The sequence below is a fragment of the Muscardinus avellanarius genome (assembly GCF_963383645.1).
Source record: "Muscardinus avellanarius genome assembly, chromosome: 16".
Classification (NCBI taxonomy): domain Eukaryota; kingdom Metazoa; phylum Chordata; class Mammalia; order Rodentia; family Gliridae; genus Muscardinus; species Muscardinus avellanarius.
This window is the reverse complement of record NC_137802.1, coordinates 15,187,503-15,257,808: the sequence shown is the minus strand read 5'-3', so window position 1 is coordinate 15,257,808 and position 70,306 is coordinate 15,187,503. Positions and strand designations below refer to the sequence as shown.

The 70,306-nt window shown below is 50.9% G+C and overlaps 3 protein-coding genes across 6 annotated transcripts; all 3 read right to left on the bottom strand.

Annotated features, from left to right (window-relative positions):
* Window positions 1–22,310: 22,310 nt before the first annotated feature.
* TMEM107 (transmembrane protein 107) lies at window positions 22,311–24,767 on the bottom strand (the record flags this gene model as incomplete). 3 transcript variants are annotated; one of them, XM_080712794.1, is made up of 5 exons in its annotated part: window positions 22,311–22,380; window positions 23,233–23,329; window positions 24,012–24,112; window positions 24,197–24,264; window positions 24,681–24,767. In XM_080712794.1, 5 exons carry the CDS (start codon window positions 24,765–24,767, stop codon window positions 22,311–22,313), a joined length of 423 nt encoding a protein of 140 aa, XP_080568920.1. The 3 variants fall into 3 exon arrangements, with proteins under 3 accessions (XP_080568920.1, XP_080568921.1, XP_080568922.1); XM_080712795.1 differs by having other exon boundaries at window positions 23,254–23,329; XM_080712796.1 differs by lacking the exons at window positions 23,233–23,329; window positions 24,012–24,112.
* A 6,163-nt stretch (window positions 24,768–30,930) lies between these two features.
* BORCS6 (BLOC-1 related complex subunit 6) lies at window positions 30,931–31,890 on the bottom strand (the record flags this gene model as incomplete). Its single annotated transcript, XM_080712976.1, has 1 exon — window positions 30,931–31,890. The coding sequence occupies one exon, from the start codon at window positions 31,888–31,890 to the stop codon at window positions 30,931–30,933; it is 960 nt and encodes a 319-aa protein (XP_080569102.1).
* Window positions 31,891–38,446: 6,556 nt separating this feature from the next.
* Window positions 38,447–48,495, bottom strand: AURKB (aurora kinase B; the record flags this gene model as incomplete). Of its 2 annotated transcripts, XM_080714208.1 has the most annotated exons (8): window positions 38,447–38,620; window positions 38,747–38,921; window positions 41,976–42,124; window positions 42,230–42,368; window positions 42,555–42,746; window positions 43,549–43,600; window positions 43,707–43,809; window positions 48,448–48,495. In XM_080714208.1, the coding sequence occupies 8 exons, from the start codon at window positions 48,493–48,495 to the stop codon at window positions 38,447–38,449; spliced, it is 1,032 nt and encodes a 343-aa protein (XP_080570334.1). The 2 variants fall into 2 exon arrangements, with proteins under 2 accessions (XP_080570334.1, XP_080570333.1); XM_080714207.1 differs by lacking the exon at window positions 43,549–43,600 and having other exon boundaries at window positions 42,555–42,804.
* Between the last annotated feature and the right edge of the window lie 21,811 nt (window positions 48,496–70,306).

The following is a 70,306-nucleotide window of genomic DNA, read 5'->3' as shown; positions in this document are numbered from 1 at the left end:
GCCATACCACCCTGAATCATGCTGGATCTCCGAACGTACTCCTGAAGGTGCATTGGCTAGCTCAGCAGAACATGAGACCTTTTTTCATGTGTAGTGCTGGGGATTGAAACCAGGGCATTCTACTGTCAAGCTTCATCCGGGCCCTATTTTTTTTTTTTTTTTTTTGAAACGGGGTCTTGTTAGGTTGATAAGAATCTCACTGTTTTCTGAGGCTGACCTCCAACCTGCAATCTTCCTGTCTCAGCTTCCCAAGTACTGGGATTAAAGGTGTGCACCACATCTGACTAGAGATGTACACCCGTGTGTTACTGGGGTCTGAACCTGGATGCATTTTACCTCTGAACTACACCCCCAGCCCCATTTTATTTTATATTTTGAAATAGGCTCTCACAAAGTTGTCGAGGCTGACCATGAACCTGCTCTCCTTCTGTCTCACCCTCCCAAACTCTGGGATTACAAGCATGCTCCACCACACCCAGCTGAACACAAGACTCTTACAAGCATCCCTTTGTAGCTCTTAGAAACTGACAGGTTTGGGAAACACTAGGTTTCCTATACTGCTGGATTTTCGTGATGCCACTTAAGAGGCCCATCCTCTAGACCCACTTAGCAAGCTCCACTCATTGCTGAAGTGGGGACAGAGATGCTGGGTGCCACATCAGGAATTCCAAAGACCTGAAGAATTTGGGATTTCAAAATAAGGTCTGCCAGGCATCCTGGTGCACACTTGTAATCCCAGCATTTTGGAGGCTGAGACAGGAGAATTGCACAGGTTCTAAGCCAGCTCTCAGCAACTTAGTAAGACCCTGTTTCCAAATAAAGTAAAAAATAGGTCTGGGAGTAATATAGCCTGGAGGTAGAAAAACCCCTGGGTTCCACCTCCAGTACCACTAAAAAAAAAAAAAAAAAAAAAAAAAATCTAAGCCAGGGGATCACAGTTTGAGGACACCCTCAGCTACTACTTAGGCCCTCTGCAACTCAATGAGACCCTGTTTCAAAATAAAGAATAAAAAGTAGTGCTGGGGGTGTAGCTCTGAGGTAGAATGCCCCTGGGTTCCATCCCTAGCACTGCAAAAAATAAAAATTAAATAAAAAGATAAAGTCTAGAATCATATTCTCAAATTTATTGGCCTGTCACCCCTTCTCAGAAATATAAAAATTCAAGCCAGGAGTGGTGGCACACGCTGGTAATCCCAGTACTTGGAAGGCTGAGACAGGAGGATCTGGGTTTGTGGCTAGCCTCAGCTACTTACTGAGGCCCTCTGCAACTTAGTGAGACCCTGTTTCAAATTAAAGAATAAAAAATAGGGCTGGGAGAGCCGGGCGTGGTGGCGCACGCTTGTAATCCCAGCATTCGGGAGACTGAGACCGGAGGATCGTGGTTCGCAGACAGCCTCAGCTACGTAGTGAGGCCCTCTGCAACTCAGTGAGACCCGGTTTCAAAATAAAAAATAAAAAATAGGGCAGGGGGTGTAGCTGGGAGGTAGAATGCCCCTGAGTTCCATCCCCAGATCCACAAAAAAAAAAAAAAAAAAAAAAAATAGGACTGGGATGTAGCTTGGAGGTCGAATGCCCCTGGGTTCCATTCTCAATACCCCCCCCCAAAAAAAAAATTCAGTGACACTCCCTCTCCACACTTCTCCCACACCTTTATTTTTTAGTCAACAACCCCAATTACACCCAAGACAACTACCACCCCCTGGATCATTCTAGTGCTCACCCCTTCCCGGGAGGTGTTGTTTATCCTTCCTTGGGAATCTCGAATAAAAAATCATGTAACATGTAACAGAGCCGGGCATGGTGGCACATGCTTGTAATCCCAGTATTTGGGAGGCTGAGACAGGAGGATAGCAGCTTGAGGACAGCCTCAGCTACCTAGTGAGGCCCTTTGCAACTCAGTGAGACTGTTTCAAAATAAAGAATAAAAGCTGGATGAGGGGCGTGGTGGCACACCCTTGTAATCCCCCAGGAGGCAGAGACAGGAGGAATGCACAGGTTTGAAGCCAGGTGCGCTGGCTTAAGAGACCCTGTTTCCAAATAAAAATATAGAAAAATAGGTCTGGGAGTGTAGCCCAGAGGCAGAAGGGTTTCCAGGAACCCCAGTACTGCCACCCCCCCAAAAAAGAATAAAAGCCAGACATGGTGGTGCAGGTTTGTAATCTCAGTACTTGGGAGGCTGAGACAGGAGGATCGCAGGTTCAAAGCCGCCTCAGCAGCTTAGTGAGGCTCTCAGCAACTTAGTGAGACCCTGTTTCCAAATAAAATATAAAAATAGGTCTGGGAGTATAGCCTGGAGGTAGAATGCCCCTGGGTTCCACCCCCAGTACAAAAAAAAAAAAAAAAAAAAGAATAAAAAATAGGGCTGGAGGTATAGCTTGGAGGCAGAATGTCCCTGGGTTCCATCTCCATTACCCCCCCCCAAAATCATGGAACACAGAGCTAGGGTAGAATGTTATACAGTCAGCTCTACTCTCAGATAGGCCTCCCTGAGCACTTTTTCCTCCAGCCCTGTTTTTTTATTCTTTATTTTGAAGCAGGGTCTCACTGGGTTGCAAAGGGCCTCACTTAGTAGCTGAGGCTGTCCGCGAATCACCATCCTCCTGTCTCAGCCTCCCGAGTGCTGGGATTACAAGCCTGTGCTACCATGCACAGCTCTGAGCATATCCTTTCAACAAGTATTTAGATGTTATCAGCACTGTGCTGGGCACAATGGGGATTGAGAAGTGGCCATGTATTTCAAGCCCAGGAATAACCACAGAAACTACTGCAGAGCATCTAGGAGCTAAATCTAGGAGGGCACACAGGATTCCACCATCAGGAGCATGGCCCAGACAAGGGAGGGGGAGAAGCAGGGAACCCCAGACTGCAGGGTGTATCAGGTTTAGACACAGAAGTGGTAATGACATCCCATCAGCGCATCCTGGTGCCCCCTGTGGCCACATTGGGAATCACAAGTTGCACTAACCAAGGTCAGGGCCTCCTGCAAACCCTTACCATGGATATTTTCAGCCTTCCCATTAGATCTAACACCTTTTTATCTTTTTTCTTTTTTTTGGTACCAAGGGACTCTACCTCCAAGCTATATATGCCCAGCCCTATTTTTCCGCAGAACTGGGGATTGAACCCACCTGCATTCTACAACTATCTGCACTCCCAGTCCAATTTTTTTTTCTTTTTTTTTGGTGGTATGGGGGTGGAACCCAGAGGCTTTCTACCTCCGGGCTGTACTCCCAGACCCATTTTTTAATATTTTATTTGGAAACAGGGTCTCACTAAGTTGCTGAGAGCCTAAGTAGCTGAGGCTGGCTTCCAACCTGTGCGATCCTCCTGTCTCAGCCTCCCAAGCACGGGGATTATAAACGTGCGCCACCACGCCTGGTTTAATTTTTTCTTTTTTTTGGCAGTACTGGGGATAGAACCCAGAGGCATTCTACCTCCAGTCTACTCTCAGCCCTACTTTTTCTTTTTCTTTTTTGTGTGTGTGGGTCTGGGGATGGTACACCCCCTAGGGTGTAGGAGGGCTACACCCACCTCCAGAATGCTGGGATTACAAGCGTCCACCCCCCCCCATTTTTTTTATTTTGAAACCGGGTCTCCCTGAGTTGCAGAGGGTCTAAGTAGCTGAGGCTGTCCGTGAACCACGATCCTCTGGTCTCAGCCTCTCAAATGCTGGGATTACAAGGGTGCACCACAACTCCTGGGCATTTTTATTTACTTTGTGGGTCTGGGGATGGAACCCAGGAGCATTCAACCTCTGAGCTATACCCCCTCCCTATTTTTTATTCTTTACTTTGAAACAGGGTCTCACTAAATTGCAGAGCTAAGTAGCTGAGGCTATCCATGACTGCAATTCCTGGGTCTCAGCCTCTCAAGTACTGGGATTACAAGCATGGGTCCCCATGCCTGGCTTTATTCTTTAATAGGGTCTCACTAAATCACAGAGAGCCTCCCTAAGCAGTTGAGGCTGGCCGTGAACCTGTGAGCCTCCTATTTCAGCCTCCCAAATCCTGTGATAACAAGCATGAGACACAAAGCCCAGCTCTTTTTATTTTTTATTTTTGCAGTACCAGGGATGGAACCCAGGGGCATTCTACCTCTGAGCTACACCCATGGCCCTATTTTTTAGTCTTTTATTTTTGAAACAGGGTCTCACTGAGTTGCAAGAGCCTCACTAAATAGCTGAGGCTGTTTGTGAACTGCGATCCCCTGGTCTCCGCCTCCAGAATGCTGGGATTACAAGCGTGCTTTTTTTTTTTTTTTTTGGTACCACGCCTGGCCTAATTTTTTATTTTGAAACAAGGTCTCCCAAAGTTACTGAGGACCTCACTAAATTGCGAGGCTGGCCTAAAGTCCTCAGCTTCCCAAGTATTAGAGTAACAGGTATGTGACACCACACTCGGCTTTCCAATATCTTGATACTGGTTAAGAAAATATTTTACACCAACTCATGGTGGCACATACCTGTGATCCCAGTACTTGGGAGGCTGAGACAGGAGGAATGCAGGTTTGAGGCCAGCCTCAACAACTTGGCAAAACCCTCTGCAATTTAGTGAGATCCTTTTCCAAAATAAAAAAGGCTGGGATTATAGCTCAAAAGGTGGAATGCCCCTGGTTCAATACTCAGTACAAAAAGAAAAAAAAGAGAGATCCATGCCTATCATCTCAGCTACCTTGAGGCTGAAGCAGGAGGGTCTCAAGTTCAAGACCAACCTGGCCAACTTAGCCAGACCCTGTCTCAAAATACAGGAGGTTGAGGATGTAGTTTAGTAATACAAAAAAATGCCACACATGGTTACTCGTTACACATTTATTGTACATTTTCACAATCTGGATGCGCCACAGAATTGGGGGCATGGGGTGGGGAAGAGGGAAGGCAGGGGACACTGGGATAATATGGGGGGTCTAGAACACAGCACCCCCACCCCCAGCATCTCTCCTACCCTTTCAATACCACAATTTAGATCTCCCTGCTACCCCTCCACACAAAAAACCTGGAGTGTGGGGGGAAGAAAGAGTTTTGGGGCCCTCTCCAGTGGTAGGCTAAGGGACTGAACCCCAGACCCCATAAATTGTGCCATTTAAGAAGACATTAGACCCTTCCTCTATCATTTTACCCAATGAGGGGACAGCTCTCTCTGGGCTCAACAGCCCTGGAGAGGGGTGAGGACCCCCATCAGCCAGCAAGTCCCATACACACACTGGCAGTGACTAATACCCCCACCCTGAATACAGGGGGGCAGTCAGAGGTGCTGGGCAGTGAGGGGGGCAACACCCCCCAAGTTGGGGAGGCAGGTTTTCAGTCCAACCTCCAGCAGGGGTGAGGCCAGAGATTCTAGGCAGGAATTGGGGGGAGATTCTCTGCCCTGCCCCACTCCTCCCAAGGCAGTGATGACCCCCACACTGGTAGCCACCCCTCCCAAAAGAGATCAGATGTGGCCAACCCCCAACTCTCCTGGTGGGAGGAGGAGGCGGATCAGGCAGATGGGAGGGAGGGAGACCCCATGGGAATGTCAGTTTAGTGCCCCACATGAAAACTGGGGAGCAGGAATGTAGGGAGACCCCGAGTGGCAGAATTATTGGTCCATCATAACACACTGAACTCCAAGACACTTACACACCAGCTGGGGGGAGGGAGAGGAAGGTACAAGAGGTTTGGAAAATGAGGGCAGGAGGGGCAAACTGGACTAGAGGGGCCGGGAGGGGGCAATTCTGGGGGCCAGTGTAGCCTGGCTCCCCAAAAGCCCAGGCTCCCCACCACCTGCAAGTAATGTCGTGCAAAACAAAGTGTGATACGAGGACCAATGGGGACTTAACTCCTCAGTAAGAAAGAAACACAGGTTGAGAGAAGAGTGATGGAACCGAAAAGGAAACCAAAGGGATGGTGATATGCAAATGATAGGCTAATTAACATGCTGAAAGCTCCCAGAAGACCTTGGGATGCTTAGGACCAAGTGGGGCCAGTCTCAGAGCCTCCCGAAGGATGCAAAGGTGCACTTGGGGAGGCCTGGACAGCTGCTTTTTGTTGGGGGAGATCACGTGGCTGGGGCGAGAGGGTGAGTTAAATCTGAGGGAAGGGAAAGGAGAGGCAGGGACTATTGCATAGCAGATGCAAATGAAGGGACTTGGGCTGGTCAGGAAGAGAAGGGAAAGGGAAGGAGGGAGAGAGGAGGTGATGGGAACCTCAGGAAGGGGTGTTAAGGACAACCGGAAAAATCTTCTAGTAATAAAACTACAAACAGACCAAATATATATAATATTATATATGTATAAATAACAGCTGGCTATTTACAGGGGGGCACACACACGGACACACACACACGGATCCAGGGGAGGGGGCTGAAAGATATGGCTGAGAGGTGAAGGAACGGCTGGGGGTGGGGGAGAGGCCCTTCTCTAGGCAGGGCAGACTCCTCAGGGATTTAAGTGCTGAAGTAAACTGTGGAGAGAGGGTCCGACAAGGAGGAAGGAGAGGGGGGAGAGAGAGAGAGAGAGAGAAAGCAGTGTGTCAGGCCTGGCCCTGTTCCAGTCCTCCCCGCTCCACTCCCAGCTGGCTGAGATCCCTCCCTAGCATGGCCTCAGTTTCTCCATATGTAGAGCAAAGGCGCTGGACAGGTGGGTTCTGAGGGCCCTTCAGCCCCATAGCATGGCCTTGGGGCCACAGACCTCTAAGCCCGTGGGCTTCTGAGATCAAAAGCTCTTAAGCAGTGGGGTAGTTAGCTTCCTGGTCATGTCTTAAGCCCCTGGGCCTCTACCTCCTTCTCCCCAGTTATAGGGTTCCCAGACTTAGCCCCAAAGGGTCCACAACAGAGCAATGGGACCCACCAGCTTTTGTTTCCAAAATCATTAACAGAAATTTTCCAGAACCAGGCAAAATGAAAAATAAGCCACATGAAGGTGTTTGGTTCTAGATGAATCAAAACTGCCATCAGCAGCTGTATGTGTCTTGTGTTGAAACATAAAAACTAGGCCAATGACCTTCAAACCCCAGAATCCACAGGGGAAGCCTCTCCAGAGGAAGGGCCCTGGCCATTCCCGCCCCACTCACCGATGATGATGATAAGGATGATGGCGCAGATCACTCCCAAGATTATCATCATCTGGGGGCGAGAGGGAGGGTCAGCAAGACAAACCACTACACGCCCCAGCACCCACCAGTTGTCCTACCCGCCCCCCACCTACCTTGAGGTTTTTCCACCAGTATTTGCGCTTAAGCTTAGCTGCACTTGTTTCAAACTGGGAGGCCCCCGCCTGGAGCGCATCTGCGCGGTCATCCAGCTCCGAAAGCTTCTGGTCCCGCTCCAGGACCTTGTCCACGTTCACCCTCATGATGTCCACCACCTGGGGGAGGGGCCCACAGGGCAAGGGGTGCGCCAAGGCCCGTCTGAACGAGGGCATCCCTTGAGAAGGCACCCCGATGCTGCCATGCTAACATGCCAAGGACACACACAACATGCCTAGCACACCTGGGGACACGCAAGGGGCACCTATCGGGGGCCTGCTGGTAGCTAGACACCTCGGATGTCATAGCAACAGCCTCTATCTATGGAGCCTGGGGCGGACTATCCATCGTGAAGAGCACCTGCTGGCTGGCACACCCCAGGCTGGCACAGCTGGTTAACACCCCAGCGCCCTTCCTTCTGAGCGCTGCTGGCAGGGAGACATGGGCAGGCAGGGCAGTGCAGGGGAGGCCAGGGCACGTCTTGGACGCAAAACCCTCAGCCCGGGGACCCGTCTCTGACCCCCCACCACACCACACACACTCACCTCGTCCACCTGGGCCTGGGTCTGCTGCAGCCTCCGGTTACTGGTGAGGTTGGGCGGGGGCGCCGGGGGGCCGCCCTCCCCCGCGGGGGCGGCCGGGGGGGCGGTGGCGGCGGTGGCGGACCTGAGGAGCGGGGCAGGGGTTAGCCCCCCGCCCCGCGGCCGGGGCTCCGCCCATCCACCTGGCCGGCGGCCGGCCCTCCGGCCCTCGGCTTCGGGGGAAGGCCCCCCGAGGGGTCCCCGGGAGCCCCCCGCCCGGCCCGGGCGAGCGCGTGACCTTGAGCGGGCTCCCCTCCCCCCGGGCCTCAGTTTCCCCGCCTGTCCAGCGAGGGCGGGCCCGCGGCAGGCAGGGGTCGGCCCATGGGCCGGCGGCCGCGGGGCCGGGCGGGCCGGGTGCCCTCCCCCGGCGCCCGCCCCGGCCCCCCGCGCGGTCGCGGCGCCGGCCTGGCCCCGGGCGGGGGCGCGGGCGGGACCCCGGCGCTCCGGGCGGCCGGGCCATGGCGGCGGCGGCGGGCGCGGGCAGCGCGGCGGGCGGCCGAGGCCGACTCACATGGCGGGGGCAGCGGGCGGAGGACTTGGCAGCGGCAGTGATGGCGGCGGCGGCGGCGGCGGCGGCGGCGGCTCGCGCTGGCTCCGACTGGCGCTGGCTGCCCGGAATGGGAAGATGGCGGCCGCACGTCACCCACATCCGGGCACTCGGCGGGGGCGGGGCCTCGGGCGGGGCGGGGCCTCGGGGGCGGGGCTCCCGGGGCTGCGCACCTGCGGGACCCCAGGCGGACCCACCGCCGCCCCGCCGGCCACGGCGCCTCCCCCAGCCCAGAGCCCACCTCCATCCCCTCCCCCGTGAAGCCGAGAAGCCTGTCTGCACCCCTGTGCCCGGGTCCCAACACCTGGGGACCCGCCTTCGGCACGTGGAGGGGGCTGAGGGGGTAGGGACGAGAAGGGCCCCGTGCAGGTGCCCAGGCAGTCTGCAGACCCCGCTGCCGGGGTGGGGTGGAGTGGTGGCAGTGGGTTTCACCCATCTCCTGGCAGGCAAGTGAATGTCTCAGGGGAGGTCTGGGACGCGGGGGCCCCTGAGTAGGAGGGTATGACTAAAGGAGGCCGATTTGCCCCACGCCTCCCGCCTGAGTCAAGTCCCAGGCGCGGCTACAGGCTGTGAACGCTGTGGGCCCGCAAGGTTCACACCAGAAGCACTTGGCAGGCAAAGCTGGGGCAGGCCCTACCGAGGTCCAGGGAGCTAGAGACCCCAGGGAGGAGGGCAGAGGCTGCCCCTTGGAGCTGCTGCACCCGGTGGCTGCAGACAGGCCAGAACCTAGCTCCTTCCCAGAGCGAGGTCAGCTGTGGCCACAGGAAAGGACTCAGCCTTGGATCCCAGGCACACCACCTGGGTCTAAAGAGGACAGCGGGCAAAGGCTTCAGCTGCGGTACTCGGGTGATGGGTACCACTCTACCTATGGGTTAGCCTCACGGGTGTGGACTTGGACAGTTTCTATTCTCTCAAATACATTACGTGTGTGGGCACCAAATACATCCTTGTTAAACAACTTGATCTGAATAACAGGCCTGGTCCATCCCTGAGTGGTTTCCATTTAGGTCCTCTGAACTAACCCAGCAGCTGGACACGCTCCCACCCAGCTTCTCAAAGAAGAGGGGACCAGCCAGAGCCATGGTGGATGCTCCTAATCCCAGTGTTTGGGAGGCGGAGGCAGGGGGATTGCAGCCAGCCTCATCCATTTAGGGAGACCTTCAGCCACCTAGCAAGACCTGGTTTAAAAAATAAAGCTAGGGTGTAGCTGGGGGGTAGAACGCCCCTGGATTCAATCCCCAATACTTGACCCTCCACACACACATACAAAAAAAGAAAAAGAAAAAGATGGGGCTATAAACTGTCTGGTGGGGGTTGGATCAAAGCGAACCTTTGGGGTAAAGAAGGCACTTCAGTGAAGGCTAGTGGCCGGGGTGGGGATGCTCATTACATCCCTAAAAGCGGGAAGAGAGGCTGGTGGCCTTGCTCTCTGAGCCAAACCGGAACTGGCTTCCACACCCCCACCCCCAATCAGGCTTCCCAGGGCCTCTGGGTGCAAGATCCTCCTCCACTGCGGGGCCCCACCCCCTCCCAGCAGAAGCCCGGGCTGGCTCTGTCTCCAGAGGTGTTATTTCCCAGCTGTCTGGGGGAGGTGAATGAGCGGGGAGTGTTTGAGCTGGGTGCAGGGACTCAGCCCGATCTAAGATAAGATGCTGCCGGCCCCTCCCCCTCCCGGGAGCAGCCACGTCCCGGTCCTTGTGCGCCGACACAGACCATCTGGGCTGGCTCAGCCTCTGTGAAAAAGAAGGTACTAGCAGCTTCGATGGGCTCTTGTATCATACTGCGGGGACCTGGCTCTTGCTTTTTGGTCCCTGAGACCACTTTACTTTCTAGTCAGAGAAAAGAAAGATGCCAAATTTCAGACTTTGAAGTTCAAAAGCCTCCCTGTCTGGCTGTAGAAGACAGGGAGAGTCGGAAGGAGTTAGGCGCTGACAGATAAAGCCCCCACCCAGACACACACAGGCTGGGGGAACCTGGTGCAGGACCAGTGCGATGTTAGCTGGCGTGATCTCCATCCTCCCTGGCCCAGTCCTAGGGGAAGTGGGAGGACCTGAGATAAATTTGAGGAGCAAAGGGCCATGGGGTGTGGCCTGGGAAGCTAGCACATGGCTTCAGACAGTGGACCCTGGGCACAGCAGCAGAGCAGAGCAGAAAGGAGGGCACACCCAAGCCGAGGCGGTGGGGAACCCAGGAGGTGGCAGCTCAGGGAGGCCTCGCGGCTCGGCCCCTCCCCAGCCCACCACGTCTCCCCTGGTGCTAAGAATCTCCGAATTTAGCTCAGTGGTGGAGGCGGGTTGAGTGGGGTGGGATGACCGGGTTCACCTGGAAATGAGTAAGAGAATGTTTTCTCCCAGCAGGTAGAAATGGAGGGAGTCAGACTCTAGATAGGTGATATATTAGCATAACTGCCAGGTTTCCAGCTTCAGGGCTCGGTGGCTGGATTTCTAAGCTCCGCCCCTGAGGCTCATTCACACGGGAGAGGCCCATTTCCAAAAACACCTCGGGAGTTCTGCGGTGGCCACACTTTGGTAAAGGCTTTGTTCCATTGCTTTTCCCTCTTCAAACAGCTGCTCCTTTAGACACTGTTTCAAAACAAAAAATTAACTAGGGGCTGAACGTGATGGTACCTGAAGGTAATCCCAATACTTGGGAGGCTGACACAGAAGACCACAGGTTTGGAGCCAGCTTCAGCAATTTAGGCCGTTTCAAAATGCAAATAAGCCTGGAGGTAGATAGAATGCCCCTCCCCAATCCCAAATACCCCCTAAAAATATAAACAAATATGGCTGGCCAGACATGGTGGCCCATGTTTATAATCCTAGCATTTGGGAGGCTGAGACAGGAGGATCATGGTTGGAGGACAGCCTCAGCTGCTTAGTGAAGCCCTTTGCAACTCAGTGAGACCCTGTTTCAAAATAAAGAATAAAAAATAAGGCTGGAGCCTTGCGTGGTGGCACACACTTGTAATCCCCACGCTTTGGAGTCTGAGACAGGAGGATTGCATGGGTTCGAAGCCAGCCTCAGCTCCATGCAGGAGGATTGCATGGATTCGAAGCCAGCCTCAGCTACTTAGTGAGGCTCTCAGCAACTTAGTGAGACCCTGTTTCCAAATAAAATATAAAAAAGGACTGGGAGTATAGCCCGGAGGTAGAAAACCTCTGGGTTCCACCCCCAGTACCACAAAATAAATAAATAAATAAATAAATAAATAAATAAATAAATAAATAAGGCTGGGGGTATAGCTCAGAGGTAGAATGTCCCTAGGTTCCATCCCCAGTACCACAATAAATAAATAAATAAATAAATAAATAAATAAATAGGTAGGGGTGGGGATGTAGGTCAGAGGTAGAATCTTTGGGTTTAACCTCCAAGACCAAAACAAACAAACAAACAAAAAACAACAACTAACGCAGCTCCATTTAGAAGTTGGAATGGAAGGGGGGCTGGTTCATCTCACACTGATGCAGAAATCTGCTCCAGCCTCATGAGTCAAGCCTGCCTGCACTGGTAATTAATTTCAGGGACCTTGTGTGTCCCTTTGAAAGGGGGGTTTCTTGAGAGAGTTCTTGTCTATGGAGAGCGAAGAATGATACCCGCAGACCTCAGGAAGGGGAGTAAAAGGTTTATTGGAAGCAGCAGCGAATGGGGCAAGGGTGGCTGAACACCCCCAAAGGGGCTGGAACTCTGGGTCCAGCAGCTGCCTTCAGGACAATACTTGAGAGTAGCCCAAGCCTGAATTGCCTTCAGGTGCAGGCTGCTTTCTTCAGGGTCACTACCCGGAGCCAAGTGCCCATCAGTTGCAAACTACTTTCTCCCAGAGTCCGCGCGATCTGCCAGAAAAGAGGTACAGGTCACCCATAGGGGCCTGGTCAGCCATGATGTCCAGCAGAGGCCTTCAGGTCACTACTCGAGAGTCGCTCTGCCTTCTCTCAGGGCCAACATGACCTGTCCTGCGAGAGAGAGAGAGAGAACAGCTCCCCAAAAGGGAAGGGGGTCCTGAGCGGGAAGTCCCCCCCTTTTGCCATCTGACTGGCCGATGCCTGACCGCTTGCAAGTCCGTTTGTGGTTGTGGTGACTCCAAGGAGAATTTGCATAGGACATTTGTAAGTCCTTTGAAGGGTCTCCTTTCAGGAATGCCAGACTTGCTCGGTGGGTTTGTTGATTAGGAAACTCAGGATGGCTTTGTGAAGCTCTGACCTTATCTCTGAGCCTTTGGAGTTTCAGGCATTTGTTGCCCCTCAGGGAACTCAGGAAATTAACTTTTTTCTACCAAGGCCTTTTCCCTAACTGCCTATTTCCTTTCTATCTCCTCACCTTCGCGCAGCTTGTAAAGAAAAGTCCTTCTAATTAGGAGCAGATGAATCATGCCTGAGACCCAAACTGGGAGGTGGGCCCCTGAAGCCAGCTGTTCTGGTCCAGTGACTTCTGAGGAGCCCTCGGGTCCAGAAGGCTCAAGCTGCCCAGCTGGGCTCGCCGCAGAGGGGGGGCAGTGCGCCGAGGCCCTCTGCTCAGATGCTGTATGTAAATTGCCACCTGCATGTTCCAGTTCCATTCAGGCTGGGGTTAGGCCCCAAGGTGAGGGCGGTATTGAGGATTGACCCAGGGGCAAACCTATGTCCAAGCTAAGACTATACCCCCAGACAGTGTATTTATATATAATTCAGCGAGACCCTGTTTAAAATAAAGAATAAAAAATAGTGCTGGGAGGTATAGCCCGGAGATAGAAGGCCCCTGGATTCCATCCCCAGTATCTTATTTATTTATTTATTTTTTATTTTTTATGTGTGTGTGGGGGGTACTGGGGGTAGAATCCAGGGGCTTTACTACTTCTGGGCTATATTCCCAGACCTATTTTATACTTTATTTGGAAAAAGGGTCTCACTAAATTGCTGAGAGCCTTACTAAGTAGCTGAGGCTGGCTTCATACCTGTGTGATCCTCCTGTCTCAGCCTCCCAAGCGTTGGGATTACAAGCCTGCACTGCCAAACCAGACTCCATCCCCAGTATTAAAAAAAAAAAAAAAAAAAAAAAAAAAAAAAAAAAAAAAAAAAAAAAAAAAAAAAAAAGCTGGGCGTGGTGGCGCACACTTGTAATCCCAGCATTCAGGAGGCTGAGACTGGAGGATTGTGGTTCACGGACAGCTCAGCTACTTAGTGAGGCCCTCTGCAACTCAGTGATTCAAAATAAAGAATAAGGCCGGGCGTGGTGGCACATGCTTGTAATCCCCGCGCTTGGGAGGCAGAGACAGGAGAATCACACAGGTTCGAAGCCAACCGCGGCTGGTTTAGGAGACCCTGTTTCCAAAATAAAAAATGTAAAAATAGGTCTGGGAGTGTAGCCCGGAGGTAGAAGGACTTCCAGGAACCCCAGTACCACCAAAAAAAAAAATAGTCCTAAGGACTGCAAAAAAAAAAAAAAAAAAAGAAAAAGAAGAAGAAGAAGGAAGGATGGGTGGATGGCTACTAAACAGGCAAATAACAACAGCTGTCTACCATGATGGGAGAAGTTTCAGGGTGCAGGATCCTGGTCAACTCAGGAAAAAAGCACCAAGCAGTTTTCACAGGCCTGCTCTGCTTCCCCTCCCACCTCGCTCTCCCTATCACAAGTAATCCTCTCCACAATCTCAGTAGATATTGCTGTGAACTGACCGGAGCCTTATGGGCCCTTTGGTAGGTGTCGATAGCACACCTCACCCCCTTGCTCTGGTGAGTAACTACAGGCTGGAGAATGCTGCTTTTGTGTTGGTAATTATCACGGAAAGTTAGGAAGCAAGGCCGGGGCGTGGTGGCGCGTGCTTGTAATCCCCGGGCTTGGGAGGCTGAGACAGGAGGATCGCACGGGTTCGAAGCCAGCCTCAGCAACTTAGTGAAGCTCTCAGCAGCTTGGTGAGACCCTGTTTCCAAATAAAGTATAAAAATGAGCCGGGCGTGGTGGCGCACCCTTGTAACAAGCATTTGGGAGGCTGAGACCGGAGGATCACAGTTCACGGACAGCCTCAGCTACTTAGTGAGGCCCTCTGCAACTAAGGAGGCCCAGGGGGTATAACTTAGAGGTAGAATGCCCCTGGATTGCATTTCCCAGACTTGCAAAAAATAAAATAAAATATAAAAATAGGTCTGGGAGTATAGCGTGGAGGTAGAAAAGCCCCTGGGTTCCACCCCCAGTACCACCAAAAAAAAAAAAAAAAGGTAGCAGTCAGGTATGGTGGCACATGCTTGTAATCCTAGTATTTGGGAGGCTGAGGCAGGAGGATGGCAAATTTGAGGCCAGCCTGGGCAACTAATGAGACTCTGTCTTAAAATAAAAAATAAACAGCCAGCATTCAGGAGGCTGAGACCAGAGGATCATGGTTCATGGACAGCCTCAGCTATTTAGTGAGGTCATTTGCAAGACCCTGTTTCAAAATTAAAGAATAACAAAATAAAAGAATAAAGAATAAAAAAATAGGGCTGGGGTGCAGCTCGGAGGTAGAATGCCCCTGATTTCCATCCCCAGTACTGAAATAAATAAATGAATGAATGAATGAATAAATAAATAAATAATAAATGAGCCAGACATGGTGGCGCACCCTTGTAATCCCAGCATTTGGGAGGCTGAGACTGGAGGATCGTAGTTCGCAGACAGCCTCAGCTACTTAGTGAGGCGCTCAGCAACTTAGCACACCCTGTTTTTGTTTTTGTTTTTTTTGTGGGTCTGGGAATGGAACCCAGAGGCATTTGACCTCTGAGCTCCACCCCCTGCCCTATTTTTTATTCTTTATTTTGATACCAGGTCTCACTAAGTAGTTGAGGCTGTTCACAAACCACAACCCTCTGGTCTCAGCTTCCTGAATGCTGGGATTACAAGCGTGCGCCACCATGCCCGGCTCTTTTTTTTTTTTTATTTTGAAACAGGGTCTCACTAGGTTGATGAGAGTCTCCCTATTTGCTGAGGCTGTCCACTGGCTGAGCAACACCCTGTTTAAAAAAAAAAAAAAATAGGCAGGGGATGTAACTCAGGTGCAGAACACACCTGGATTTTAAAAAAAAAGGAGCTGGTAGCCGGGCGTGGTGGCGCACGCTTGTAATCCCCGCACTTGGGAGGCGGAGACAGGAGGATCGCACAGGTTCGAAGCCAGCCACGCTGGTGTAAGAGACCCTGTTTCAAAAATATAAAATAGGTCTGGGAGCGTAGCCCGGAGGTAGAAGGGCTTCCAGGAACCCCAGTACCACCAAAAAAAAATAAATAAATAAATAAAAAAAATAAATAAAAAAAAAGGAGCTGGGTGCGATGGTGCATGTTTGTAATCACAGTACTTGGGAGCTTGAGAGGCTGAGACAGGAGGATTCAGGGGGTTGGGAGTTCTGCACAGAGTTTTGAGAGTGGGAAACCAGCAGCATCTAGTTGTTTTTGTGGTACTGGGGATTGAACTCACAGGTATTCTACCTCCAAACTACACCCCCAGGCTTGTTTTATTCTTTTATTTTGAAACAGGGTCTCACTAAATTGCAGAGGCCAGCCACAAACCTGAGATCCTCCTGTCTCAGCCTCCCAAGTACTGGGATTGCAAGCGTTGACACCATGGCCTGGCTTTAAATAAACTTTTTTTTTTTTTTTTGAGGGTCTGGGGATGAAACCCAGGGACATTTAACCTCTGAGCTACACCCCCTGTCCTATTTTTTATTCTTTATTTTTGAAACAGGGTCTTACTAAGTTGCGGAGGACCTCACTAAGTAGCTGAGGCTGTCCACGAACCGCGATCCTCCCTTCTCAGCCTCCGGAATGCTGGGATTACAAGCGTGCGCCACCACGCCCGGCTTAAATAAACATTTATTGAACAAATTTGAGACACAGCCAAAACACTGGGCACAGACCCAGGGAACCAGTATTCCCAAGCCAGGGAAGAAAAAAGTTCCAATGAGAGGCACAGAACTGGCACAGGGGTGGAGGCCTGTAATCCCAGTATTAGGAGGCTGAGATAAGAAGATCAGAGGTTCAAGACCAGCCTCAGCATAGCAACACCCTGTTTCAAAACAAAAAATAAGGGCTGGGATGTAGCTCAGGGGAAAGCGCTCGTCTGGCAGGTGCATTGCTCTGGGTTTGATCCCCAGTCCAAAAAAATAAATAGATAAAAGGGAAAGGGCTGTGTGACTCAGAGGTAGATGTCCTGGGTTCAACCCTTGGTAGCACAGGAGCGGGGAGGAAAAAACAGCAGGGCATCATGGCTCACGCTTGTAATCCCAGCATTCCGGAGGCTGAGACCAGAAGACCACGGTTCGCGGACAGCCTCAGCTACTTAGCGAGGCCCTCCGCAACTCAGTGAGACCCGGTTTCGGAATAAAGAATAAAAACTAGGGCAGGGGGTGCAGCTCAGAGGTCAAATGCCCCTGGGTTTCATCCCCAGACCCGCAAAAAAAAAAAAAAAAAAAGGGCAGGGGGTGTAGCCTGGAGGTCAAATGCCCCTGGGTTCCATCCCCCGACCCGCAAAAAAAAAAAAAAAAATTAAAAACAAAAACCTGAGAATTGAACCTGCAGCTGGGGACAAGGAGGCCACTGGTAATGAAGAACGTCTTGGGACGGCTGGACAGGCATCTGCTGCTGAATGTTTACCAACCAGTCCTCCCCAAGCAGAGCAGGCATTTATGTATATGTTTATTATCAACTTTATTGATATAAAGCAATGTAGCAAATCGTTTATAAATAATAACAAAATATACAACATTCTTTATTATAAATTCCACACTTCCTGTGCTACTTCACAAATGGAACTGTAGCCTAACAGAAAGTAAAGGCACAACATGAATAGTGGCTGACATTTTTATTTATGTGTATTTTATCTACATGTATTTTATTTACATGTTCTTACCAAAGGGAAACAATAAAGACATCTTCTAAAACCTCACTAGTTCCTCAATGACTTGAGGAGCTTCTTGGTTGAATCTGAAAAGTTTGCATATCCTGAGATTTATTTATTTATTTTTAATTAATTAATGTATTTATTTTTGTGGCACTAGGGATGGAACCCAGGGGCATTCTTTCTTTTTTTCTTTTTTCTTTTTGCGGGTCTGGGGATGGAACCCAGGGGCATTTGACCTCCGAGCTATACCCCCTGGCCTATTTTTTATTCTTTCTTTCTTTCTTTCTTTCTTTATTTTGCGGGTCTGGGGATGGAACCCAGGGGCATTTGACCTCCAGGCTACACCCCCTGCCCTTTTTTTTTTTTTTTTTTTTTTTTTTGCGGGTCTGGGGATGAAACCCAGGGGCATTTGACCTCTGAGCTGCACCCCCTGCCCCCTGGCCTATTTTTTATTCTTTCTTTCTTTCTTTATTTATTTTGCGGGTCTGGGGATGGAACCCAGGGGCATTCGACCTCCGAGCTATACCCCCTGCCCAATTTTTTATTCTTTATTTTTGAAACAGGGTCTCACTGAGTTGCAAAGGGCCTCACTAAGTAGCTGAGGCTGTCGGCGAACCGCGATCCTCTGGTCTCAGCCTCCCAAATGCTGGGATTACAAGCGTGCGCCACCACGCCCGGCTCTTATTCTTTATTTTGAAACCGGGTCTCACTGAGTTGCAGAGGGCCTCACTAAGTAGCTGAGGCTGTCCGTGAACCACGATCCTCCTGTCCCAGCCTCCTGAATGCTGGGGTTACAAGTGTGCGCCACCACACCCGGCCCCATTGGCATTCTAATGCAGATGATTATTTTTTCTTTTTGTAGTACTGAGGATTGAGCCCAGAGGCATTCTACCTCCAAGCTATACCCCCAGCCCTATTTTCTATTTTTTATTCTTTTTTTTTTTTTTTGCAGGTCTGGGGATGGAACCCAGGGGCATTTGACCTCTGAGCTGCACCCCCTGCCCTATTTCTTATTCTTTATTTTATTTATTTATTTTATTTATTTATTTATTTTGTGGTACTGGGGTTCCTGGAAACCCTTCTACCCCCGGGCTACACTCCCAGACCCATTTTTTTTTTTTTTTTTTTTGGTGGTACTGGGGTTCCTGGAAGCCCTTCTACCTCCGGGATACACTCCCACGGGCTACACTCCCAGACCTATTTTTTAACATTCTTATGTGGAAACAGTCTCTTAAACCAGCAAGGCTGGCTTCGAACCAGCGCGATCCTCCTGTCTCCGCCTCCCAAGCCCGGGGATTACAAGCGTGTGCCACCACGCCCGGCTCCCAGACCCATTTTTATATTTTTATTTGGAAACAGGGTCTCTTAAGCCAGCGCGGCTGACTTCAAACCTGCGTGATCCTCCTGTCTCCACCTCCCAAGCGTGGGGATTACACGCGTGCGCCACCACGCCCGGCTTATTCTTTATTTTGAAACAGGGTCTCACTAAATTGTAAATTGCGGAGGGCCTCACTAAGTAGCCGAGGCTGTCCGTGAACCGCGATCCTCTGGTCTCAGCCTCCCTAGTGCTGGGATTACAAGTGTGCACCACCACGCCAGGTTGAGGTTTGCCAATTTTGATAGTGTAAATATTCCCACCACTATTTCTTTCTCTTTGTTTTTTTGAGGTACCAGGGATGTAATCCAGGGGCATTCTACCTCCGAACTATACCTCCCCTATTTTTTATTCTTTATTTTGAAACAGGGTCTGACTGATTTGCAAAGGGCCTCACTAAGTAGCTGAGGCTGTCTTTGAACTGTCTCCGCCTCCCAAAGTGCGGGGATTACAAGCGTGCGCCACCACGCCTGGCTTCCCAGCCCTTTTTTTGTTTGTTTTGAAACAGGGTCTCACTAAGGTGCTGAGATGTCCTCAAAACTGTGACCCTCAAAACTCTCAGCCTCCCAAGTGCCAGGTGGGGTTACAGGCCTGTGCCACCACGCCTGGCTGCCTTTGTCTTAAATATTATTTATTTATTTATTTTGTTTTTCGCTGCTGGGAATTGAACTCTGCCTCAGGCATGTTAAGTATGCACTCTACCACTGAGTTACACCCCCAGACTAAATATAACTTATTTTAATTGTAAGTTTACATTGTTTAATTTTTAATAATAGCCACACTTAACGACAGGTCCATCAAGTTCCTTTCCCGAGTCTGTAGGACACTCTACTGTAGAGAACTGGGGAAGGGAGACCGCAAGCGGATGGGCATGAACCATGTTGTGGGTGTAGCTCAGTGGTAGAACTGGTAAAGTGCTTGCCTGGCATGTGTGTGTGTTGGGGGGGGGGGCTGGCTGCATCCTCAGTACAAGAAAAAAGAAAGTATTCGTTCAAGGCATCAGCCACGCAGGTGAGCGCCGCCCTCCTGCCTCCAGATACTCTGCTCTGGTAGAAGCCACGCTCTTTCACCACCCTGGGCAATTTAGTCCCTACTTCATAGCACATTTGAATCTCTTTTTTAGCACTCACCACAATTTGCACAATTGCCTTGCTCTGGGAGTAACTTAACAGTGCCTGGCAATTGCTTTTCTCTAGCAGCCATAAGATCTGTGACGGCCGAGGCTGAGTTTGGCTCAGATTCACATCTGTGCCCACACTGTTTTGCATATGGTAAGGGCACAGTAAGTATGCGCTGGATGGAGGCTAAGGATGAAGGGCTACGATGCAAAGGACGGGCAGAAACGTCTCCTTGGGTGCCTTTTGCTTCTCTGGAATGGGATGGTATCCACCACTCAGGGCTACAAAGTGTACAGAGATCCTTCCCAGCATACACGGGACCTGAGCGTTCGTCCTCTGACCTGACAGAACGTTAGAGTGTTTGTATAATGCCATGTAATCGTTGCTATGTTTTTGTTTTTTGGTGGAACCAGAATTTAAACTTAGGGGCATTGTAACTCTGAACTACACCCCAACTCATATATATATATATATATATATATATATATATATATATAATTTTTTTAATATTTAATTTTTTTTTTTTTTGCGGTACTGGGGTTCGAACCCAGGGGCAGGCATTCTACCTCCAAGCTACATCCCAAGCCCTGTTTTTTATTCTTTATTTTGAAACAGGGTCTCACTGAGTTGCAAAGGGCCTCACTAAGTAGCAGAGGTTGTCTGCAAACTGTGATCCTCTGGTCTCAGCCTCCCAAATGCTGGGATTACAAGTGTGCGCCACCACGTCTTGCTAATTAATTAATAGTGGTATTAGAGATTGAACCTAGGGGCATTCTACCTTCAAGGTATACTCTTGGGATTTGCTAAATTGCTGAGGCTGGTCTTGAACCTGTGATCTTCCGAGTATTGAGATTACAGGTGTGTGCCACAACCGCCTCCTCGTCGTTTTTTTTTTTTTTTTTAAATCTTATTTCACTTTTTTTGAGCATTGTAATCATACATCATGACGAAGGTCAGAGTTGTTGCTATGTTTTATATTCGGAAACAGGGTCTCTTAAACCAGCTGAGGCTGGCTTCGAACCTGCGTGATCTTCCTGGCTCAGTGCGCCACCAGCCGGCTGCTATGTTTTAATAACTCTTTTCTTAACACGTTCTTTCCAGTACAGGCAGGCTGGCGTGGAACCTTCTCAAACTACTGACTGCACTACAGGGTGCTCGGCTCGGTTTCTGGATGTGAACTCCAACCAGCAGAGGGCCTCGCCTGAGCAAAGGGCCCTTCCCGACACCAAAACTTGAAACGCTTGGCAGCGTAGAGTCTGCAGCACCAAATATGAGGGACGCAACTACTTTTAGTACACAGAGATACCTGGTCACCTAATCTCCCATAATTAGGCCAATATTATGAAACAAACGGAATTTAACCAAAAGTATGTCTTCATACAAAACAAGAACAAATGCAAGGAAACCACTACCTTACCTCAACAAGTACAGAAAAACAGACAAAGATGTAACCAGGTTCTCAACTCAACACAAGTAATAGTAAAAAAGATGCTTAAGATCGCCAGGGAGAATCAGATAGGAGCAATCAGGGTGTTGCAAGTCCTGATTACGCAGAGACGTTAATCACGTATCATGCTAACTCCAATCATCATGTTCAATCTGCCCTCCCGAAGGAGGAACAGGTAAGGATTATCCCACCTGACGATAAGACTCTACCGATGGCCATTCAATACTCAGAGGATACGATCCCACTTACAGCTAGGGTGAGTACATAAATATTAACCCAAGCGACTCACTCGCTTAAGGTTCTAACAATTCTAGCGCTACATTTATTCTCAAATCTTTCCAAATAATGTATTTTCCATTAAGCTGCCCAAAAATGTATAAACTAATCCTTCCCAGAATTCTCCGCTTCAGAAACGGTAGAACTATGGGCATCATATTTACATATCCCCGCCCACTCCTTCCCCTGAATTTCTACCGTAAAGATCAAAATAGAAGTGCAACTCTTCGTCTTAAAGTCTGTAAACCTGAAAAACAGCCTTTTCTCCAGCAGTTTGGCGACCCAATTATCTCCTAAAAATGTAAGTCTTGCTCTTACCACAAAATATATTTTATTATAAACTGGGCGTGGTAGCGCATGCCTGTAATCTTAGTACTTGGGAGGCTGAGACAGGAGAATCCCAGGGTCAAGAACCGCCTCAGCAAGTAGTGAGACTCTCATTAGACTAGCGAGACTGTTTCAAAATAAAAATAAATTAGGGGTGAGGTTGTAGTTCAGAGGTAGAATGCCCCTGGATTCAATCCCAGTGCCACTAAAAATAAAAATAAAAAATAAAATAGGGCTGGGGTGTAGCTCTGGGCAGAATGCCCTGGGACTCAATCACCAATTCCACATACAGTGTGTGTGTGTGTGTGTGTGTGTGTGTGTGTGTGACCATATATATATCATACTATATACATACTATATATATATTTATTTATTTATATATATATTTATTTATTACAAATCACTAAATACAATACTAATTCCCACATTTGGGAGATAGTTATCCCAACACTGCTGTCGCCCACCAGAAGCAGTGTGCAGGGAGCAGGGGACTGAAGATCGATCGTGCTTTCCTTCTTCCAGAACCTGTTTAGTGGCCCCTTGCTCCTCCAGCCTTGGTCCCTACTTTCTGGTCATGAAGATTATCAGAAAGGTTTCTTTTTCAGCACAAAGACAGCGATGAATAATGTCACTTCAGTGATGGCTGGCAGGACGCTGTGGAGGGTTAAGTAGTGGATTCAGGGCCCCTTCCAATATAAATGGCCAACTCTCCAAACCAGAGATCCCATCCCCAAAGTCTAGGGGTGTGGGGTGAGGGTGGGGATGCAACTTCAAAGGACTACAGGAAGCCAGGAATGGTGGTGTACCCCTGTGATCCCAGTACTTGGGAGCCTGAGACAGGAGCATCCCAGGTCCCAGGACAGCCTCAGCAAGCAGTGAGACTACCTAGCGAGACCCTGTTTCAAAATAAAAATAAGGAGCCGGGTGTGGTGGTGCACGCTTGTAATCCCAGCATTTGGGAGGCTGAGATGGGAGGATCATCGTTCATGGACAGCCTCAGCTACTTAGTGAGGTCCTTTGCAACTCAGTGGGACCCTGTTTCAAAATAAAGAATAAAAAAAATAGGGCTAGGGGGGTGTAGCTCGGAGGTAGAATGCTTCTGGGTCCCATCCCCAGTACCACAAAATAACAATAATTAATGACAATAATAATAATAATAATAATAATAATAATAATCAAGCTGAGTGTGGTGGCACATGCTTATAATCCTAGTACTTGGGAAGCTGAGACAGAAGGATCACCAGTTTTCCATCAGCCCCAACAACTTAATGAGACCCTCTGTGACCTAGTAAGACCATACTCCAAAATTAAGAAAGAAAAAAGGGTCTGGGAGTGTAGGCCCTGGGTTCAATCCCCAGTACCTCCCAGTACCCCCCACCCCCACCCAAGACTACAGGATGCTGAGTGGATTTGGTATCTCACGCAAAAAGAAGGGCTGGGAGGGGGAAACCTCCAGATTTGGGAGAAACCTTCCTCCCCCGCTCCCAATATTGAGTGGTACCGCACCTGCAGAAGACAAAAATGTACCAGTACGTGGTACACTCCCAACGCTCGAAAATGAAGAAAGACAGGGCCACAGATGCGCTACAGTGAGCCCCAATAGCTTGGAAATGGCATAGTCAAGGAGCGTCTTTGGATCCGCCGGCAGTGATGGGCCCCCGCAGAGGCCTGTGGTGGGGCTGGCATCTAAACCCAATTCATCTCATGCTTCCTTCACCCCATAGCAAGGGCCCGAGTCAGCAGCCGGCCTTCTGAGTCCTAGAACAGTCCAGCGGTTAGAGCCCAGAGCTGAGCTTGCCCAGATGGAACCCCTGCTGCGGCCCCAGGGGCATCCTAGACCCTTCAATGCTCCCCACTCATCCCAGGCCAGAAGGAAAGCCACGGGCTTGATGTCCTCTGCTGGAAATCACCCTCCAGAGTTCAGGTCCTCCTCGGTCCACAATTCAAGAGTGAAAAGCCTTCCCTGATCCAAGGACCTCACTTTGGTCTCTTATGAGTCCTCACAGTGCTTTATATGGCGCAAAGTCCTATGGCATAAGGTTATCACACTGACTCACAGATGCGTGTCTGTTGTCTACCTCCTCCTCGAGGAACAAAACTGTTTTATCTGGGGATCTTCAGTACCCAGTGCATCGCGGGGCTTAAAAAAATGTTTCACGATCATATTAAGCCCCCTACCCCGCCCCTCAACCTGCTCCTGTTTGCCGGTTAGAGCAGAAAGGTCTAATTAGGTGGCTGAAGGGAGGCGCGATGGAAATGGGTCGGTGGCCAGGCTTAAAGGATACAGATGAGGCTCTGTGTGCTGTTGAACATGGAAACTCCTGAGAGGAAACCGGCCAGCTCCACCGCAAAGAGGCCCAGGGTGACCGAGAGCGCCGTCACCAGCCTGCAGGAAGGCGTGGGCACTGGTCAGGCCTCCTGGACCCCCGCGAAGACCCCTCCACGCCCGCCCCCCGCCCCCAGAGCTCACTGAATGTCCTGCTTCTCGTACTCCTCGGGAGTGAAGCTGAGGGGCAGGCAAGCCTGGATGTTGGTGTCCTGGGAAGAGACACCATCAAAGAGCGGTGGGCTGCGGCGCAAGCCAGGGCGGGTGGTGGGAGGACCCCCAGGACGGGCTGCTGGGCAAACCAGGGCGGGTGGTGGGAGGACCCCCAGGGCAGGTGGTGGGAGGACCCCCAGGACGGGCTGCTGGGCAAACCAGCGCGGGTGGTGGGAGGACCCCCAGGGCAGGTGGTGGGAGGACCCCCAGGGCAGGTGGTGGGAGGACCCCCAGGGCGGGCTGCGGGGCAAGCCAGGGCGGGTGGTGGGAGGCCCCCTAGGGTGGGTGGTGGGAGGCCCCCCAGGGCAGGTGGTGGGAGGACCCAAAGGGGAAAGACCCCGGGAGAGAGGCGGGGCGGGGCGGGCAGGACCGCGACACGCAAAAGGGCCGGGGCCAGAGCAGCGGTGCATCCTACCCGGCACCAAAATAAGGTGATGACGACCACCAGATGGGCCAGGAGCGTGAGGAAGCGCGAGGGCACGAGCCCCGAGACCCGGGCCATGGCCTTCGGGGCCTCGGGCTGGGAGCGCCCGGGGACCCCTCGCGAACTCAACTCCGCAGGCGCAGAGCCTCCACTCGCGCCTCCTTCCCGCGCGCGGCGGCGCCGCCCCGTTGTCTTGGAAACGACGGCGCGCACGCCGGGCCCGGGTCTCTGAAAATCTCGCGAGAGTTGCGAATTCTGCCGCCGCCTGGACCGCTCTCCATCCTGGTGACCTCGCCTCCTCCGTCCCGGCCCCGGGAGGCCTGGAAGCCCCGCGAGGAGACGCTGGGCTCCCCGGTCGTGTGGCAGCCACATGTGTCACGAGGCCCTTGGTTGTCAGAGGACCCCAGACCTTCCCCTTCCCGGAGGGAGGCTCTGAAAAATCGACCCACAACTTGGTTGGGTGTGCCGAGCGATTTGCACGGAGCCGAGCAGGCCTGCACCCTGGAGCTAGGTTGCTCATGAGATACGTGCGAGTTTCGGCAGTGGGTTCTAGCTTTGCATAAGAGAATGCCTTTCTTTGATAGAAAATACCCCCTGGCAGCGTGGGGCGTGACCTATGCCTGTAATCCCAGATTCCCAGGAGGCCAAGGCAGGAGGATTGCCAATTCGGGGTCAATCTTGACCACTTAGTAAGACCCTGTCTCAAATTTAAAAAGTACTGAGAGGCCGGGCGTGGTGGCGCACGCTTGTAATCCCAGTACTTGGGAGGTTGAGATGGGAGGATTGCAGGTTCGCGGCCAGCCTCAGTTACTTGGTGAGGCCCTCTGCAATTTAGACCTTGTTTCAAAATAAATAATAAAATATAGGGCTGGGATGTAGCTCGGAGGTAGAATGCCCCTGGGTTCAATCCCCAGTTCCACGATAAGATGATAAAGTTAAAAAAATAAAAATAGAAATAAATAATAAAATATAGGGCTGGGATGTAGCTCAGTGGTATCAGTGATATGGTGCCCCTGGGTTCAGTCCCCAGTACTGCAAATAAATAAAACCAAACACACACACACACACACACACATACACACAACACACACACAGAGAGAGAGAGAGAGCGACTGAATTACTTAGAAGCAAAGAGGGTATTACCTTTGCAAATTACTCTCAAGTGGCTCAGAGGAAAAAAAAAAATATGTGCTTATATATAGAAAGATTAACCAGAGGCCGGGCGTGGTGGCGCACACTTGTAATTCCCGCGCTTGGGAGGCTGAGACAGGAGGATTACACAGGTTCGAAGCCAACCTCAGTTACTTAGTGAGGCTCTCAGCAACTTAGTGAGACCCTGTTTCCAAATAATATAAAAAATAGGTCTGGGAGTAGAGCCCGGAGATAGAAAGCCTCTGGGTTCCACCCCCAGTACCACAAAAAAAAAAAAAAAAAAAAAAAAGACTAACCAGAGGGGGCAGTGGTGGTGCACCCCTATAATCCCAGTACTTGGGAGGCTGAGACAGGAAGATTGGAGGTTGGAGGAGGTTGGAGGCCAGGCTAAGCAACTCCAGGCTCAGCAATATATAGAGACTTTGCTTCAAAATATTTCAAAATGAAATAATCAGATAGGGCTGGGGTGGTCTGGCACATGCTGTAATCCCAGTACTAGAGAAGTTGGAAGATTACCAGTCTCAGCAACTTGTGAGGCCCTCTAAAACTCGGTAAGACTCTGTTTCAAAATAAAGAATAAAACAGGGCTGGGGGTATAGCTCAGTGGTAGAATGGCCCTGGGTTTGATCCCCTGTACAACATAAAAAAAGAGGGGCTGGGTGTAGCTTAGAAGTAGAATGCCCCTGGGTTCCATCCATAGTTACCCCCCACACACACAATTTAGATGAAACTGGAAGCCAGATGTGGTGGCGCACTCTTGTAATCCCAGTACTTGGGAGGCTGAGACAGGAGGATCTCAGGTTCATGGCCAGCCTCAGCTACTTAGCGAGGTTCTCCCAGATTAGTGAGACCCCGTTTCAAAATAAAGAAAAGCCAGCCAGGTGGAACACACTTGTAATCCCAGCATTCGGGAGACTGAGACCGGAGGATCGCGGTTGGCGGGCAGCCTCAGCTACTTAGTGAGGCCCTCTGCAACTCAGTGAGACCCTGTTTCAAAATAAAGAATAAAGAATAGGGCTGGGGGTGTCGCTCGGAGGTAGAATGCCCTCTGGGTTCCATCCCCAGACCCTCAAAAATAAAAAATAAAAAAATAAAGAAAAGCCAGGCGCACATGCTTGTAATCCCAGCATTTGGGAGGCTGAAACATGAGTATTGCGGCTCGCAGCCAACCTCAGCTACTTAGTGAGGTACTTTGCAACTCAGGGAGACCCTGCTTCAAAAGAAAGAATGAAAAATAGGGCTGGGAGCCGGGCGTGGTGGCTCACGCTTGTAATCCCCGCGCTTGGGAGGCGGAGACAGGAGGATCGTGCAGGTTCGAAGCCAGCCTCAGCTACTTAGTGAGACCCTGTTTCCAAATAAAATATAAAAACGGTCCGGAGGTAGAAACCCTCTGGGTTCCACCCAGTACTTGGGAGGTTGAGACAGGAAGATCACAATTTCAAGGCCAGCCTCAAATTTAGCGAGATTCTGTTTTAAAATAAAATAGGACGGGGGAGGAGTAGCTCAGAGGTAGACTGTCCTGGGTTCAACCCTTCGCACCCCCCCCACACACACACAGCCTTGCATGATCACACACACATATTCAAGATCTATTTCAGCTGGGTGTGGTGGCCCACGCCTGTAATCCTAATATTTGGGAGGCTGAGTCAGAGGATCTCAGGTTGGAGGCCAGCTTCAGTAATTTAGCGAAACTCCCAACAACCTGGCGAGACCCTGCTTCAAAACAAAAAATAAAAAGGGCTGGGGGGTGTAGCTCGGAGGTTATAATAACCCTGGGTTCAATCCTCAGCACCTCCAACAACAATAATAAAAAAGAAAAAAATATATATCTATATCTCAGCTTTTCATTCTCTGTAAATTATATCCTGACATTTTTGAGTATTATTTTTTATTTTTAAAATATACTTTTATTTATTTTCATATCGGGGATTGAACTCCGAGGCATTCTATCTTTGAGCTACACACCCCCTGCCCTGTTTTATTTCTTATTTGGAAACAGGGTCTCACTAAATTGCTTAGAACTTGCAAAATTTGCCGAGGCTAGTTTTGAATCTGCAATCCTCCGGTCTCAGTCTCCCAAGTACTGGGATTACAGGCGTGAGCCACCACGTCCGGCTTCTATGTCTTGATTTTTTTTTTTTTTAAGTTTTAAATATTGATGCTGGGGCTCTTTCCTGGAGCTATTAAATTAGAATCTCCAGACCCCGGGATTGGGCTGGGTGCTTTGCAAGGTTCCGGAGGCAACTGTGGGTGGAGCGGGGAAGCCTTGGCCTGTGTGGGCTTTCGGAAGCTCAGGGGGGCGCTCGGCAGCCGTGTCCCCACCTCGGCCCTCCGGCCGCCCAGGGGCCCAGTGGCCAGGGACAGATCTGCACAGGGGAAGGGCCGGCCGGCCTCGTGGCGCAACGGTAGCGCGTCTGACTCCAGATCAGAAGGTTGCGTGTTCAAATCACGTCGGGGTCATCTTTTTTTAATTATTAAAATCAAACCAAAGATTCCTATTTATTATTATTATTATTATTATTATTATTATTAATAGTAATTATTATTATTAATAGTAATTATTATTATTATTATTTTCTGGTTCGCCACAGTCCTTAGGAAAGAAACAGCTCCTCAGGGTGTGGGGAGGGGAGGGCTCCTGGAGCGCAGGCCCGAGGCCTCCCTGTCGGGGGAGCTGGGCGATATGGCGGGGGTGTGTGCATCGGATCCAGGTAGTTCTGAGCGGACAGCTGGCTCCGGAGGACCGGGCAGCTCCTGATTCTGAGCCTAGCGGGAGGAAGAAGAGCGCTCCCGGCGTCTTCTTTTTCTCTACACGGTGAATTTTCTCCGCGCGGCTGAGAGATCAGGCCCCAGAGAAGAGAATCTAGGAGGCCCTTCCGTGGACGAGGTGGCCGAGTGGTTAAGGCGATGGACTGCTAATCCATTGTGCTCTGCACGCGTGGGTTCGAATCCCATCCTCGTCGGCGTGTTATGTTGGACTCTGCGTTTTGCGTATATCTTGTCAGCCTCTGTCCGCTTAGAGCTGACCATTCAGAGTCGCTCCACAGGCTTGTCTTCCATCTCTTCTGTATTTTTCCAGCACTTTCGAGAATCCAAATTTTATTAGGCGCGTACCTACAATAGAATTGACCTGGCCAATAGCACAAGGCAGAACTTCAGTTTCCTGGGCGCCGTGGCTTAGTTGGTTAAAGCGCCTGTCTAGTAAACAGGAGATCCTGGGTTCGAATCCCAGCGGTGCCTTGGCCGTTCCTTCTGCTTTTATAAAGACCAGAATCTCCGATTGTCACAGCATTTCCCAGGGCCTAACTTTGTGCCTACAACTCCTCCACATAAGTGTTACTTCCACCCGTTCATCTAAATTCTCTTTCCCCTAATCTGTCGTGCTGTGCTAGTCGTCTTTTGCTTTTGCCCACGGCCAAGCTCTGGAGCTACATCCTTGGTGTTTGTCAGTGTTTTAGCTTGGCTGTAAACTTGCATTGGTGCTCTTTAGTGACACAGTTTTATTTCTTTAAAATAAATCTCTGAAGTTTTTCTAGAGGAAGTTTAAACCATAAAATGTTTATGTAGCTTTGTGTAAGACTACAGACATCAACTGGCCGGTTAGCTCAGTTGGTTAGAGCGTGGTGCTAATAACGCCAAGGTCGCGGGTTCGATCCCCGTACGGGCCAGCAAGATTCTTTTTCATTGAACTCAATGAATTTCTAATTTTGAGAGAGAAAACACACAAAATTTATCTGGGGAAAGATCCTGGCGGCCGAGCGAGCGACATATCCAATTCTGGAACCTTTTACTTTACAAAAAGAATCATTCCACGGTTCAATCCAAAGTGGGTGTGTCTTGGGAGCTTATGGAGAAAGTACAGCCCTGTGATCTCTACTTCTAAAGTTCATGACCATAACATGTGACCTTACTACATGAATTGTAATTTACTATGGGAACTGTAAGCAAAAGACTGCCAGGAAGTGGGTCAAAACTGTCTCAAATCAGTGTGTGTGGTGTTAGGAATGACTAGAATAAAGCCTTAAGTGTTCCCATTTCCTCCCACAGCCAGTCTAACTGCCCAGCCCTTGCCTGTCCATGAGGACCCAAGAAGATAGCACTGTCCCCTCTCCTCCTTTCCTAGAGAACCTTGTTTGCATTTCTGCTTTTACTGGCTCTCTGTCCCCTGGTATGATTATCTCTGCCTCACATTTCCCCTCAGGTCCAATGCCTAACAGCAAGGAACCGCATCCTTCGCTATCTAATTTGAAACTCCACCCCACTCCCAGCACCAGTCCGGAGGAAGCTCCATGAACAAGCCTGGCCCTCCTTCCCATTTCTTTGACTGGTCAACCCCTGCCACCCACAGAGATGCAGCCTCAGCCTTAGCAGCAGCAGCAGTTTAATTCCACAAAAACTCAGAAAGCCAAAACGGATCAGAGTACTCCAAAACAGGTGGGCTTCAGAACCAGCAAGATTCGACCTGAACGCTGAGAGCCGTGAGACACCTCCCTCCTCACCGCCTCCACCTGCCGCGCAATCCGCTTAGCGTCTTCCCACTTCTGGCTGGGGAAGTGGCTGTAAGGGGACCAGAGCGCAGAAGCAGCAGGTGAGCCATCTGCATCTTTGCCTGCAGGGTACGTGGCCGGGGACCACTGGTGCTCCCCAAGCCCCTGACACCTGAGACAAGGCCACCGGAGTCGGGATGGCCACAGTAGGGCTGGGGTCTCCTCTGTTCCCTTCTCTCCATCACGTATGGGAATCATGTCCCCACTCCCCAAAACTGAGACGCAAGATCCTGGGTTCCCAGGCTCGGCGCTCTAGCTAGGGAGGAGAGTTGGGAAGAACAGTGTAGCTACAGACGGCTAACAGAAAAGAAGCCGGGGCAACATCCCCTTCCAACCAGGAGAACGGTTGGAACTTCCTCCACACACACCTCCCGAAGGCCAGCGAGTGGGCACGGGCCAGCCACACGCATCTGCCAAGAAGCTCCAACACAGAGGCCTCGCCATAGCCGGCGGCGGGCAGTTCCCACTCGGGCTCCCTGAAGGGTCCGCAGGGTCCCGCTGGGGCCGGTCCTGGGTAGGCCCGGACTCTCGGGATCTCGCGGTCACTTGCAGAGGGCCTCCAGCACCTCCAGCGTGCGTCGGATGTCTCGGATTTGGCGCGCCAGCCCCTGGACCGGCTGCAGGGCCCGCTCCAGCTCCTCGCAGCGCGCGAGCAGCGTGTACATGCCCTTGATGCTCATGTCCACGGCCTCGCCCAGGGAGTCCACGGCGTCGCGGTAGGTCTGGATGCAGCCCACGCTCAGCGCCGTCAGCTCCTGCACCGCGCCGCCCAGCCCGCGGAGCAGCCGGTCCACTCTGCCGCCCAGCTCGCGGCTCAGCCGCTCCAGGTCCCGCAGCACGTCGGGGTCGATGGGCGGGATGCTGGGGGTGGGCGCCGGGCCGGGCCGCGCCGGGGCGGGGGGCAGGGCCGGGGGCGCGGCGCTCAGACGGATCTTGAGCTGCAGGTTGTTGGCGACGAAGTGGGTGAGGTCGCCGTGGCGGCTCACCGTGCCCTCGAGCTCCAGGGGGCTGGCGATGGTGGCGCGGCGCCCCCCGCCCGCGCCGCCCTCGGGGCCCGCGCACGCCCCGCTCAGCCCGTCCAGGCTGCGGCTGTCCTGCAGGCGGCCGGGGAAGGCGCGGCCGGCCCTGCCCGGCTCGTCCTCGCGGCGGGCCCGCTCCTCCGGCCGCGGCGGCTCGCCGTCCACGCCCGCGCCCCCTCCACGGCGGGCGCCCCCGGGCGCGGGGTCCGGGCGCCGGGCGGGCGGGCTGGCGTCGTGCCCGGCGGCGGCCGGCGGCGCGCGGGGCCCGGGCGGGTCCGGCGCGCTCGGAGCCTTCGCGGACGGCCCGGCCCGGCGGCCCGCGCCCCCAACGCCCGCGGCCTCTTCCTCGGCGGGCGCCCGCAGGCCTGAGGGCGGCTGGGAGGGCGTCCGGCCCGGCCCGCCGCGGGAAAGCGCCGCGGCCGGCGGCTCCGCTAGAGACGGACGGCCCGCCTCCGGCCCGGGCCGCCCCCGAGACGACGCCATGCCGCGGTGGGGGCTAGACCGGAGGGAGCGGTCCGCCCCGTGCGCGGAAGGCGGCGGCGGCGCCTTTAAGGGGCGTTGGTAGAGGCGCGCCGATTGGCTCGTGGCTGACAAAGGTAAGGACAGGAAGAGCGCTTTGATTGGTTGCGGCCGTCAGGAAGTCCCGGAAGAAGAGCAGTTATGGAGCCGCGGAACGCCCCGAGAGCCAGGCGGGCGGGGGGAGGCGGTGACAGCTGCGCTCGCCGCCCCGCCCCGCCAGAAAGTTGAAGGGGCGAATCTTAAAGGGCCAGGTTCTGAAAAAAAATCAGTGTTCAGTGGAGGCGGAGCTCAGGCTCTTTCTGTCCAAAATTGTCGCGACCACAGTTTTTCGTCTCTTTCTCCCTTTTCTTTATTTATTGGGGATAGAACCAAGTTGCACTTTATCATCCCCCTTTTTAATTTTTTTTTTTTTTTGGTGTTTTTGAAACAAGGTCTAAGTTGTTGAGCCTCGCCAAATTGCTGAGGCTGGTTTTGAACCTGCGACCCTCCTGTTTCAGCCTCCCAAGCACAGGCGTGTGTCACCACGCTCAGCGTCCCCCACAATTTTTTTTTTTTTTTTTTTTTTTTGGTGGTACTGGGGTTCCTGGAAGCCCTTCTACCTCCGGGCTACACTCCCAGACCTATTTTATATTTTTATTTGGAAACAGGGTGTCTTAAGCCAGAGAGGCTGGCTTCGAACCTGCGCGATCCTCCTGTCTCTGCCTCCCATGTGCGGGGATTACAAGCGTGCGCCACCACGCCCGGCCCCCACAATTCCTGCTTTGTAAACACACCAAGTGGGGACCGGACTTGGGGTTTCTAGAGATTCTTGAGATGGAAATAGTAGTATATTCTGCTTGGACCCTAAGAGTTGAACCTCATCTAGTTGTCCAAGAAGGATAAAGCCAGAATTCTCAGCAGAGAATGAATAGTTGGTGCCATGTTTAGGGTTGACAGTCCTAGCCATTGAACTGCCCCCAGCAACCGTAGTGGACGGCGCGGGGGTGTGTGTCCACGGGCTTTCTTGTACTTTTGCCTCATACGTTTTCTGTCACGCGTGTCCCCTCCACATCAGAAGTATCTCCCATTGGAGGATGGCGTGTGACTTCACCACAGGGTAAAATATTCAACTACGAAAAGAGCACCAACTTTGATAAGCAGTTGTTTTGCTGGTGCCGGGAATTAAATCCAGGGCCTCCGTGCACAATCAGCATGCCCTGCCACCGAGATAGGCCCCATCCCCTTGATAAGTAGTGTTGCAACTGAGTATAACTAGTCAGCTTATAGGAAGACATTGACTCTAAAGAATGAGAAAGAGCCAGCCACCTTCCAGGCAGAAGGGAGAATAACTTGTGCTAAATCTCAGAGACAAAAAAAAGAGTTTATATATTGAAGAAATTGAGGTGGTAGGAGAGAAGACGTTGGGGCTAAAATGACATGAGCAGGCCAGGCTTGGCGGCACACACCCGGATCCCAGCACTCGGGAGGCTGAGACAGGAGGATGCGGTGGCCACAGCATTCAGGACCTTAGATCTCTTGTTGGGAACAGAGATTTTTTTTCCTTTTTTCTTTTCTTTCTTTCTTTTTTTTTTTTTTTTTTCGGGTCTGGGAGTCAAATGCCAGGGGCATTTGACCTTCGAGCTACACCCCCTGCCCTATTTTTTATTCTTTATTTTGAAACAGGGTCTCACTGAGTTGCGGAGGGCCTCACTAAGTAGCTGAGGCTGTCCGCGAACCGCGATCCTCCGGTGTCAGCCTCCCGAATGCTGGGATTACAAGCTACAAGCGTGCGCCACCACGCCCGGCTTCAGAGATTTCTTTAAAGTGCAGTGTTACTGCAGACACTGGAAAGCTTAGCCTCCATATATAGCCAAAACCCTGAGACATTTGTATTTAATAAATAGAATTCACTCACACTCTTTAGGTGATAATGACTGTGTTTGTTCCTTTTTTGTCTTGGTCCTGGGGTTCGAACCTCTGAGTTATGCCTCCAGCTCTTTTAATTTTTTTATCTATTTATTTTTGTGGTACTGGGGATTGAACCCAGGGGCATTCTACCGCCGAGCTACACCCCCAGCCATCCTCCTGAGGCTGTCCTCAAAAGAATGTCAACTAGGAAGGTTTTCTCCCCACTCCCGAGGGAACGAGGCTCTGAATTCTCTGTAGGGTTTGTTGAGTGGCCTATGGGGTAGAATGCAAGGGAGCGCGTGGGTGTCGAATTGTCATGTTTCATTACACTAAGGGGTGGCTCCTGGTCTAGATACTTAGCATTTCCCTGGGTGAGGGTGCGGCCTCATGGGAAACTCCCAGGGCTAAGGACCTGGCACAGATCATCGGTTCTTCTCATTATTCAGAACAGGAAGACAGCTGCATTCAAGACAGAGGGAAGGGAAGGACCCTTCAAGGTGGAAGCCGGGCTCAGTGGTACACATGCCTCTAATCCCAGTACTTGGGAAGCTGAGACAGGAGGATCACAGATTTGAGGACAGCCTTAGCAAGACCCTGTTTCAAAACAAAAAGGGCTGAGGTTGTAGCTCAGAACAAAATAAAACAAAAGGTCCTGAGTGGGAGTGGATTGGGCATACTCAAGGTCCAGGAAGGAAGCTGGGTCTGGTGGCACACACTTGGAATCAAGTACTTGGGAGTACCTGGGAGTACGTGGTAATTGGGAGGACAAGACAGGAGGATCGTGGGTCTGAGGCCAGCCTCAGCAATTTAGTGAGACCCTGTTTAAAAACAAAAAAATAAAATAGGGCTAGAGTGTTGGTCCAGATGTAGGATGCCCCTGAGTGAATCCCTAGTACAAAAAAAAAAAAAAAAAAAAAAGAAAAGCCAGGCGTGGTGGCGCATGCTTGTAATCCCCGCACTTGAGAGGCGGAGACAGGAGGATCGCGCGGGTTCGAAGCCAGCCTTGCTGGCTCAAGAGACCCTGTTTCCAAATAAAAAATTAAAAAAAAAAATAGGTCTGGGAGTGTAGCCCAGAGGTAGAAGGGTTCCATCCCCAGTAACACACACACACACACACACACACACACACACACACACACAGTGGGGCGGAAGAGCAGTTTAAGGTAAGCTTGGAGTGGTAGGGAAGGGCCAGGCTCTTTGGCAGAGCTCAGTGCTTGGTTCTTAGTGGTACTGGGGACTGAACACCAGGGAAATTCTACCTAAGTTGCTATGGGCTCTCTCACTTGCTGAGGTTGTCCTTGAATCTGCAATTCTCCTGTCTCAGCCCCCAAAGTATTGGGATTACAGGCATGCACTACCACACAGGGCCCGATGTGCTACTGGCCAGAATGGAGAGGATATGATATTTTTGGGGCAGGGGGCAATGTATCAAGTCGATCATTTTATTTATTTTTCTGCAGTACCGGGGATGGGACCTAGGGGGCATTGTACCTCCAAGCTACACCCCCAGTCGTATTTTTTTTCTTTTGCGGTACTGGGGATGGAACCCAGAAACATTTTACTTCCGAGCTTCACCCTAGCCCTATTTTTTAGTCTTAATTTTTAAACATGGTCTCATTGAGTTGCAAAGGGCCTCACTAAGTAGTAGCTGAGGCTGTCTGCAAACCCAGATCCTCTGGTCTCTGCCTCCCGAATGCTGGGCTTACAAGCGTGCGCCACCAAATTGGGCCAAGACCATTTTAGACTTCTTGTGTGTGTGTATATGTGTGGTACTGGGGATTGAACTCAGAGGTATTCTACCTTTGAGCTACATCTCCAGGCTTATTTCTTTTTTGGAAAGAGGATCTCACTAGATGGATGAATCTCACTACTTGCTGAGGCTGTCTTCCAACCTGTGATCCTGTCTCAGCCTCCCAAGTACTGGCATTACAGACATGTGCCAACACGCCCAGTTTAACTTGTTACATTTGAACCTACTAGTAAAAATGCTAAAAATATGTCAGTGTCTAGCTTGGTAGGGAAGCTGAGTCAAGGGATTAGAAATGTGGGAGCTGGAGCCAGGCGTGGTGATGCACGCTTGTAATCCTAGCCTTAAGAAGGCTGAGACAGGAAGATTGTGGTTTGAGGCCAGCCTCAGCTACTTAGGCCCTTTGCAACTCAGTGAGACCCTGTTTCAAAATAAAGAATAAAAAATAGGGAGCCGGGCATGGTGGTGCACGCTTGTAATCCCAGCATTCGGGAGGCTGGGACAGGAGGATTGCAGTTCGCGGATAGCTCAGCTACTTAGTGAGGTCCTCTGCAACTTAGTGAGACCCTGTTCCTAAAAAATAGGGTGGAGGGTGTGGCTTGGAGGTTGAATGCCCCTGAGTTCCATCCCCAGACCTGAAAAAAAAAAAAAAAGGGCTGGGGATGTAGCTCGGAGATAGAATGCCCCTGGGTTTCATCCCCAGGACTGAAGGGGTGGGGGGGAGTGGGCTTTGTAATGAAACCCAGGGCCTGAGACCAATGAGTTTAGCTGGAAAAGAAAGCCCAGCGTGGAACCCTGGAGTGTATACTATCAAGGCCAAGAAAAGGACCCTAGTGGGGACTGGACCCAGAGGCATTCTACCTCTGAGCTACACCCCTTATTTATTTACTTATTTTTTTGTGTGTGGGGTACTGGGGAATGAAACCAGGAGCACTGTGTTTCTGAACTACACCTCCAATCATCCTGTCTTAGGCTCCTGAGTACTGGGATTATAAGCGTGCTCTACCAGACCCGACCTTATTTCATTTTTAAGCAAGGTCTCATTAAGTTGCAGGGGTCTCCCTAAATTGCTGAGACTGGCCTTGAGCCTATAATCCTCCTATCTCAGCCTACCAAGTACTGGGATTAGAGGCATACACTGTTTTTCTTTTCTTTTCTTTTTCTTTTTTGGTACTGGGGATTGAACCCAGGGGCATTCTACCTCTGAGCTATATTCACCAGCCCTATTTCATCTTTTGTGTGTGTGTGTGTGTGTGTGTGTGTGTGTGTGTGTGTGTGTGTGTGGTACTGGGGGGGTGGAACCCAGGGGCTTTTCTACCTCTGAGCTATACTCCTAGACATATTTTATGTTTTATTTGGAAACAGGGTCTCACTAAGTTGCTGAGAGCCTCACTAAGTAGCTGAGGCTGGCTTCGAACCTGTGCAATCCTCCTGCCTCAGACTCCTAAGCGCGGGGATTACAAGCTTTATTTTTAATTATCTTCATGATCCTGGGATCCTCCTGTCTCAGCTCTCAAATTCTAGGGTTACAAGTGTGTACCACCACAGCTGGCTAGGAGACCTCATTTTAAAATAAAAACTAAGCCAGGCATGGCTTGTAATCTCAATACTTGGGAGGCTGAGACAGGAGGATCACAAGTTCACGTCCAGCCACAACAACTTAGTGAGGCCCTCTTTCTTTCTTTCTTTCCTTTTTTTTTTTTTTTTTTTTTGCGGTACTGGTGATGCTGCCTTAGAGCTACATGCCCAGCTCTTTTTTTTTTTTTTTTTTTTGGTTGTACTGAGGTTCCTGGAAACCCTTTTACCTCCGGGCTACACTTGCAGACCTATTTTATATTTTTATTTGGAAACAGGGTCTCTTAAACCAGTGAGGCTGGCTTCGAACCCATGAGATCCTCCTGTCTCTGCCTGCCAAGCGTAGGGATTTACAAGTGTGCGCCACCACACCTGGTTCTATTTTTTATTCTTTGTTTTGAAACAGGATCTAACTGAGTTGCACAGGGCCGCGCTAAGTGGCTGAGGCTGTCCACGAACCGTGATCCGCGATCCTCCTGTCTCAGCTTCCCAAATGCTGGAATTAAAAGCGTGCGCCGCCACGCTCGGCGAGACCCCATTTCAAAATAAAAAACAGGGCTGGGGGTGTAGCTTGGAGGTAGAATGATCCTGGGTCATTTAAACCCCAGCACCACGAAAAAAAAAATAATAAATATAAATAAATAAATAAATAAAATCTAAAAGAGACTGGGAGTGTATTCGAGGTAGAATGCCCCTGGGTTTGATACCCAGGGGGCAAAAAAGGTGAAAACCTGATGTTATATGTATTTGCTAACCAGATGCTAACCAGACAATAACACAACTTGTAAGCCAGGTGTGGTGGCGCATACTTGTAATCCCAGCATTTGGGAGGCTGGGATGGGAGGATAGCGGTTTGAGGACAGCCTCAGCTACTTAGTGAGGCCCTTTGCAACGTAATGAGACCCTGTTTCAAAATAAAGAATAAAAAATAGGGCTGGGGGTGTAGCTCGGAGGTAGAATGCCCCTGGGTTCCATCCCCAGTACGCAAAATAAATAAATAACTAAATAAATAACTAAATAAATAACTAAATAAATATTAAACAACTTGTAGCGACCAGAGCTGCTGGTAGGTAGTATGCAATGTCCATCCCCATGCCCCAGGTTAAACATCCCTTCCTTCCCCCAGGAGACAGCTTCTCCACAGCAACCTCTTCCTAGAAACCTCTATCTATCCATCAGTACAAAAAGCTACAGCCTTTATTAAATAAAAAGGAGGTGGAAGACAGAAGAGGAAACAGACCAGGACCCCTTCTTCCCCCTACACATACACAGACAGACAGACAGACCCAGCCGAGCAAATGACAGGGACACTCAGGGGACAGACTGCAGGGCAGAGGGAGGCAGCACCCTCCGGGAGTGGGCCCGGACCCAAGGGTGAGCTGAGACCTGGGCCAGAGGCATCCGTTCCGAGGGGTTGTGTCTCAGCAGCTTGGCGATGAGGTCCTGGGCTCCCGAGGGCACCGAGGCGGGGAACTTCAGGTCCACCTGCGGGCAGTTGTGCAAGAGAAGGCCGGGCTGAGTGTAGGTCCCTCTGGCTTTCCCGCTTCAGACTCGCACAGCCCTGCTCGGCCCCAAACCCGGCCACCTCCCTGCCGCAGGCAACACACCCACCTTGACAATTCGCCTATACGTCTCGTTGTGCGAGGCGCTCTCGAAGGGCGGGTTCCCCACCAGCAGCTCGTAGCAGAGGACCCCGATGCACCACAGATCCACCTTCTCGTTGTGCGTGCGCCCCTCGATCATCTCTGGGGGCAGGTAGTCCAGCGTGCCGCACATGGTCTTCCTCCTGGGGAGGGGGTGGAAGTGCGCAGGGCTTGCAGGGCCAGAGAGCCTCTCCCTTCCAGAGAACCACGAGGCCCCAGGATGCCCCAGCGGTGCTCCAGCCAAACCAGACAGCACCACTGGGTGGTGGGGAGGCAAGGGGAGAACCCAAAGCGCCCGAGGTGGGCCTCGCCTGTCCTCCATGGCTACAGAGAGAGGGATGTCTCTTTTTTTTTTTTTTGGTACTGGGGATGATGGAACCCAGGGGCATTCTACCACCACGCTACACTCCCAGTACTATTTTTTATTCTTTGAAACAGTGTCTCGCTAAGTAGCTGAGGCTGGCTGTGAACCTAAAATCCTCCTGTCTTAGCCTCCTAAATACTGGGATTACAAATCTACATCACCAACGCCCGGCTTATTATTTATTTATTTATTTATTTATTTACTTACTTACTTATTTTTTGCTGTACTGGGGATGAAATAAAGAGGCATTCTACCTCCAAGTTACATCCCCAGCCCTATTTTTTATTTTTATTTATTTATATTTTTTTGCCGGTCTGGGGATGGAACCCAGGGGCATACGACCTCCGAGCTACACCCGCTGCCCTATTTTTTATTCTTTATTTTGAAACCGGGTCTCACTGAGTTGCAGAGGGCCTCACTAAGTAGCTGAAGCTGTCCATGAACCACGATCCTCCAGTCTCAGCCTCCCGAATGCTGGGATTAAAAGCGTGCGCCACCATGCCCAGCCTCTATTTTTTTTTAAACAGGATGTTGCTAAATTGCTGAGGCTGGCCTTGAAACTGTGATCCTCCTGTTTCAGCCTCCCAAGTAAAATAATTAAATATAAGGTAATTATAGGAATACATCTTGGAATTAAAGGAAAATTTGGGAATATCTCTAATGTCCACTAAGAGTGTTCTGCTTAGATAAGTGGGGTTATATCTCTACTATGCAATACCATGAAAAGTTATGTGTGGCCGGATATGGTGGCACATGCCTGTAATCCGGGTACTTGGGAGGCTGAGACAGGAGGATCACAGGTTTGGGTCCTACCTTGCCAACTTAAAGAGGCCCTCAGTAACTTAGCAAGACCCTGTTTCAAAATAAAAATAAATAAGCCGGGTGTGGTGGTACACGCTTGTAATCCCAGCATTTGGGAGGCAGAGACAGGAGGATCATGGTCGCAGACAGCCTTCGCTACTTAGTGAGGCCTTCTGCAATTCAGTGAGACCCTGTTTCCAAATAAAGAATAAAAAATAGGGCAGAGGGTGTAGCTAGGAGGTAGAATGCCCCTGGGTTCCACCCCAAGTACTGAAAAAAAAATATATATCTATATCTATATATCTATATATATATATACACACACATGTAAATAAAATAGGGCTGGGGATGTAGCTAAGTAGTAGAATCCCTCTGGGTTCAGATCTCAGGATGAAAAAAAAAAAAAAAAAGCCGGATGTGGTGGCGCACGCTTGTAATCCCCTCGCTTGGGAGGCGGAGACAGGAAGATCGCGCAGGTTCGAAGCCAGCCTCAGCTGGCTTAAGAGACCCTGTTTCCAAATAAAATATAAAATAGGTCTGGGAGTGTAGCCCGGAGGTAGAAAGCCCCTGGGTTCCATCCCCAGTATCACCAAAAAAAAAAAAAAAAAAAAAGATGTGGGTAGCTGCCAGGCATGGTAGAAGTACGTGTACTTGCGTGGCTGAGAGAAGATGATCTCTTTCTCTTTCTTTGTAGTACAGGGGCATTCTATGTACGAGCCACACCCCAACCCTTTCTCGCTTTATTTTTTGCTTTAAAACAGGGTCTTGGGGGGGCACCAAGCACTGTGGATATGTATGTCATTGTCAACATGATTTACATTATGGTGTGAGACTATAATGCACTAATAAAAGCACATAAAACATAAAAAAACCCCACAGGGTCTTGCTGGACATGGTGGTGCACACCTGTGACCCCAGTACTTAGGAGGCTGAGACAGGATGGTCACAGGTTTAAGACCAGCCTCAATAATTTAGCAAAATGCTCAGCAACATAGCAAGATCCTGTATTTTTGTGTACGATGCTGGGGATGGAACCCAAGGGAATTCTACCTCTGAGCTATACCCCCAGCTCTATTTTTTATTATTTATTTATTTATTTTTGCAGTACTGGGCATGGAACCCAGGGGGATTCTATCCCCAAGCTATACCCCCAGCCCCATTTTTTTAGTCTTTATTTTGAAACAGGATTTTGGCACTTGCTTGGGCAACAGTGAGAAAGGAGGATAGAGCCCAATATGGTGTCATACGCCTCTAATTCCAGCTACTTGAGAGGCTAGGGCAAGAGGATCCCCAAGTTCGAGGTCAGCCTAGACAATTTAGTGAGACCCTGCTTCAAAAAGAAATAAAAAGCCGGGCGTGGTGGCGCATACTTGTAATCCCAGCATTTGGGAGGTTGAGACAGGAGGATTGTGGTTTGAGGACAGCCTCAGCTGCTACTTAGTGAGGCCCTTTGCAACTCAGTGAGACCCGGTTTCAAAATGAAGAATAAAAACAGGGCTGGGGGTGTAGCTCGGAGGTAGAATGCCCCTGGGTTCCATCCCCATTACCACAAAATGAATGAATGAATGAATGAATAAATAAATAAATAAATAAATAAATAAATAAGAAAGAAAGATGGGTGTGGTGGCACACATTTGTAATCCCAGTATATGAGGCCAAGACAAGAGAATTGAACGTTCAAGCCCAGCCTCAGCAATTTAGTGAGCCCCTCAGCCACAAAGCGAGGCTGTTTCAAAGTAAAAGTAAAATCGGGTTGGGGCTGTAGCTCAGAGGTTCAATCACCAGTACCACCAAAGAAAATAAAAGGGTTGAGGATATAACTCCGTGGGTAGAGAATTTGCCTAGTACGTATTTTCTCAACGATACAAGGGTCCCAAAGTACTGAATCTGGGCAGGGCGACCAAACTGTTAAACGTCCTGTTTTTGTAACGATTATCACTGTGTGTGGGTTTGATTGACGACAAACCCCACTGCCCCTGGGGATGGAGGTTCCCAGGGTTTCCACGCTGAATGTTGTTGGCTTCACACCTACCTCAGGGAAGGGGCGTGCACAGACCAGCCAAAGTCAGCAATCTTCAGCTCTCCTTGGAGCCCTAGAAGCAGATTCTCAGGCTTTATATCTCGGTGAATGACCTTTTTGGCATGGCAGTACATCAGCGCATCTGCTAACTCCTCCATGATCTGGGAGGGCCAAGAACGGGGCAGTCAGGCCTCCGGCTACACGCAGCCCATCCGCAGCCCCGAGCCCCCAGCCGGCCGGTGCCCCGGGTGCCCACCCGCCCCGACCGTGGCTGTCCGCTGCTCGTCAAAAGTGCGGCTCTTCTGCAGCTCCTTGTAGAGCTCCCCCCGGGGGGCGTACTCCAGGATCAAGTAGATTCTCCTCCGGTCATAGAAATAGTTGTAGAGGCGCAGAATGTTGGGATGACTGGGGGGAAGGGACAGAGGAGGCATCAGGGAGCCAGGAAAGACTTAACAGGCCCAAGGGGATGCTCGGCCCTGGGTAAGAGGCGGCAGCTGGCCAGGACTGAGAGCTACGGGGCTCACGGTCACAGCGGCAGGCAGCTGTCTGGGTGTGGCGGGGGCTGGGGGTGAGGGCATGGAGTGTACTTACTGCAGGTGGGCCTGGATCTCTATCTCTCTGCGCAGCTGGTGTTCCACGCCTTCCTTCTCGATCTGCGACTTGAAGAGGACCTTGAGTGCCACAATGAAATGGGTTTTCTTCTCCCGGGCCAAGTACACGTTTCCAAATTTGCCTTTGCCCAGAGGACGCCCGATCTCAAAGTCTTCAATTGTGAGGGGCCGCCTGATGAGAAACCAAGGTAGGGGGGAGAAGGCAGCGCTAAATGTTTGCATCCCCTCCCCTCATCCCCGCCTCTCCCCCTCTCCTTTGCCATTCCCTGCCTTTTTTTATTTTTTATTTTATTATTTTTTATTTTTTGGTGGTACTGGAGGTGGAGCCCAGGGGCTTTCTACCTCTGGGCTATACTCCCAGACCCATTTTATATTTTATTTGGAAACAGGGTCTCACTTAAGTTGCTGAGAGCCTCACTAAGTAGCTGAGGCTGGCTTCGAACCTGCGTGATCCTCCTGTATCAGCCTCCCAAAGTGCCGGGATTACAAGCGTGCGCCACCACGCCCAGCTATTTTTTATTTTTGGTAGTACTAGGGATTGAACTCAGGAGCATTCTACCTCTGAGCTACACCCCCAGCCTTATTTTTAAAATTTTTTATTGTACTGGGGACGAAACCCAGGGGCATTGTATCTTTGAGCGACACCCCCAGTCCTTTTTTTAATTATTATTTATTTTGAAACAGAGTCTCACTGAGTTGCGAAGGGCCTCACTAATTAGCTGAGGCTGGCCACGAACTGCGATCCTCCTGTCTCAGCCTCCCAAATGCTGAGATTACCCGATTTTATTCTTTATTTTGAAACAGGGTCTCACTAAGTTGCAGAGGGCCTCACAAGTTGCTGAGGCTGGCCCCGAACCTAGATCCTCCTGTCTCAGCCTCTCAAGTACTGGGATTACACAAGGATGCACAAGCCCGGCCATTTCCTGCCTCTTTGCCATCCACCCCACGCTCCACTCCTGGGCTGGATAACTTACGTGAAGTTGGGCACCCCGTTGCTCTTCTTGACTGCCTTCTGGCCAGGGGCAGCTGCGGAGAGAACAGATAAGTGGAGGCCCTCCTTCGATATTCTCATCCCTACCCCCCCCCCAGACAAGTCCCCTTGGGTCAACGCTCTCTCCCAGGTCCCAGTTACCTGTGGGCTGGCCATTGGAGCGACTCATGAGGACGAGTGCTGAAGGGGTGGTAGCCTCTTTCCGGAGGACCCTCTGGGGCAGGGTGTTCAGGCCCGATTGAGACTGAGAAGGAGCAGGGGTAGCTCTGAGGGGGCCTTTGTCCCAGAGACCAGGCTGGAATGTGCTGCGAGCAGCATTTCAGCCACTTGCTTAAGAGCCACCCACCCTTCCATCCCCCGGTTCAAAGAAAAACACTGACACCACAATGGGGCTCCCAAGCCTCAAGATTCTGCTCACAGCCCCGTGTTAAAACAAGCTATTAGCCGGGCGTGGTGGCGCACACTTGTAATCCCAGCATTCGGGAGGCTGAGACCCAAGGATCGCGGTTCGCGGACAGCCTCAGCTACCTAGTGAGGCCCTCCACAACTCAGTGAGACCTGGTTTCAAAATAAAGAATTAAAAAAAAAAAAAATAGGGCAGGGGTATATCTCAGAGGTCAAATGCCCCTGGGTTCCATCCCCAAACCTGCAAAACAATAAAAAAGTAAAAATAAAACAAGTTATTAGCCAGGTGTGGTAGCGCACGCTTGTAATCCCAGCATGCCGGAGGCTGGAACAGGAGGATCACAGTTCCCTGACAGTCTCATCTACTTAGTGAGGCCCTTTGCAAGTCAGTGAGACCCTGTTTCAAAATAAAGAATAAAAAAATAGGGATTGGGGTATAGCTCAGAGGTAGAATGCCCCCAGGTTCAACCCCGAGTACCAAAAAAAAAAAAAAAAAAAAAAAAAAGCCAGGCATGGTGGCCCATTGCTTGTACTCCCAGCATTTGGGGAGCTTGCAGTTCATGGGCAGTCTCAGCTACTTAGACCCTTTGCAACTCAGTGAGACCCTGTTTCAAAATAAAAGAATAAAAAACGCCAGGCGTGGTGGCGCACACTTGTAATCCCAGCATTCGGGAGGCTGAGACAGGAGGATCGCGGTTTGCGGACAGCCTCAGCTACTTTAGTGAGGCCCTCTGCAACTCAGTGAGACCCTGTTTCCAAATAACATAAAATAGGTCTGGGAGAGCCGGGCATGGTGGCACACGCTCGTAATCCTAGCATTCGGGAGGCTGAGATCTGGAGGATCGCGGTTGGCGGACAGCCTCAGCTACTTAGTGAGGCCCTCTGCAACTCAGTGAGACCCAGTTTCAAAATAAATAATAAAAAATAGGGCAGGGGGTGTAGCTCAGAGGTCAAATGCCCCTGGGTTCCAGCCCCAGACCCGCAAAAAAAAAAAAAAAAAAAAAAAAAAGGTCTGGGAGTGTAGCCTAGAGGTAGAAGTCCCCTGGATCCCATCCCCAGTACCATAATATATATATATGGCTCGAGTGTAGCTCAGAGAGAGAATGCTCCTGGGTTCAATACCACACCTCTTTGGTTTTAGCCCATATTACCTTCTTAGGCAGGAAGCTGTCTAACTTGTAGTCCTGTCTCTATCACTATTTTTTTTTTTTTTTTTTTTTTTGCGGGTCTGGGGATGAAACCCAGAGGCATTTGACTTCCGAGCTACACCCCTGCCCAATTTTTTATTCTTTATTTTGTAACAGGGTCTCACTGAGTTGTGGAGGGCCTCACTAGGTAGCTGAGGCTGTCCGCGAACCGCGATCCTCCTCTCGGCCTCCCGAATGCTGCACGCCACCATGCCCGGCTTTCTTTCACAATACCTCACCCAGTCCCCTTCCCAGAGGGCAGCAGAGGATTGGGCCAATGAACACATTCGCCAAAGAGGCGTCCTAAAGTCCCCTCAAAAGCTCAGATCATCAAGTCTTGGCTAAGGTCCTTGAAGCCCTGAATATTGCAGGAAACACCAGTGTGTGCCCTTTGTAACAAAAGGCCTTAAAGACACAAAATTCTGGTGGCTTGGGCACTTACTTCTTTATTTCCAACTTACTGGGGATGGAACCCAGGGACATTCTACCTCTGAGCTACACCCCAGCCCTATTTTATTCTTTATTTTGAAACAGGGTCTCGCTAAGTTGCCGAGGCTGGCTTGGAACCTGAGATCCTCCGTCTCAGCCTCCCAAGTACTGGGACTATTAAGTATGCGGCACCATGCCTGGCATCACTTCCAACTTCTTGGGCTTGTGTGCTACTTCTTCTTTTTTTTGGTATTGAGGATTGAACCCAGGATCATTCTACCTCTGAACTACAACCCCAGCACTATTTTATTTTATTTTTTTAACTTTGAAACAGGGTCTCACTAAGTTGATGAGAGCCTCACTACTTTTTGACGCTGAAGGGTCTAGGGGTCTTCGGGACCAATGAAGGGGGGTCGGCGCAGGAAAGACCCAAGGCCAGCCGTCGGAGATAAGCAAGCAAGCAAGCAAAAGCTTTATTAAGACAGCCCAGCTCCTTTTATATCAGGCAGCTGGGAGGAGGGGCTTCCGATCACAGAGGAAGATCGCACAAAGTACAGGACGTTTACTGATTGGGTGGCTCATACCCCAGTGGGTGTGTTATCAGGGGACTGGTTGTTGGGCATCCCGTGGCCCCTTTGGCTGGCTATGAGGTAGCCAGCACAATCCGGAAGAGAAGCCGGAGAGGTGCCATCTTTGGCATGACTGGGCTGCTTATCCTAACAGACGCTGTCTTCCAACCTGCAACCCTCCTGTCTCAGCCTCCGACTGGGATTACAGGCCACGTGCCACCATGCTTACCTTATTGCCAACTTCTAAGGGCAGGAGACAAACTTCCCTTTAGGGAATGGCCCAGGTGAAAGACACATGGCTTCTCATTCAGACTCCACTCTTTTTTTTTTTTGGTGGTACTGGGGGTGGAATCCAGGGGCTTTCTACCTCCGGGCTATACTCCCAGACCTATTTTATATTTTATTTGGAAACAGGGTCTCACTAAGTTGCTGAGAGCCTCACTAAGTAGCTGAGGCTGGCTTCGAACCTGCGCGATCCTCCTGTCTCAGCCTCCCAAGCGCGGAGAATACAAGCGTGCGCCACCACGCCCGGCGTTCATGGTGGCATCTTAAATCAGAAGGTAAGACTCTTCAGTGAAAGGTGTTTGGATAACTGAAACATCTACTTGGGTCCTTACTTCACAATAGTCATTAAACCAGATTCAAGGAGCTAGATGTATGCCTGTAATCCCAGTAGTTGGGAGACTGAGACAGAAGGATCACAGGTTCAAGACTAACCTCAGTAATTTAGTGAGACTTTCAGCAATTTGGAGAGACCCTGTTTCAAAACAAAAATTTTAAAAAGTAATTTTAAAAAGGCTGGGAGTGAGCCTGCCTTGGTGGCGCATGTGTGTAATCTCAGGACTTGGGAGGTTGAACAGCAGGATACCAGGTTCAAAGCTAGCCTTGGCAATTTAGTAAGGCTCTCCGCAACCTGGTGATACCCTGTTTCCAAATAAGAAATAAAATCAGGCTGGGAGCTGGGCGTGGTGATGCGCACTTGTAATCCCAGCATTTGGGAGGCTGAGACCGGAGGATCGCGGTTCGCAGACATCCTCAGCTACTTAGTGAGACCCTCTGCAACTTAGTGAAACCCTGTCTTAAAATAAGAATAAAAAATAGGGCAGGGGGTGTAGCTCAGAGGTCGAATACCCCTGGGTTCCATCCCCAGACCCTCAAAAAAAAAAAAAAAATCAGGCTGGGGGTGTAGCTTGGAGATAGAATGCCTCTGGGTTCAATCCCCAGTATGTCTGTCTGTCTGTCTCTCTCTCTCTCTCACACACACACACACACAGAGTGGGGGTATAGCTCTGAGGTAGAATGCTCTCTGGGTTTAATCTCCAGTACCTAAATAAATAAATAAATAAAAATAAATGCAAGGGCTATGGGTGTAGGAGCCTAGCATGTATGAGTCCCTAGGTTCAATCCCCAGCACTGAAAATAAATAAATTCCAAATGATTTAGACTTGTCCCGAAAATTTAAAACAGTAACTTGTCAGCCGGAGGTGGTGGTGCACACTTGTCATCCCCGTGCTTGGGAGGCGGAGACAGGAGGATCGTGCAGGTTAGAAGCCAGCACTGCTGGCTTAAGAGACCCTGTTTCCAAATAAAAAGTATAAAAATAGGTCTGGGAGTGTAGCCCGGAGGTAGAAAGGTTTCCAGGAACCCCAGTACCACTAAAATAAATAAATAAACAAACAAAACAGTAACTTGTCTATATTCCTCCAGACTCTATTACCTGCGTAGTTTATTTACTTATTTGCTTTCTTATTTATTTATTTATTTATTTATTTATTTATTTATTTGTTGCAATACCAGGGATTGAACCCAGGGGTATTCTACCTCCGAGCTATACTCCAGTACTATTTTTTCATTCTTATTTTGAAACAGGGTCTCACTAAGTTGTAGAGGGCCTCATAAACTGCTGAGAGGAGCTGGGAACCTGCGGTCCTCCTGCCTCAGCCTCCCAAGTACTAGGATTACAGGCGTGCACCACCACACCCGCCTCTAGTTTATTATATCTCGGGGCAAGACCTGAGAATCCTGTCTGAAGACCAGAACCTGCATGTTCGGTCCAAGATATCGTTTACCTGTAACAAGAAGGCTCAGACCTTACAGAGGGCTTGGGGGCTGGGAGTTACTGAAGAAATGACAGCAATCGACAGGGTATGCCTGCAAAGGACGAGACCCAGTTCTGCAGCGAACTCTTGGGGCCCGTAAATAATAGCAAAATGGGTAGACCAGATCCTTGAATCTCCGCGGAGGGAGCCTCCTGGCGGGGAGGGGAAGCGGGGAAAGTGGCAAGGGCCTTACCGTCTGCCGGCCGTAGGGCCAGGGGTAGGCGTTCTCCTTCTGGGCCATCCTTAGAAAGGGAGGCGAGCTGGGAGGAGAAAGGAAGCAGAGCCATGAAATGCAGGGGAAGAAGAGAGGGAGAGGGAGAGGGAGAGGGAGAGGGAGAGGGCGAGGGAGAGAGAAAGAGAGAAGTCGGACGGATCTAGCCGGAAGCGCTAGCCTGGGCAGGTGGAAGGCCGCAGGTCGCTCGCTGGCCACTGTCCTGACATGGGGTCGCTGCTCTCGCCGTCCCGCTCCGCCGTGGGCCCAGCCACCCTGGTCTCCCCACGCCCGCGCGCTCAGCAGCCCCGGGAGTGCGCGCGGACCCGCCAACGGGCCCGGCCGCCGATCGCCCGCCTCTCCCGGCGCCAGCCCCGAGGCCCGAGGGCCGAGGGCAGCTCACCTGGAGCCGGTGGCTCAGCTCCGCTCCGCTCCCGCAGGCCACGAACCTGCCCGGCCGCGACCCTGCCCCCGGCACGTTCAAATCTCCCGCTCTGGCCCCATTGGCTGATCGCGTTCCCACGTCCAATTCTCATTGGCTAGAAGTCCTGTGACAGAGGCAAGGAGGACCCAATGAGCAAGCTGCCTTACTCTGAGTTCCGGTTCAGCAAAGTTTCCCGGTACCGGGTCAACAAACATTTTCTCTCTCTCCTCTCCTCTCCTCTCCTCTCCTCCTCTCCTCTCCTCTCCTCTCCTCTCCTCTCCTCTCCTCTCCTCTCCTCTCCTCTCCTCTCCTCTCCTCTCCCCTCCCCTCCCCTCCCCTCCCCTCCCCTCCCCTCCCCTCCCCTCCCCTCCCCTCCCCTCCCCTCCCCTCCCCTCCCCTCTCCTCTCCTCTCTCTTCTCTCTCTCCCCTCTCTCCCCCTCTCCTCTCTCTCTCCCCCCTCTCCCCTCTCTCCTCTCTCTTCCCCCTCTCCCTCTTCTCTCTCTCCCCCCTCTCTCCCCTCTCTCTTCTCTCTTCTCTCTTCTCTCTCTCCCCTCTCTCCCCCTCTCCTCCCTCTCCTCTCTCTTCCCCCTCTCCCCTCTCTCCTTCCCCCTCTCCCTCTCTCCCCTCTCTCCTCTCCTCTCTCCTCTCTCCTCTCTCTCCCCACCCTCTCTCTTCTCTCTCTCTCTCTCTCTCTCTCTCTCTCTCTCTCTCTCTCTCTCTTGTATTAATATTATTTTTTATTTTGAAACAAGGCCTCCCTAAATTGCAAAGGGTGGATTTGAACCTTGATCCTCCTGTGTCAGCCTTCTCTGAGCTACATTACCAGCTCTTTATTTTGAAACAGGGTATGCTCTGTTGCTGTTAATGATTTAAAGTTTAGAAAAAGAAAAGGAAAAAAGAAAGAAAAAGAAGAAAACGGAGAAGCTGGACGTTTTGGCACACGATTGTAATCCCAGTATTTGGGAGGCTAGGACGGGAGCATCTCAGGTTCGAGGACAGCCTCAGCAACTAGCAAGACAGCAAGACCCTGTTTCCAAAACAATAAAAAGGATGAAGTGTGGCTCAGAGGTAGAAATCCCCTGGGATTACAGGCATGCATTTTTGGTACTGGGATTTTTTTTTTTCATTAGGGATTCTACCTTTGAGATACACCCCCACCTCAGAACTATTTTATTTTAGTTTTTAATATAAAATTATATTGATGAGTTTCACTATTTGTTGGGGCTGTCCTCAAACCTGTGATCCTCCTTTCTCAGCCTCCCAAGTACTGGGATTACAGATGTGTCTATCATACCTGGTTTATATGGCTTTTTTTTTTTTTTTTCTGTTCCGAGGATGAAACCCAGGGGCATTCTACTTCCAGTTATGCCCCCAGCTCAATTTTTTTTAATTCTTTTTTTGTGTGTGTGTGTGGTACTGGGGATGGAACCCTTCTACCTCTGGGCTACACTCCCAGATCTATTTTTATATATTTTTTATTTGGAAACAGGGTGTCTTAAGCCAGAGAGGCTGGCTTCGAACCTGTGCGATCCTCCTGTCTCCGCCTCCCAAGTTAGGGGATTACAAGCGTGCGCCACTATGCCCGGCTTATTTTTTATATTTTTATTTGGAAACAGGGTCTTTTAAGCCAGCCATGCTGGCTTCGAACCTACGTGATCCTCCTGTCTCCACCTCCTAAACGCTGGGATTTACAAGCATACACCACCACGCCCAGCCATGGCCCTTTTTATTTTATATTTTGGGAAAAGATCTGGCTAAGTTGCTGAGGCTGGCCTCAACTTTAACAATCCTCCTACCTCAATGTCACTGGGATCACAAGCATGCACCATCCTACCCACCAGCCAATGCTTTGAGCGAGATAGTTTATGATTTTTTTCCTGCTTAAAACTAAACTAGCCCATAGCTGGGCATGGTGGCGCACGCTTGTAATCCCCGCGCTTGGGAGGCTGAGACAGGAGGATCACACAGGTTCAAAACCAGCCTCAGCTCTTAGTAACTTAGTGAGGCTCTTAGCAACTTAGTGAGACCCTGTTTCTAAATAAAATATAAAAATAGGTCTGGGAGTATAGCCCGGAGGTAGAAAGCCTCTGGGTTCCACCTCCAGTACCACAAAAAAAAAAAAAAAAAAAAAAAAAAAAAAAAAAAACTAGCCCAGCATGGTGGCTGAAACAGGAGGATTTCAGGTTCGAGGCCAGCCTCAGCAACTTAGTGAGACTCTTATTTCAAAACAAAGAATAAGAAGGGCTCTGAGTTTCACTTGGAGGTAAAGTGACTCTGGGTTCAGTCCCCAGTTCCAAATCAATCAATGAATAATAACCCCCCCCAAAAAAATCAAGCAAAAATATTTCCTGCTTCCCCACATAATGTACATGTATGGTTTTTATGACTAAAGGGTGGGAAAGAAAAAACCTCAAACCTATAATTTCTTGGCGAGAGGTTGAGTCTGTAGTTGGTTTCCATGGAATCCTATAACTAGCTGGTCCCAGCACCTGTGGTCCCCCCACTTAACACCCAATTCCTTCTGCATCCCTAGTTTCATCAGCACCTGAAAACACGCATCAGTCTTAACCATCCTGCAAAGCTGGGGTCCCCCAACACCACGGCCCTTCTTGCTCCCATGGCTGCCTCGCCTCTGACCCCCCTTCTGCATCCCCCAGCCTTGTCAGGGACACAGGGACCACTCTAGTGTTTTAGGCAGAAGGAAATATGGCTGAGGGACTGGGTGCTGACATCACAGAGCAGAGCAGGGGCCACCGCCACCCAGGTTTACGACCAGAGCTGTGGTCAGAAAGCCAGGAAGCGCCTTGTCCACCAGAGGCCAGGACATTGCTGCTGACACCGCAGCTGCCCAAGCCCCACAGGCTGCCTCCCTCACACAAGAGGAGAGTGGCCAGCGCCCAGAGGCTTCTAGACCCCGCTCAGACGCAGCAAAACCTAAACCGTCCCTGGAACCCAGGCGGCACAGGAGTCTGTGAAGTGTGCGTCCAGCTGTCAGCCTCAGGGACAGTGAGGAGAGACAGCGGGGATGGAAATGGCGCCGCATGCTACAGGCATAGATGTAACTGCTCACGGTTTACTGAAGATCTCAGGGTCTAGTCCACGGCAGGCCTGGTTCCCTGTGCGGGGCTCAAGCCATGGCGTATGAAGGCAGAGGGAGGGTGAGAACAGGGCCTCTGCTCTCACATCACGGAGGCCAGAAGCCAGCCAGCAAGCCAGTAAGCAAGGGGATTCAAAGACAAAAGTCCCCAGGCCACGCCCAGGCCCACCCAGGCCACGCCCAGGCCCACCCAGGCCACGCCCTCCTGCCTAGGTCGCCGCCCAGGAAACCATCACAGTGGATGCCACTGATGAGATTACCACCACGTGACTCAGTGACACCAACTCTGGACCAACACAGGAGCTCTTCAGGGCACTGTCTATACCTAAGCACAGCATGGTCGTTGGCACCTGTCATGGGACGCCTTCTACGAGACTCCTCATCCTCCTGGACACTCAGCCATCCTGAGCTGGTCTCTCCGGTCCCTCCCACCACCTTCTGAGTAGACTTTTTTTTGGTACTGGGGATGGAATCCAGAATCCAGGGCCATTCTACTTCTGAGCGACACCCCCATCCCTAGTTTTTTATTATTTTTGAGTCTCACTGAGTTGAAAGGAGCCTCACTAAGTAGCTGAGGCCGGCCACGAACCGCGATACTCTGTTCTCTGCCTCCTGAGTGCTGGGATTACAAGCATGCGCCACCAACCAGACTGAGTCGCCACTTTCATTTGTCCCCTGACACATCCCTCCCCTCCCATATCTCTCTGGCTATCCTCAGCACGTGAGAGCTGGGTAATTCCCTGCAAACTTCTCAATAAAACACCAAACCTTGTCCTTTTAGTTTTCAGAAGTTTCTCCCACACCCAGTTTTTATTTAATAAGGGGACCTGAACCCAGAGATGTTCTACCAGAGATACACTGCCATCCCGTTTTATTTTGAAACAAGGTCTAAGTTGCTGAGGCTGGCCTCAAACCTGTGATCCTCCCTCAGCCTCCCAAGTACTAATTAGTATTACAGGCTCAGCTTCCTGGCTCAGCCTCTGTTTTTGTTCACTGTTCTCTCTGCCGGATTTGAAACCTTCCAAAGCGCTGTTGGCATGGTGGCGTACGCTTGTAATCCCCACGCTTGGGAAGCAGAGACAGGAGGATCGTGCAGGTTCGAAGCCAGCCGTGCTGGCTTAAGAGACCCTGCTTCCAAATTAAAAAAAGTATAAAAATAGGTCTGGGAGTGTACCCCGGAGCAGAAGGGTTTCCAGTACCACCACCACAAAAAAACAAAAAAATTATTCCTAGCCAGGCATGGTGGTACACACTTGTACTCCCTGCGCTTGGGAGGCGGAGACAAGGCAGAGACAGGAGGATCGCGCAGGTTTGAAGCCAGCTGCGCTGGCTTAAGAGACCCAGTTTCCAAATAAAAATATAAAAAATAGGTTGGGAGTGTGAACCCCAGTACCATCAAAAACAAAAAACAAACAAAACAAAATTTACTCCTGGCAGGGTGTGGTGGTGCACGCTTGTAATCCCCATGCTTGGGAGGCTGAGACAGGAGGATTGCACAGGTTTGAAGCCAGCCTCAGCTACTTAGTGATGCTCTTAGCAACTTAGTGAGACCCCAGTCTCAAATCGTAGAAGGCCCCTGGGTTCCACCCCAGTACCACCATAAAAAAATTTATTCCACCTCATACCACCATTAAAAAAAAATTTACTCCTTATATTTTACCTGTTTCCCACCAAAGGAGTTTTAAAAAAAATTATTTATTTATTTATTTATTGTGTGTGTGTGTGTGTGTGTGGTGCTGGGAATTGAACTCTGGGACAATCTACCTCTGAGCTATACCCCAGCCCAATTTACACTAAGTTACGGAGGGCTCACTAAGTTAATTTTTAGGAGCACCAGTCTTATAAGATTCATAGAAACGCAAACAAAGAATTACCACACTATTATACAATTCAAATGAAACAATTTATTAATAATTTCGGGAAAAGGCTTGTCTCCTGGGGAAAGTCTGGTATTCCCAGGCGGGGCCTCTCTCAGGGATCTGTGTGGAGAAGCCCGGGCAGCTGGCAGTTGGAGCGCGTCGTCCTGCAGCTGAGTCCTCTCTGAGCGAAGTCCTGATCCTGGGTGCTGGTTCATCCACTTGGTGTTCCTGGAGCGACTTTACTTCTGAAGAATCTGGGGCGCTTCTGCCCCCCTCCCTCGGGACCGACTCTGTTTCTGAAGGGTCTGGGCCGCCTCTGGCCCCCTGTCTCTGGAGCCACTCTGTTGGCTCCGGGGGCCAGGACGCAGCAGCAGCAGGCTTGGAAGAAGCGGGCCACAGTCCTGGTGACCCGCCTCCATCCCTGGGAGTGGGGGGCTGTGCTGGGAGCGGAGGGCCTCCTGGGAGGGCAGCTGGGGGGCCTCCTGGGCGGGCAGCTGAGGGCAATGGCGGGCAGGCTGTGTGTTCTGCCCTCCGGCCTCCACTGTGCGTCCTGGGAGGCCGGGGGCCGGGTTCTGCGGAGTTCTGGCTGGCTGGCTGTCCTCTTGGGTGGTAACGGGTAGGCTGAGGGGTCTGCTGGGGTCGGAGGCGGCGCCACACACCGAACCTCGGGCGGGACCTGGACGTGGCGCCCTACCCCGTGGCGCCCATGGTGGAGGATCATCAGGTAGGTCCCCATGGCGGAATTAAACGTCCTGTTCACCACGGCCAGCCAGGTGTCTCGCGGGTGGTACCCAAAGCAGTGCATCACTCCGAGGACTGCCACGTTGGGGCGTTTGGGGAGCGGGTCCCTGGGGGGAGATGAGTACTCCTTACCCAACTGGAGCCACGGGTGCTCCAGGACGTCGGCCATGGTGGCCCGCGACCTGGGGTTTTCGGTCAGAAGATTGAGCAGGAGTCTTCTTGACCAGCCGGTCACATAAGCGGGCAGGAAGTAGTCTTCCCACAGGCTCCGGTTCAACAGCCGCTCCTGGAAGTCCCGGCCTTCGAATGGGCCGGAGCCTATGAACATGAAGTAGAGGACCGCCCCCAGGCTCCAGAGGTCTGCGGCTGTGCCGTAGGCTTCGCGCATGCAGACCTCTGGAGCAGAGTAGCCCTTGTTGCCGCAGAACTCGGTCACCGCTTGCCCGGGCCTGAAGTGGCAGGCCAGCCCAAAGTCGATGACTTTGGCGTTAGTGTGCCAGTCTAGGAGGATGTTGTACGGCTGCAGGTCCCTGTGCAGGATGTGCCTCTGGTGCAGGTAGTTCACCGCATCAACCACCTGCCGGAACAGCCTCCTGGCCTCCTTCTCCTGCAGCACACCCGAAGCCCGCACGTACTGCGCCAGCTGCCCCCCGCTCACGTGCTCCATCACCAGGTAGACGAACTTGCCGGTGACCAGGACCTCGAACAGCTGGACGATGTGCGGATGCTCCACTGCCTTCAGGATAGCCATCTCCCTTCGAAGATAGTGCCTGTGCCTACGTGCAGGCAAGGCCTTCACAGCCACCTGGACGCCCGTGAGGATATGGCGGGCCAGTCTCACCTGGCCAAAAGCACCCTCGCCAATGTCCCTCAGGACCACATAGCTGTCCTTGAGGCCATCCTCAGGGGTCGAGCTGGCTGGGAGGCCTGGCCCGGCCTCTCTACGCTCTCTCCTCCCACACTCCATCGCAAGCTGTAATAACAGCTAACGACGCTATCTATACAAACCAACAACAAGAAACCAATAAACAATCGTACAGCAAAATAACAAACCCAAACCAACAAACGTACACGCGAAACAACAAAGCCCAAAGCGAAACCAACAAATCAGATCAAACGCCACCAACCGCCAAATCTCTAACTGTCTGGGAGTCCTGCAGGACAAAAACCCAGCGGCGGCGAGGGCCTTATATAGCCAGGCCTGGAGACTCCGTCACAATGGCTCCTGTGAGCTCACCTGGCGGGTCATGGCTGGGCATGGCCCTCTGTGGCCGGCTCGCCTTAGGTACCCAGCACCTTTCTCACTTTAGTAAGAATAAGGAGGACTTTTTTGCTTTGGTGGGTTATGGAGACTGAGGCTTACTTGTTTAGAAATTAAAAATTGTAGGATGCTTCAATGTTTTTTTTTTATTTTGAGTTAAAAAATACTAATTTTTTTACCATTTTGGGGGGGGGGCGAGTCTGGGAATGGAACCCAGTGGCATTCTATTTCTGAGCTACACCCCCTGCACTAATTTTTATTTTTTATTTTATTTTATTTATTTATTTTTTTTGTGGTCCTGGGGTTTTTGGAAGCCCTTCTACCTCCGGGCTACACTCCCAGACCTATTTTTTAATATATATATTTTTGAAACAGGGTCTCTTACGCCAGCGCGGCTGGCTTCGAACCTGCGCGATCCTCCTGTCTCCGCCTCCCAAGCGCAGGGATTACAAGCGTGCGCCACCACGCCCGGCTTTATTCTTTATTTTGAAACAGGATCTCACTACGTTGCGGAGAGCCTCACTAAATAGCCGAGGCTGTCCACGAATCACGATCCTCCTCTCTCAGCCTCCTGAATGCTGGGATTGCAAGCGTGCGCCACCATGCCCGGCTTCCCACATGGTTTTTCTTGCTCAGAGTTTTGGTTTGTTTTTGGGTATTCTGACTCTTTGTTCCTCTATATGAATTTTCGACTCTATTTTAAGCTCTGTTAAGAATGATATTGGTATGTTGATGGGAAGTACACTGAATCCGTAGATTGCTTTTGGTAGTGTGGCCATTTCCACAATATTTATTGTGCCTATCCAAGAACATACTCATCTTCAATTTCTGTCTTTAATGTTCTCTGGTTTTTCCTGTAGAGGTCTTTGACCTCCTTGTCTAGATTTATTAAGCATTTTTCTTTCTGAGGCTATTGTGAACTGAACTGTTTCAGTGAAATGATGGTTGGTGTAGAGAAAGCTGTTGATAGTGGGGGTAAAGGAGGAAACACAGCAAGCCCGTGTGCACGTGTGTGTATATAACCTGGAACCTCACTGTGATGTACAGTGACACCGCACCAACAGTATTAAGAAGTAAAAGTACAAACAAAAGAGAAAAGAGGAGCTTTGGTGTTCTGAGTTGACTGTGCCCAGCGACTTTACTGAATTTGTCCTCAGCTCTGGGAGTCTTCTGGTGAGTGTCTGTGCTAATGCTCTAAGCACAGGATCATGGCGTGGGCACTGTCAGCCCTGCAGGCAGGCTCCAGGAGGTGGGAGAGTCGCCTTGAGCAGGCCTTGGTCCGCCATCTCTCACGGGTGCCCTCTCGTCAGCGGACACTGGCTGTGGATGGCCTGGTCGGGGCCCGCGGTCGCTCCCTGGGTCTCAGTGTCTTCCGAGCCCACGGCGTGGCTGAGCAGCTTCTCGTGCAGCGAGAAGAGCCTCCCGCCTCCCCCCGCACAGCCAGACTGCAGTGTCTGTAAGGAAGGCCCGGTGGTCCTCACGTGGTCCTTGGAGCCGTCAGCAGCAGCTCCGCATTGGTGAGGGTTCAGCCATCTTCATGGGTAAGAAGTCTGGTTCCCTCCTTCCCTTCCTGCAGGGATAGGCCGCGGCCCCTGCCCGAGGCTCAGTCCTGGCAGAGGCAGCCAGGGCGGCGGTGGAGGCTCATCTTCCTCCGTGACACCCCGTCGTTAGTGCTACACTTGCTATTTTGGAGGGGTTGAGAGTCCTGGAGATGGAGCCCAGGGCATTCTGCCTTGAGCTCCACACTGAGCCCTTTTGATTTTTCCTTTAAATGTTGCCACAGGGTCTCACTACGGTGCCGAGCGTCTCGCTAAGCTGCTCAGACTGTGATCTTCCATCTCAGGCCCCCAGGTGCTGGGATTACAGGTGTGCCACTATGCCCTGCTAGTATTAAGCTTATTTGTTTGCAGTACTGGGGATGGAACCCAGGGACATTCTGCCTCCGAGCTACACCCCCAGCCCTATTTTTTGTTTTTTATTTTGAAATAGGGTCTCGCTAAGTTGCCAAGGTCCTCATTACGTAGTAGCTGAGGCTGTCCTCGAACCGTGGTCCTCCTGTCTCAGCCTCCCAAATGCTGGGATTACAAGCGTGAACCACCGCACCCGGCATGCGCGTCATATCTTGACCCTGGTCGATTGTCTCCCTTTGTTCTTTGCCCATATCTACCATGGTTTGGACAGTCTTGTGTTTCACAAGAAAAGTAACTTCCAAGAATAAGATGCCAGCCCTGTCAGCAATGTCGTTCCCCTTAAACACCGTGCCAGGCCACGCAATCACCTCTTAGCCTCTTGAACTCCAAGTGCTTCTCAGGACCAACCCTCAGGATTCTCTGGGGCCTTTTATTTGTTTTTATTTTTATTTTCTTATTTATTTTGTGGTGCTGAGGATGGAACCCAGGGCTCCTCAACTTTTGAGTTATGCCCCAGCCCTATTTGTTACGTTTTTATTTTGAAACATAGTCCGGTTAGTTGCTGAGACTGGCCAGGACCCTGTGATCCTCCAGTCTCAGCCTCCAAATAAGGGATGACAGGCATGCTCCACCACACCTGGCTCACTGGGGTCATTTTGAAGGCAATTTTGCCTCTTGTTTACCATCACCACCACCTTTATAATATGCTTCCCCCCTTGCCCAGACACCAGGACCCTAGGATGTTTCTGGCAGATGGGCCTCTGCAGGGCTCTCTCTTCTGAGGCCCAGAAGGGAGCCGCCCTGAGGCCATGCAGAGGGGGCGATGCTGGAGTGGCTGCCTCCACCACCTCCCCTGGCCTCACCCAGCCCCATGAGGCTCTGCTGCCTCTGGCTACAGAGGGACTGTGAACCCAGGAGGCCGGCAGGGGAGGCTGGCAGAGGAGGCCAGCAGCATAGGGGTATTTGTGCTCTGAAACCTCCACCGCCAGTAGACATGGTCAATTGCTTGGGGGAAGAATGGCTGCGGGGAGTGGGGGAATTCAGGGTGGGAACCCCAGAATTGTATCTAAGTCTTTCTCTGCCTGTCCTCTCCCCATTCTGCTCCTCTGGGTCCCAGCCGCAGCCCTTGGTGGCTTTGTTCATCTGTGACCTTGCTCATTAACTGCCCTGGTCTCACCAAGTCGGTTCCACTCGGCTGCCATTTCTAATCTTTCAACACGACATCCACCAGGTAACCCTCAGTCAGAAATTTACAGTGCTCCCCTCAGGCCACGAATCATCCTTCCACCGGGCTGTGAGGTCCTCCAATATCTAGACCCCACGGACCTTTCCCACTTATGATTTACAGTGGCTGACATAGAAGTGTGGTATCACCCCCAAACAGCTCTCACGGATGTGCAGAACGCTAGGAAACCAACTCATGTGTTTATAAGTGTAAATAAGGCAAAGAATTGAACATTTACATTTTGATTAAACATATTCCTCTGAGGAAGCTTCACAGAGATGGCAGTATTGAAACATTGCCGATTTGTAACCCCCCAAAGAATTAGCAGACCCAGATGACAGCTATAAACGCTCAACACTGTTAGCAGAGGTCAGCTGACATTGTGTGTGTGTGTGTGTGTGTGTGTGTGTGTGTGTGTGTGTGTGTTTGGTACTGGACATTGAACACAGGGACATTCTACCTCTGAGCTACACCCTCAGACCTTTCAGCTTTTATTTTGAAATATGGTCTCTCTAAGTTGCCCAGGGGCTCAGAGGCTCCCTACTTGCTGAGGTCCTGGCGCCCCTCAGTTCTGACTGTAAATATTTTGGATTGAACGAAGGGCAACTTATTCCCGTCCTTGGGCAGGATTTTCCCGGCCACCTCTGTCCCGGTGAGGACATGGAGGCCCCGAGGAGCTGGGCAAAGCTGCCCTGGCCGATGTCCCTCAGGACCAGGCCAGGATCCGGGAGGGCATCCTCACAGGGGAGCTGGCCAAGGGCCTGGCCTCTCCTCCTACTCTCTTCTAGCACTGTCCATCGAGAGCTGCAACAGCAACTAACGGTGCTACAAGACAGAACAACAACACTCACAGAATATACAACAAAATAACAAACCAACACACACACACACACACACACACACACACACACACACACAACAAAGCCCCAAACCCAAACCCACAAATCCTCCCCTGAGCCTCCCCACCGCCCAGCGCTGTAGCTGGCGCAGGAGACGCCCTCACAAAGGCTGCTTGTGAGGTCAGAGCCTGGGTGGCCAGGTGACGGCTGTGTGTGGCCCTCTGTGGCCGTCTCCCCTTCAGGCCTCTGGGACCTTTCCCACTTTCATAATAAGAAAGGCTCTAGCAGCTTTCTTGCTTTAGTGGGTTATGGGGGCTGATGTCTACTTCATTACATTTAAAGTTTGTAGGATGCTTCCTGTTTTATTCATTTTGAGTCTAAGTTTTTTACTTTTAAAGATTTCATCCCATACACACTCAAGTTATCCAGTTTCTTTTCTATCAACTTGAAATGGTTGATGTCTAAAGAATGGTACTGGCCAGGGTGCTGGGGCCAGCGAGGCCGGCATCGGAGCCTGCCGTGAGGCAAGGCCGGTACTGGGGCCTCCGAGGCCAGGATAAGAGCCTGCCGAGGGGTTAGGCCGGTGCTGGGGCCAGCGAGGCCGGCATCGGAGACTGCCTTGAGGCATGACCAGTGCTGGGGCCTCCGAGGCCGGGATCAGAGCCTGCCGAGGGGTTAGGCCGGTGCTGGGGCCAGTGAGGCCGGCATCGGAGCCTGCCTTGAGGCAAGGCCAGTACTGGGGCCTCGAGGCCAGGATAAGAGCCTGCCGAGGGGTTAGGCTGGTGCTGGGGCCAGCGAGGCCGGCATTGGAGCCTGCCATGAGGCTAGGCCGGTGCTTGAGCCAGCGAGGTCTGGATCAGTCCACTGAGTAGCCAGGCCACTACTGGGACCATCAAGAGTGGGATTGGTACTTGCAACGCAGCATGCACAGAGAAATATCGCAGAAAATATAAATCAGACGCTTCTCTTAATCAGCAATAACTAGGAGGAAAAGGGCAACAGGAAGAGGTTGAGCTATAGAAAGGGCCCTATAGTGAAGCAACTAAGGTGACCAATCAGAGGGTATGTAATACTGGAGGACGGAGCCTCTTTAAAACGCAGGAGGTACATAAACAAATGTATCAAAGTAAATCACCAAAGAAGTGTGGGATGGAGGGAGGGGGAGGGAATGGGATGGGGGCTGGAGGAGGGCTAATTGGATGATGTGTGCTTGTATATCCTCTCAAGTCTTGTACTCCAATGTGATTGATATATGACTACAATGCACCAATTTAAAAAATAAATTTAAAAAAAAAAAGAATGGTACTGGCCAGGCGTGGTGGCACAGGCGTGTAATCCCAGTATTTGGGGGCTGAGACAGGAGGCCCACCTCAATTTAGTGAGACCCTATATCAAAATAAAGAATAAAATAGGCTGGGAGTATAGCTCAGAGGTAGAGAGCCATGGGTTCAATCTCCAGTTACACACACACACACACACACACACACACACACACACACAAATGGTAACATAAAATGCACATCATAAAAACAAAACACTGTTCTCTAAGACACCAAAGGGCACTTCGTTAACATCTATGGGGCCGAGGGAAAGGGAACTTTCATCCTAATGCCCTCATAACGTCGTCCTCACATGCATTGATTGTTAAATTTTATTGGTTCATTGTAACTGTACATCACAGTGAAGTTTGAAGCGCTACACAGCTCTTGGCGTGTTTCCCTGGGCATGCCTCCTGCTCCCTCTCCTCCTGTACATCAGTGAGATGGGCAGTGGTACCTTCACAGAGGACATGGCACTATTGGAGCGGTTTCCTTCCTCACGCCGCCTCCTGCCCTCCCCACCTCCCTCCCACGGTCCCCACCGTCCACTGCTCTCTCCTCGGTAGAGTCCCCTGCGTTTCCTTTTTTATCTGCAGCTTCCACATGTGAGAGAAAAGAAAGGACCCCTCACTTTCTGCGACCAGCTGATCTCACGGAGCATAGTATTCTCCAATTTCATCCATTTTCCTGAAAATGACACGCTTTTGCTCTTCTTCATGGCTGAGTAAAGCTCCGTCTATGTAGACAATACATTTTCTTTATCCGTTCATCTGTTGATGGACAAATAGGTTGGTTCCATAATTTGGCTATTCTAAATTGTGCTGTTATCAACATGGCTATGAGCTGGACACGGTCGTGCACACTTGTAATCCCGGTACTCGGGAGGCTGAGACAGGAGGGTTACGGGTTAGAGACCAGCCTCGGCAACTTAGTGAGACCCTGTTTCAAAATGAAAATAAAATCGGGCTGGGGGTGTATTTCAGAGATATAAACCCCAGAGTTCAATTCCTAGAATAAATAATTTAATAAAAAAAACATGGGTATGCATATATCACTCTAGTGTTCTGACTTTCTTTTGTAAAGATACCGAGGAATGGTAGAGCTATGCCGCATGGTGGCTCCTTGCCTAGTCATTTCATACTGATTGTGGTTATACTAATTTACACTCCACCAAGAGTGTGGAAACTCCCATTTCCCACATTATTTATTGTTGTTTGTGTTGACGATGGCCATTCTAACTGGTGTTAGCTTTTTAATCCGTTGCCATCCATTCATTGGTTCTTAGTTTTATTCCCTGAGCTCTGGGGTTTTACTGGGGTTGTGCCTACATGTACCTACGAGTACTCATGTTGGAGACTTGGTCCTATTTTTTGTTCTAGTCATTGCAAAGTTTCTGGTCTAATTTCTGGTCTTTGCCCCAACTTGACTTTGGTGCAGAGTAAGAGATAGGTGTGGCCGGGCGTGGTGGCGCAGGCTTGTAATCCCCGAGCTTGGGAGGCGGAGACAGGAGGATCGTGCAGGTTCGGAGCCAGCCGCGCTGGTTTAGAGACCCTGTTTCCAAATTTAAAAAAAAAGTATAAAAATAGGTCTGAGAGTGTAACCTGGAAGTAAAAGGGCTTCCAGGAACCCCAGTACCACACACACACAAAAAAGATGGGTATATAATTTTATTCCTCTGAACATGAATATTCAGTTTTCCTAGCACCGTTTGTTGAAAAGTATGTCTTTTCTCCATTGTATGTTTTTGTTACCTTTGTCCCAAACCAACTGGCTAATAAAAAAAACAAAATCATATCATTTGCAGGAATTGGGTTGAACTGGAGAACATTATGTTGCTGAGACTGGCCAGGACCCTGTGATCCTCCAGTCTCAGCCTCCCAAGCGCGGGGATTACAAGCGTGCGCCACCACGCCTGGCTCACTGGGGTCATTTTGAAGGCAATCTTGCTCCTTGTTTACCATCACCACTACCTTTATAATATTCCCCCTCCCCTTGCCCAGACCCCAGGACCCCAGGACCCCAGGATGTTTCTAGCAGATGGGCCTCTCTCTCTTCTGAGGCCTAGAGGGGAGCAGCCCTGAGGCCATGGGGAGGGGGTGGTGCTGGGGTCGCTGCCTCCACCACCTCCCCTAGCCTCACCTAGCCCCATGGAGGCTCTGTTGGCTCTGGCTGCCGAGAGACAATGAACCCAGGAGGTCGGCAGGGGAGGCTGGCAGAGGAGGCTGGCAGAGGAGGCCAGCCACAGAGGGGCATTTGTGCTCTGAAACCTCTACCTTCTCTGTCCCTGGCCAATCCCATAGGGGGAGAGCAGCTGTGTGGGGAATGGGGGGCTGACAGGAAACCCAGAATTGAATCTAAGTCTTTATCTGTATGTCCTCTCCCCATTCTGCTCCTCAGCCCCCAGCCACAGCCCCTGGCCGGCCTTTCTCCTCTGTGCCTTGATCATTAACCACCCTGGTCTCACCATGTCTGTTCCCCTCGGCTGCCATTTCTAGTTTTTTAATATGATGTTCACCAGGTGAGCCTCCATCAAACAAATAGGTTCCCCAGAGCCACAGATGGCCCTTCCTCCAGGCAGACCTTTCCCACTCATGATGGGATCTACAGTGGCTGACTTACAGAAGTGTGGCATCACCCCAAACCGCTCTAACGGATGTGGAGCATGCTGGGAAAACACTATTTTTGTAACCGTAAATAAGGCGGAGAGTCGAACATTACGTCTTGATTAAACATACTGTCCTCAGGGTCACCTGAGAGCAGCCCGAGGAACCTTCTCTACAGAGGATGCCAACTAAAGCCGATAGCGGAGATGGCAGGATCAAATCTAGGTATCAAATATGAACAGTGTCAACAGATAATCTGACCTGACATACTTTTTTTTGGTACTGGATATTGAACACAGGGACATTCTACCTCTGAGCTATACCCTCACACCTTTAAGCTTTTATTTTGAAACATGGTGTCTCTAAGTTGCCCAGGGGCTCAGGGGCTCCCTAAGTTGCTGAGGTCCTGGCGCCCCACAGTCCTGACTGTATCCATTTGGGTTGAATAAAGGGCAACTCATTCCCGTTCCCAGGCAGGATATTCACAGCCACCTCTGTCCTGGTGAGGACATGGAGGTCCCGTGGAGCTGAGCAAAGCTGCCCTGGCCGATGTCCCTCAGGACCAGGTCAGGATCCGGGAGGGCATCCTCACAGGAGAGCTGGCCGAGGGCCTGGCCTCTCCTCCTACTCTCCCTCCTAGCACTGTCCATCAACAGAACAACAACACTCAAAGAATATACAACTAAATAACAAAGCAAGCACACACACACACACAACGACAAAGTCAAAAACCAAATCAACAAATCAGATCCAAAGCTTCCCCACCACCCAGCGCGGCAGCTGGCGCAGGAGACGCCTCACAATGGCTGCTTGTGAGGTCAGAGCCCTGGATGGAGAGGTGACAGCTGGGCGTGGCCCTCTGTGGCCATCTCCCCTTTGGGGCTCCTGGATCTTTCCCACTTTAATAAGAAGAAGGGCTCTAGAAGCTTTTTTCGGTTTAGTGGGTTAAGGGGGCTGATGTCTACTTGTTTAGATTTTAAACTTCTAAGATGCTTCCTGTTTTTTTCATTTTAAGTCTGCATTTTTTACTTTTAAAGATTTCATCCTACACACACTCAAGTTATTCAATTTCTTTTCTATCAACTTGAAATGGTTGACGTCTAAAGAATGGTACTGGCCAGGCGTGGTGGCACAGGCGTGTAATCCCAGTATTTGTGGGCTGAGACAGGAGGATCACAGGTTCCCGGCCAGCCTCAGCAACCTAGTGAGACCCGCCCCAACTTAATGAGACCCTATTTCAAAATAAAGAATAAAATAGGCTGGGAGTATAGCTCAGAGGTAGAGGGCCATGGGTCAATCCCCAGTCCCTCTCCTCTCTCTCTCTCTCTCTCTCTCTCTCTCTCTCTCTCTCTCTCTCTCACACACACACACACACACACACACACACACACACACAGTAAAAGGTAACATATAATGCACGTAATAAAAACAAAACACTGTTCTCTAAGACACTGGACAGCATGTTATTAACATGCCGTCAGTTTTCAGCCGGGTCGAGTAGGGCCAGCAGTGGGTTCTGGTCTGGAAGGGTGTTGAGGGACCTGAGGCCCACCGCTTTTCCAAGGGCACCGTTCCAGTGGCCCTCCTGGCCGCACACTGGGCATGGTTTAATTGGTGGGCATGGCCTTGCCGCACTTGAAGCAGGCTCTTGGAGGTAGTTGTCATTGCCGTCCTCCACCCGTAGGTGGCGCTCCAGAGGGCTACGCCTCCGCTGGCCGCGGGGCAGCTACCAAGTCTCAGATAGAGGTTTGAGGACCATCCTCCCTGAAGGGAGGATGTTGGGGAGAAGGGAGCGGGTTAAAGTGGGAGGCTGTCCTGGGGTAGGATGGTGGCCGGGGTGGTGAGGAGAGATCCTGTCGGTCAGGGTCCTCAGAAAGCGGTGCCTGCAACCCAGCCAGGTCAGACGCTGGCACTCACAAGTCGCCACAAAAAGGCGACTGTGCCGGTGACTCAGCAAAATTGCAAGCTGGCGCGGGCCAAGATGGTGACTGTGTAACCTCACAGGGTCGCGACTGTGTAACGTCACAAGATGGTGACCAAGATGGAGACTGTGTTGTCACCAGGTAGTGACTACGCACCATCACAAAACGGCGGCTGACAGGAAAATGGTGGCCAACGGGGGAGAGTGGTCAGAGGGATGGGATGGCAGGAAAAAGAAAGCCTGGACACGAAGGACTTCCAACCATTTACCAGACCGCTTACAAAAGTTGCTGACTATTCTTGGACCACCACAACCCGTTATCGTATAGCGGCCAGACAGGCACTCAGGGCATAAGTCCTTTGCTAGTTTTGAGGTTTGGCTGCAGGTGAGAAAGAAGAACAGGAAACAGGTGCCCCCATTTTCCTGATTTGAGGACAGCCCTGAAACCCCTATCCGAGACTTGGTGAACATGGCATTTAAAGTTTTTAATTCCAGAGAGGAAAAGGGCTTAAGAGATTGGGAAAGACATCTCAGTATCTTCTCAGAACCATAGGACTAAGCTGGGCATGGTGGCCCATGCTTGTAGTCCCCGCATTCGGGAGGCTTGAGACAGGAGAATCGTGGTTCATGGACAGCTTCAGCTACTTAGCGAGGCCCTCTGCAACTTAGTGAGACCCAGTTTTAAATTAAAGAATAAAAACTAGCGTAGGGGGTATAGCTTGGAGGTCAAATGTCCCTGGGTTCCATCCCCAGACCTGCAAAAAAACCCCCCCAAAACGGAGGACTACCTGGTCATCCAAGGGGAAGTCCCAGTGGACCAGAGAACTATGGGTCACCAGGCACTTGGATTTTGGATCCCAGTGGACCGGCAGAGGACACAAGTCCAGACAGGCAAGATGCTGGGACCCACTGACCAGAAGAAGGGAAGGAGGTTTCCCAGTCTGAAAGACCTCTGCAGGACACAGGAGCATGGAGCCAGATTGGCAGCTGCAGGGCATGTGTCAGGGCCCAAGCAGCTGCAGGGCGTGTGCGCCGGGCACTGGACCTGGGCCACAGGGCCCAAGTGGCAGGCGGCACTTTCACTGGCGGTAGGGCGGCTGGCGGCCAGGTGGGTGGAGGTGTTTGCTGTGGCCACAGGCAGAGGTTTTGGCAGCAGGCAGAGCATGGAGACGGAGCACGGTGGAGGATCTGAGCGGTCTCGGGGCTGCATGACACCCAGGGAGCAGTGGCTGGTGGGTGCGCTCCACCCAGCAAGCCTGGCACGGGACCCCGTGGACTAGTGGCTGGCGGGTCCGAGAGTCTGGGGCTCAAAAAAGAGAAAAAAAAAAAATTAAAAAAATACAAAAATCCTCCCGGGTTTTGAGCACCAAATGTAACGTTGAAATTGAGCTGGGGAGTCACAGAGGAGGTAAACACCAGCCGAGGTATCAGAAAAAGCTGTTTTCATCAAAACCCTGCTCCTTCAGGGGAGGTATGCCGCCTGTGGGGGAAGGGGCTGACGACCGAGAAGCAGAGCCACACGGTCAAGCAGGGTCATGGACGGTTGGCAGAGTCACGTGGTGGAGAAGTAGTCCAGGGCATTAGATAGCCGGGTCTTGGGGTGGGGCTAGAATACAGGTCCTCTTGCGACATCTGTAGTCTCATGATCTCTGGAGTCTGCCTCACGGTGCCTGGAGTCTCGAGGCACCTGGATTCTTGTGATATCTCTCCTTCTGGCTTCTGGGGCTCTGCCTCCTGTTCTCATTGTGGGGTTTCTTAGGGGAAGGGAGGGACCCGACCTATCACCCACCTGGGATGACTGTCAGCAATTACTAGCAACTGTTTTCACAGGAGAAGAAAGAGACAGAATTCGGGTAGAAAGTAGAAAGGCTGCTTTTGGCCCGGGAACCTCTACAACCCATCATTACCCAATGAGTTTCTATTCAGGTGGCACCGGGACCACAGCCTCTTATTCCTGACATCACGGACAGTGAATCTTGGACAAGGTTCTGCAACTCACTCCTTTCTCGTCATACCTGACTGCCCATATTCCCTGCTGGGCTGAGACCTCCTCCAAAAGTTGGGAGCGACCATCTCCTTTGGGGGTTTAGACCCCCAAAGAAAAGGCCCGACTCTGCTGGACTCGTATGACTTATTTGGGCTACAACTTGGAAAGAGGGAAAAGGGTGCTGTCTTGGAGCCATGTTGCTTCAATCCTCCAGATTCTAATGCCAAATACTAAAGGCCAAGTGCAGGAGTTTTGGGAGGCGGTAGGTTTTCACCGGCTGTGGATCCTGGGTTTTGCTGACCGCTCATGTACATAGAACATTATACCAGGGAAGGGGGCCCCTTACTTCGGCAGGCAAGGAAGTCAAAAACAAAGGAGAGATCCTACCTTTAGTAAAAGCCATCTGGTTGCCCAAAAAGGTAGCCATCATGCACTGTAAAGGACATCAAAAAGGAGATTATTCTACGGCAGGGGCAACAGGGCAGCTGACCGGAAGGCCCAGAAAGTGGCCTTAAAACCAGTGGGACCGTTGTCCATACTAGTTATATATACTGAGCCAGAACTGCCACAAAAATCGACATATATGACTAAGGAAATAGACTAGGCAAAGCAGGAAGGCACTATAGTGAAAGAAATGGGATGGTATATTCTACCCTATGGGGCAGCTTTAAGAGGAAAACTGATCTCAACTCCACCAGACCACCCACCAGGGGGCGACAAAGCTCTGTGAGCTCCTCGGACCCAGGTACTACATCCCAAAGCCAGACAAAATTGTAAAAGGTCTTGTGTCAGGATGCCAAGCCTATGCACAGGTGAACCCAAAAGGAGTAAAGCAATCCCTGGAAGGAATATAAGTTCACTAAGTAGTTAGCTGAGGCTGTCCTCGAATCACAATCCTCCTGTCTTAGCCTCCCAAATGCTGGGATTACAAGCATGGGCCACCACATCCAGCTTTACACTCCTCCTCCTCCTCCTCCTCCTCCTCCTCCTCCTCCTCCTCCTCCTCCTCCTTCTTCTTCTTCCTCTTCTTCTTCTTCTTCTTCTTTTTTGGTGGTACTGGGGGTGGAAAACAGAGGTTTTCTACCTCCGGACTATACTCCCAGACCTATTTTATATTTTATTTGGAAACAGGGTCTCACTAAGTTGCTGAGAAACCTCACTTAAGTAGCTGAGGCTGGCTTCGAACCTGTGCGATCCTCCTGTCTCAGCCTCCCAAGCGCGGGGATTACAGGCATGCGCCACCACGCCCGGCTCACATCTTGTTTCTGGGGGGCATTATTATTCTTTTTTTGGAGGGAGTGGTACTGGGGGTTGAACCAGGAGCATTCTACCTCCGAGCTACACTTCCTATTTTTTGTTTTACTTTGAAACAGGGTCTCACTCAGTTGCAGAGGGCCTCACTAAGTAGCTGAGGCTGGCTGTGAATCCACGATTCTCCTGTCTCAGCCTCCTGAAGGCTGGGATTACAAGCGTGCACCACCATGCTCGACTAATATTACTCTTAACAATACTAATTGTCCCACTGTTTATTTTATTTTATTTCTGTGGTATTGAGGGTGGAACCCAGGGGCTTTTCTACCACCGGGCTATCCTCCCAGACCTATTTTAGACTTTATTTGGAAACAGGGTCTCACTAAGTTACTGAGAGCCTCACTACTGGCTTCGAACCTGTGCGATCCTCCTGTCTCAGCCTCCCAAGCATGGGGATTACAAGCGTGCGCTACCACTCCCGGCTTTTTCCACTATTCCTTTTAAATCTTCCCTACCCAGCTGGGCGCGGTGGCGCACGCTTGTAATCCCCGCGCTTGGGAGGCTGAGACAGGAGGATCACGCAGGTTCGAAGCCAGCCTCAGCCACTTAGTGAGGCTTTCGGCAACTTATTGAGACCCTGTTTCCAAATAAAATATATTAAAAAAAAAAAAGGTCTGGGAGTATAGCCTGGAGGTAGAAAGCCTCTGGGTTCCCCAGTACCACCAAAATAATAATAATAATAATAATAATAATAATAATAATAATAATTAAAAAATGAATAAATAAATCTTCCCTACCCTCTTGAGGCTCCTCATTAATGCCTCCAGACTGACAACTGTAATGCCCACTGCCCAATATCAAACTTCTACTGCCTTGCAAATCTTTCTGGAAGTGCCCCATTCCAAGGGCTAGACAGCATTCTATTTTGGTGCCGAGAAAAACTGTTCACATGTATGGAGGTAGACACCCCGGGTCCATGCTATCCGGCCATCCTGGTCCCACAGCTTAAGTTATATATTGAATCAGAGGCAGCCAGCCATCCTTCTACCCAAGCCTAGAAGGAGACCTAGGTACTGCTCCCAGTCCTGTTGGGCATAAGTTTAACTGCCTCCATAGCAGCTACTGGCTTGGCAGCCGGGGGACTGGGTCATAGTTTAGCCCTATTGGCTAGACTCTCAAGAAATAACAGAGGGGCGGGCGTGGTGGCTCACACTTGTAATCCCAGCATTCAGGAGGCTGAGACAGGAGGATCAAGGTTTGTGGCTAGTCTCAGTTATTTAGTGAGGCCCTTTGCAACTCAGCGAGACCCTGTTTCAGAATAAAGAATAAAGGCCGGGCATGGTGGCGCACGCTTGTAATCCCAGTACTTGGGAGGCTGAGACAGGAGAATCGCAAAAAAAAAAA